This window comes from Mytilus trossulus, chromosome 4, assembly GCF_036588685.1.
Source record: "Mytilus trossulus isolate FHL-02 chromosome 4, PNRI_Mtr1.1.1.hap1, whole genome shotgun sequence".
Taxonomy (NCBI): Eukaryota; Metazoa; Mollusca; class Bivalvia; order Mytilida; family Mytilidae; genus Mytilus; species Mytilus trossulus.
The window spans coordinates 40469966-40542054 of NC_086376.1; the positions used below are offsets into that span (position 1 = coordinate 40469966).

General features: G+C 33.0%; 1 long non-coding RNA gene across 1 annotated transcript; it reads left to right on the forward strand.

The window, feature by feature from the left end:
- The first annotated feature begins 9691 nt into the window (after nt 1–9691).
- LOC134715291 (uncharacterized) lies at nt 9692–23349 on the forward strand. Its single transcript, XR_010106650.1, has 8 exons — nt 9692–11131; nt 19054–19284; nt 19728–19886; nt 20121–20320; nt 20546–20770; nt 21179–21521; nt 22223–22317; nt 22749–23349. It is a non-coding gene; the product is annotated as an uncharacterized LOC134715291 (long non-coding RNA).
- The last annotated feature ends 48740 nt before the right edge of the window (nt 23350–72089 follow it).

Consider the following 72089-nt stretch of genomic DNA (forward strand, 5'->3'; position numbering starts at 1 on the left):
GTTAGGAGCCTGTTATTGTATATCAGTGCTTACTCGTTTGTTTATGTGTTACATGGTTCATTTTATATGGCTTTAGTCGTCCTTGTCAGTGTTATCCGAAGATGCTTAGTTTAGGGACAATAACTTAAGTTTAATTGAGTGGATCTCTATGAAATTTAAACACTGAGTACAAAAAGGAAGGTTTGGATTGATTTTAGGGGTTATGATCCCAACAGGTATGGAATTAAGGGCCTTAAAAAAGGTCCAAATAAGTTTGTTTTCTAGTTTCCAGACAATAAGTGTATGGATGCTTCTGAAATTGTACCACAAGGCTCCATCCCAGAAAAGGAAGGTTAAGATTGATTTGGGGGTTATGGCCCCAACTGTATAGGAATAAGGGGTGACAAAGGGGCAAAAAACAATACTTTTCTTATCTTTTGTATAAATTGCTAAAAATATTTCTTGACCAATTTCAATTAGGTTTAATTCTTTGAATTCTTTGGGTTCTTTGATATGCTGAATCTTACTGAGATTTTGGAATTTGTACCCCGTTTTAAATTGGTCCACATGTCTGTGGCTAAAAAATTTTTGGTTGTATATTGGTATCACGTTGGCGTTGTTATCTGCGTTGTCGTCGTCGTCGTTGTCATTGTCATTGTTGTCGTCGTCATTGTCGTCCAAAGACTTTTGGTTTTCACTTTTTAACTTTAGTATAAGTAAATAGAAATCTATGAAATTTTAAGACAAGGTTTATTACCACAAAAGAAAGGTTGGGATTGATTTTGAGAGTTTTGGTCTCAACTGTTTAGGAATTAGGGGCCAAAAAGGGCCCAAATAAGCATTTTCTTGATTTCCGCACTAACTTTAGTTTAGGTAAATAGTTATTTATGAAATTTTGACACAAGGTTTATGACCACAAAAGAAAGGTTGGGATTGGATTTGGGAGTTTTGGTTTCAACAGTTTAGAAATTAAGGGCCAAAAAAAGGCCCCAAATAAGCATTATTCTTGGTTTTCGCACAATAACTTTAGTATAAGTAAATAGAATTCAATAACATTTAAACACAAAGTTTATGAACACAAAAGAAAGGTTCGGATTGATTTTGGGAATTCATGTCCCAACAGTTTAGGAATTAGGGGCCAGAAAGGGGCCCAAATAAGAATTATTCTTGGTTTTCTCACCATAACTTTAGTATAAGTAAATAGAAATCTATCAAATTTAAACACAAGGTTTATGACACTAAAAGGAAGGTTTGATTTTGGGAGTTTTGGTCCCAACAGTTTAGGAATAAGAGGCCCAAAATTAAACTTTGTATGATTTCATCAAAAATTGAATATATGGCTATGATATGCCGAATCTAACTGTGTATGTAGATTCGTAATTTTAGGTCCTGTTTTCAAATTGGTCTACATTAAGGTCCAAAGGGTCCAAAATTAAACTTAGTTTGATTTTGACAAAAATTGAATCCTTGGGTTTCTTTGATATGCTGAATCTTAAAATGTACTTAGATTTTTATACGGCCGCAAAAATTGAAATTTTTTTAGTCGTATGTTGGTATCACGTTTGCGTTGTCGTCTGTGGCGACCGAATACTTTTAGTTTTTGCACTCTAACTTTAGTAAAAGTCAATAGAAACATATGAAATTTTAACACAAGGTTTATGACCACAAAAGGAAGGTTGGTTTTGGGAGTGTTGGTCCCAACATTTTAGGAATTCAGGGCCAAAAGGGCCAAAAAAAGCATTTTCATGGTTTTCGCACTTTAACTTTATTGTGCAATAGCAAGAAATTTTCAATTGCACAGTATTGCGCAATAGTAAGAAATCTTCAATTGTATTTTTATAATGTATGGATATTTCTTTTTTATATATCCCCCCCCCCCCCCCCCCCCCCCCCCCCCCCCCAAATTTTTGGGATCATATAATGGTTTGATGTCGTCGTCTGTGTCGTCTGCGTAGTCTGCCTCCGAAGACACATTTGTTTCAGGATAATAACTTTAGTTTAAGTGAATGGATATTCATGAAATTTATTCAGAAGGTTCAATACCACAAAAGGAAGGTTGGGATTGGTTTAGGGGATGATGAACCCAATCTATTAAAAATTCAGAGCCAAAAAGGGGCCCAAAACAAGCATTTTTATAGTTTCAGGATAATAACTTGCGTAGAAGTATTTCAATTGCTCTGAAATCATACCACAATGTTTGAAACCACAAGTAGAAGGTTTGGATTCATTTAATACAGATGCAGGGAGCCTATGGGAGGATAGAAGATTACAGAAGAAGAAAATTGAAATTTGAGTATATTTTTCTTTAAATAGGCCCCTACCCCCTCTTTTAAACTATATACTAATCCATGCACTTTGTTTTTCTTTCAGATACAGGGAGCCTATGGGAGGATAGAAGGTTACAGAAGAAGAAAATTGAAAGTTGAGTATATTTTTCTTTAAATAGGCCCCTACCCCCTCTTTTAAACTTTATACTAATCCATACACTTTGTTTTTCTTTCAGATGCAGGGAGCTATGGGAGGATAGAAGATTACAGATGAAGAAAATTGAAAGTTGAGTATATTTTTTTTTAAATAGGCCCCTACCCCCTCTTTTAAACTATATACTAATCCATGCACTTTGTTTTTCTTTCAGATACAGGGAGCCTATGGGAGGATAGAAGATTACAGAAGAAGAAAATTGAAAGTTGAGTATATTTTTCTTTAAATAGGCCCCTACCCCCTCTTTTAAACTATATACTAATCCATGCACTTTGTTTTTCTTTCAGATGCAGGGAGCCTATGGGAGGATAGAAGATTACAGAAGAAGAAAATTAAAAGTTGAGTATATTTTTCTTTAAATAGGCCCCTACCCCTCTTTTAAACTATATACTAATCCATGCACTTTGTTTTTCTTTCAGATGCAAGGAGCCTATGGGAGGATAGAAGATTACAGAAGAAAATAAAAGTTGAGTATATTTTTCTTTAAATAGGCCCCTACCCCCTCTTTTAAACTATATACTAATCCATGCACTTTGTTTTTCTTTCAGATGCAGGGAGCCTATGGGAGAATAGAAGATTACAGAAGAAGAAAATTCAAAGATGAGTATATTTTTCTTTAAATAGGCCCCTACCCCTCTTTTAAACTATATACTAATCCATGCACTTTGTTTTTCTTTCAGATGCAGGGAGCCTATGGGAGGATAGAAGATTACAGAAGAAGAAAACTGAAAGTTGAGTATATTTTTCTTTAAATAGGCCCCTACCCCTCTTTTAAACTATATACTAATCCATGCACTTTGTTTTTCTTTCAGATGCAGGCAGCTATGGGAGGATAGAAGATTACAGAAGAAGAAAACTAAAAGATGAGTATATTTTTTTTTAAATAGGCCCCTACCCCCTCTTTTAAACTATATACTAATCCATGCACTTTGTTTTTCTTTCAGATGCAGGGAGCCTATGGGAGGATAGAAGATTACAGAAGAAAATAAAAGTTGAGTATATTTTTGTTTAAAAGGCCCCTACCCCCTCTTTTAAACTATATACTAATCCATGCACTTTGTTTTTCTTTCAGATGCAGGGAGCTATGGGAGGATAGAAGATTACAGAAGAAGAAAATTAAAAGATGAGTATATTTTTTTTTAAATAGGCCCCTACCCCCTCTTTTAAACTATTTACTAATCCATGCACTTTGTTTTTCTTTCAGATGCAGGGAGCTATGGGAGGATAGAAGATTACAGAAGAAGAAAATTAAAAGATGAGTATATTTTTCTTTAAATAGGCCCCTACCCCCTCTTTTAAACTATATACTAATTCATGCACTTTGTTTTTCTTTCAGATGCAGGGAGCCTATGGGAGGATAGAAGATTACAGAAGAAGAAAATTCAAAGATGAGTATATTTTTCTTTAAATAGGCCCCTACCCCTCTTTTAAACTATATACTAATCCATGCACTTTGTTTTTCTTTCAGATGCAGGGAGCCTATGGGAGGATAGAAGATTACAGAAGAAGAAAACTGAAAGTTGAGTATATTTTTCTTTAAATAGGCCCCTACCCCTCTTTTAAACTAGAAACTAATCCATGCACTTTGTTTTTCTTTCAGATGCAGGGAGCCTATGGGAGGATAGACGATTACAGAAGAAGAAAATTAAAAGATGAGTATATTTTTTTTTAAATAGGCCCCTACCCCCTCTTTTAAACTATATACTAATTCATGCACTTTGTTTTTCTTTCAGATGCAGGGAGCTAAGGGAGGATAGAAGATTACAGAAGAAGAAAATTAAAAGATGAGTATATTTTTCTTTAAATAGGCCCCTACCCCCTCTTTTAAACTATATACTAATTCATGCACTTTGTTTTTCTTTCAGATGCAGGGAGCTATGGGAGGATAGAAGATTACAGAAGAAGAAAATTAAAAGATGAGTATATTTTTCTTTAAATAGGCCCCTACCCCCTCTTTTAAACTATATACTAATCCATGCACTTTGTTTTTCTTTCAGATGCAGGGAGCTATGGGAGGATAGAAGATTACAGAAGAAGAAAATTAAAAGATGAGTATATTTTTCTTTAAATAGGCCCCTACCCCCTCTTTTAAACTATTTACTAATCCATGCACTTTGTTTTTCTTTCAGATGCAGGGAGCTATGGGAGGATAGAAGATTACAGAAGAAGAAAATTAAAAGATGAGTATATTTTTCTTTAAATAGGCCCCTACCCCCTCTGTTAAACTATATACTAATCCATGCACTTTGTTTTTCTTTCAGATGCAGGGAGCTATGGAAGGATAGAAGATTACAGAAGAAGAAAATTGAAAGTTGAGTATATTTTCTTTAAATAGGCCCCTACCCCCTCTTTTAAACTATATACTAATCCATGCACTTTGTTTTTCTTTCAGATGCAGGGAGCCTATGGGAGGATAGAAGATTACAGAAGAAAATAAAAGTTGAGTATATTTTTGTTTAAAAGGCCCCTACCCCCTCTTTTAAACTATATCCTAATCCATGCACTTTGTTTTTCTTTCAGATGCAGGGAGCTATGGGAGGATAGAAGATTACAGAAGAAGAAAATTAAAAGATGAGTATATTTTTTTTTAAATAGGCCCCTACCCCCTCTTTTAAACTATATACTAATCCATGCACTTTGTTTTTTCTTTCAGATGCAGGGAGCTATGGGAGGATAGAAGATTACAGAAGAAGAAAATTAAAAGATGAGTATATTTTTCTTTAAATAGGCCCCTACCCCCTCTTTTAAACTATATACTAATTCATGCACTTTGTTTTTCTTTCAGATGCAGGGAGCCTATGGGAGGATAGAAGATTACAGAACAAGAAAATTAAAAGATGAGTATATTTTTCTTTAAATAGGCCCCTACCCCCCCTTAAAAACTATTTACTAATCCATGCACTTTGTTTTTCTTTCAGATGCAGGGAGCTATGGAAGGATAGAAGATTACAGAAGAAGAAAATTAAAAGATGAGTATATTTTTTTTTAAATAGGCCCCTACCCCCTCTTTTAAACTATATACTAATCCATGCACTTTGTTTTTTCTTTCAGATGCAGGGAGCTATGGGAGGATAGAAGATTACAGAAGAAGAAAATTAAAAGATGAGTATATTTTTTTTTAAATAGGCCCCTACCCCCTCTTTTAAACTATATACTAATCCATGCACTTTGTTTTTTCTTTCAGATGCAGGGAGCTATGGGAGGATAGAAGATTACAGAAGAAGAAAATTAAAAGATGAGTATATTTTTCTTTAAATAGGCCCCTACCCCCTCTTTTAAACTATATACTAATCCATGCACTTTGTTTTTCTTTCAGATGCAGGGAGCTATGGGAGGATAGAAGATTACAGAAGAAGAAAATTAAAAGATGAGTATATTTTTCTTTAAATAGGCCCCTACCCCCTCTTTTAAACTATATACTAATCCATGCACTTTGTTTTTCTTTCAGATGCAGGGAGCTATGGGAGGATAGAAGATTACAGAAGAAGAAAACTGAAAGATGAGCATATTTTTCTTTAAATAGGCCCCTACCCCCTCTTTTAAACTATTTACTAATCCATGCACTTTGTTTTTCTTTCAGATGCAGGGAGCTATGGGAGGATAGAAGATTACAGAAGAAGAAAATTAAAAGATGAGTATATTTTTCTTTAAATAGGCCCCTACCCCCTCTGTTAAACTATATACTAATCCATGCACTTTGTTTTTCTTTCAGATGCAGGGAGCTATGGAAGGATAGAAGATTACAGAAGAAGAAAATTGAAAGTTGAGTATATTTTCTTTAAATAGGCCCCTACCCCCTCTTTTAAACTATATACTTATCCATGCACTTTGTTTTTCTTTCAGATGCAGGGAGCTATGGGAGGATAGAAGATTACAGAAGAAGAAAATTAAAAGATGAGTATATTTTTTTTTAAATAGGCTCCTACCCCCTCATTTAAACTATATACTAATGCATGCACTTTGTTTTTCTTTCAGATGCAGGGAGCCTTTGGGAGGATAGAAGATTACAGAAGAAGAAAATTAAAAGATGAGTATATTTTTCTTTAAATAGGCCCCTACCCCCTCTTTTAAACTATATTCTAATCCATGCACTTTGTTTTTCTTTCAGATGCAGGCAGCCTATGGGAGGATAGAAGATTACAGAAGAAGAAAATTAAAAGTTGAGTATATTTTTCTTTAAATAGGCCCCTACCCCCTCTTTTAAACTATATACTAATCCATGCACTTTGTTTTTCTTTCAGATGCAGGGAGCTTTGGGAGGATAGAAGATTACAGAAGAAGAAAATTAAAAGATGAGTATATTTTTCTTTAAATAGGCCCCTACCCCCTCTTTTAAACTATATACTAATCCATGCACTTTGTTTTTCTTTCAGATGCAGGGAGCTATGGAAGGATAGAAGATTACAGAAGAAGAAAATTAAAAGATGAGTATATTTTCTTTAAATAGGCCCCTACCCCCTCTGTTAAACTATATACTAATCCATGCACTTTGTTTTTCTTTCAGATGCAGGGAATTATGGGAGGATAGAAGATTACAGATGAAGAAAATTGAAAGTTGAGTATATTTTTCTTTAAATAGGCCCCTACCCCCTCTTTTAAACTATATCCTAATCCATGCACTTTGTTTTTCTTTCAGATGCAGGGAGCCTATGGGTAATATTTCTACTGTGTTTTACATATCCTTGTATGTTTAATAGACCTTGGAAGCATCAGTCTCCAACTTTTCAATTTCACATTCACTTTGTTAAAAATTCATATTTCTCCTGTTGCTTGGATTGTCAAGAGAGTTTTGTTTTACTTACATGATTGTTAATTTCCAATGTTGGTGTGGCCAATTTGCAGGCTAGAATATGATCATCCAAAATTTCATCACAATTAAACATTGTCGTACAGTGTAAAGTTGTCATCAAGGTCAGGTGTTCTTCATTATCATGGTCATTTGTTTAGAGGTTCATAACAGGAAACCCAGGATTTCGAAAACACAATGTAAATTTTTTACTCCGCCATTTGATATGAAATATTCAAGTTGCAACGTAAGTCCAATTTGAGATATACTTGGCATGTAAAATATGTTAGAGTTTGTTTTTGCAGTTCATTTATCATCCATAACATATTTTTGCATAACACATAACATGTTGAATGGGACATAGAAATACTATTTGTCGTTTCTGTTTTTCTGTTCAGTCTGGCTATTGCTCTCAGTCACATGCACAGTTCATGCCAGATATTTATAAAACTTACATCATAGGTTTATAGCAGGAATGTCTAGGACAAGTTCATAAATCAATGCTGATCAACAGTTTCGTTTTAAATATTTGCCCTCTGGAAAAATTATTATATGGAAATTTCATTGTTACGCCGCTTTTTTTTTTTTTTAAGAGTTTGATTTTCCAGTATATAAATCATCCATAACATATTTGTTAGTCTATAAGCAGTGTTTTTTTCTGTTCAGTCTTGTTATTGCTCAAACATGTACAATTTTGGACAGATTTTTATGAAATTTATATCAAAGGTTTACCTTTTGCAATGTCTTAGAAAATCAGTGTCAATTAAATATTTTTGAGTTATGCCCCTTAGAAATATTTTTTATATTAGAATTTGCATTGTATTTGCTTTTTAGTCTTAAAGATATTTATAAAAGTTTAAAAAAACTAACAACTTTTTTTTAGTTATTGCCCTTTGATAGATAAAATATAAGTACAACATGTGGAACATAGGATTTCTGTTCGTTTACTAATACCAAATGTACATTTTTTTGTCATTCAATAACAGCGTAACCTGCTATATTCTTTTCCATAGTAATAGGGTTTAATACTTGATGGGTAATAATTCGAACTTTTTCAAGGTGAGAAATTAGTCATCAACTTACACCTTACATTTATTTCTGTTATCTAATGTGAACGACCCTTAATCTTTATATATCAATCATTCATTTCAATATAAGATATTTTTTTCTTTTATTTTTTTTGAGTAAATCAGATACATTTATAATTCAGAAGGTTTATATATATCCTTTTTCAATCTTTGCTTCATATTTCATGGATAGATATTTTACCCTATTATCAGTAAGGGGAGATAACCTAACATATTTATACATAGGATCTATGGGAAATACATAACAATGTCTTCTTTTAGAGAACCGGTGAATGTAATGAAACCAAACATGGCATGCATGTTCCTTATGAGGTGCTGATCAAGTGTTGTGCAATGTATTGCTGAGTTATTGACTTGTTGACAGGACGACTCATTTTTCTAGTTCATTTAAAACATCAAAATGAGAAAATTAAAAAAAAAAACATTGATGATATACTAAAAATGTTGGTGTTCAGTCAATCAAAACACAGTGCTACATCAAAAAAGAATTTATTTACTAAGCACTATGAAAACACAAGGCTGTCTTTGTTTGAATTGGTTAGGGGGAGGGTTATGATCCCGCTAACATGTTTAACCCCGCCACATAATGTATGTTTGTGCCTATAATTCAATGGTTGTTGTTTGTTAATGTGTTACATATTTGTTTTTCGTTTATTTTTTTATGCATAAAACACAATTATACTTTTTTTAAATTATTTCCTGTAATCTTGGTAAAGTAATGATGACAATTTAAGTTGTATATAACAACTTGCTGTTGATGATGAAACCATTCTATCTGCATATTTCAAAGAACAAGTATCATATTAACACCATGTCAAAGTAACCATCAAAGAAACGTCGTATTACTAGCCCAACTTTTCTGACAAGTTGGTTAGAGAAGTCTACTCTTCGTCAAATAGTAGTCCGACAGATCATGAAAATCTTCACCTTGAGCAAAGCCCTGAAGTTGAAATTCAACCGTCTCCAGAATGCATTGAAAGTCAAGATGTACAAACAGAAACAAGTAACTCTACCAGTACACTGACCATTGTATCCCTGAACTCAGAAAATACGATAATCACAAAAGATCAAAAGAAAAGAAAAACAGGAGTTGACAAGAAATGGCGGATAAAATTCCCTCGGTTAAAAAATGATAATGATGGATTTGGTAAGATTTTTATGCCCCACCTACGATAGTAAAGGGGCATTAGGTTTTCTGGTCTGTGACTCCGTATGTTTGTTTGTTCGTTCGTCGGCAGGTTAAAGTTTTTGGTCAAGGTAGTTTTTGATGAAGATGAAGTCCAATCAACTTGAAACTTAGTACACTTGTTGCTTTAAAATATGATATTTCTAATTTTAAAGCCAAATTAGACTTTTGACTACAATTTCACGGTCAACTGAACATATAAAATGAAAGTGGGATTTTCAGGTTAAAGTTTTTGGTCAAGGTAGTTTTTGATGAAGCTGAAGTCAAATCAACTTGAAACTTAGTACACTTGATGCTTTTGATATGATATTTCTAATCTTAAAGCCAAATTAGACTTTTGACCTCAATTTCACGGTCCATGGAACATGGAAAATGATAGTGCCAGTGGGGCATCCGTGTACTTTGGACACATTCTTGTTTTATTTAGTTTCTCTATTCCAAAAGTTTTAGGCAATTGACAACCTCAGACCAAGATATATATACACTTATGTGCAGCATAGGTGACTTTATGGTGCATTAAAAGACTGTATATTTTAATTGTATTCAGTCTTGCGTTATCATGTTTTGTAAATTTTAGAAATATGTAAAAAAAAGTTGAGTTTGGTACATATATATATATGTGATTATCTGACTTGAAACTCTTTGGAATTTTCTAATTGAAAGGGGGTGCTTAGCTTTAAGCACATGTTTTTATATACAGCCTCTTTTCCAAATAGCTGCTGAAGGAAAAACAAGTACAGAAATTTGGTGACATTCAATTTCATAAAATATTTTAATCCTCCCCCTTTCCCATTCTTCCACCATGAAAAGAGGTTCGTTAAAGGTTGATTCAAAGAGCGGTATCTGCTCCTAAAAGTTGAAATGTTTCGCTATTATTAAAAAAAGTTATAGTCAAGGGGAGATAACTCTAAATTAATTGACTTTTAAAAAAAATCAATTTCAATAAGTGATAACATTTGTCTTTAATGTGCTCTGGATCCCTATTGCTAATATCTATATGAAGTAAGTGTTATTATTTCACATTTTCAAAATTGGACAAATATTGATATAACGGAACTAGGATATAGTACAGGATTACAAATATGCATAATGAATTCCCCTGAAATGCTATTTTTAAGCAGACTGTAGCTTGTCCACGAACTTTACGGACAGCCCACGTATATATAAATATACAAATTACTTTATTTATTCTATAAAATTTCCATTGCAAGCATGCATGCAGCAACATCACTGCAAGGTACAAAATATTAACTATAATTATTTTGAACAACTGTTTTAAAGATTTTTGACCAACTAGATCTATTATTTTCTATAAATATAAGATAAATTGATCTATTTAATAAAATTTTAAAATATAATTTCCAGGTCTGTTGTACAATATCTGTATCACCTTCAATAAGATACCAATGAATGGCAGCCTCATATGGACATGTAAGCCTTGTATTACTGTCACCCTTGAAAGTATTAGTAAGCATGCCAAATCTGATGCCCTCAAGGAAGCAGAACAGTTGGAAGCACAATGTATTCTGTCTGGGAATGGTCAAGGACTAGTGCAAGCTGTAGCAGCTCGGGTATCTCTGGAGAAGACTGCCTTGATTGGAGCATTTAGAAGTATGTATTCATTGGCCTGAGAGGAGATACCACACACTACCAAATACTCAGGCTTCTCTGGCTTGATTGGGGCATTTAGGCAGCAACTATTTGATTTTCTGAAGGGGCCTATGGATATTTTTCCAGACAAACTTTTTTTCCATCTTCGAAGAAACAATTTTTTTCTTTCAATTTTAGCATTACAAATAGTGGCAGCTAAGGCTGAAACAAACAATTTTTCTCAGGGTCAAAAACTGATTTTTCTCTCTGAAAACTAGAAACAAACTTTTTTTTCAAAAAAAATCCATAGCCCCCCCCCTCCCCCTTGAAAATCAAATGGTTGCTGTCTTAGAAGTCTGTAGTGGTTGGCTTCAGGGGAGATACCACACACTACCAAATACTCAGGTCTTTACTTGGATAGTGCCAAGAGAATGGGATGTTTGTATTTGAATCATCTGCAGAAGGGAGGAAATGGATCTTGAGTCAAAGGACTTTACAAGAGATGCTCCATATCATGCACCTAATAGCTATTTCTTCCATTCCGGATAAGTTCTAAAATTACACAACCTTTTCATCCAGTTGAAGCTATCTGGGACCCTGTTTAAACAATTCACCATGCATGATACTTTTTTAATGAGACCTGTTTAAACTACCGTAAATACTTCAAACAAAATATTTTTACTTCAATTTTTTTTTTTTTTTTAAAGTTCTCATGTTTTATTGATAGTTTTTCACATTTGTTAGTTGATACATCAAATACCGGTACCTTATCCCGGCCTCGTTAACCGTTAGTAGTAATACATTTTGTTAGTATTTGTTAGTTTAATTTGTGTTTGAAACAAACATTTTTTTAATTAATAATATAATCTGACTGATTGTTAGTCAATTACAAATAGAAAAAAAAATACAATATAAGCATATATAATTGCAAATCATTCACATTTATAATTACGTAATTTTGTACCGTATTTGACCCTTACTTTAACATTCTCATTATTAAATACAATCTACCTGACACATATTGCTCGTTTAGAAAAATCGTGCAGATGTCTTAATGTGATCAGATAATCGTAACTTGACGTGATTGAGGGATAATATACTTCACGTGTTAATCTTTTCGCTTTTGGATTATTATCAAAAGGTGAGATATTTTATGTTTATTATTATAGAAATATGAATTTATTATCTTTGTTCATAATCTGTACCTTATTGTGTTTTGATTTAAGTTTTAGAATAGGTGTAATTTAAGGGTTTTTCTTTACGGCCGCTGAGGTGTCGATTTTTATATTTTATAATCTAACAGTTTAAAGAATTTTTTGAAATTTGCGAATTAAATTACTTTTACTTTTTTTTACACATCTGTTAACTTCAAAATATAATTCAAATTCTTTTTTAAAGATATTGTATATGTCGGTGGATTTTGTTCTTTGCTCCGACGTGTAAAATGATTTGTAAATTGAGAAACCTATCAACGTTATAATAAGATTTATGTCATTATAATGTCGGTCTCCTATTTTATATCCAAAGACTATATCTATTAAGTTTATTTTCTTACAGAAGTTTATGATATTCATTTTTTCTGTTATTTTATTCCACAAATCTTTTAAAAATTTACAGTCGATAAAAAAATGTTGATAATTGTCTGTGCATTTGCATAAAGTACACTCTGACGTATTATATATTTTCCATTTAAAAAGATTTTCTGTGTTCGGCAATATATAGCTAAATAATTTCCATTTATATACTTTAAGTTTGTTTGTGTATATTTCTTTGTTTGTAAATGATAAAGAGTGTTTAATTTGTAATGGTTTTACGCCTAATAATTTTTGCCATTTTATTAATCCAATGTTTGGAGTTATTTTGTTTTTTAAAAAATATTGATATACGGTTTTGTTATCTAGATCTGCTAAATTTATTTCTGTTTCATTCATTCTGATTATTTTTTCGTTGATATTAACGCGGGTTTTGACAGATTTATTTGTTTTCAGGATATCTATCCAACATTTTGGAATAGCTTTTTTTAATATTGATAGTTCGGCTATCCAGTTGTGTTTTATTTCTAACTTGCGCAGTATTGTCTTTTCGTTGATTTGACCGTTTTCGTCAATAATTTCATTTATATAGATTATATTGCTTCCGATCCAATTGAGCATCAATAATGGTTTATTTTTTATTTTTATGTTTTTATTACCCCATATAATTTCTTTGCGTATTTCTCTAAAGTTAGTGGGTGATTTAGTTTGACCTCCACCTTTCCGTATCCAACATTTTACAATATCCAGATAAAATTCTGGTAGTTCAGTTGTTATTTTAAGTGGTTTTAAATTTTTAAGTTCTAAATTCATTTTGAAGATAAGGAAGTTTTTCCCGTATTTATCAAAAAAGAATCTCGGAATAATTGACCAATTTTCATGTTTTGACTCCATTAGTCTTGATACCCATTTAATTTTAAGTGTGTTGAAGTAGCTGTCGATATCTATCATATTAAGTCCTCCCGTATTGTAATCTGCTATGAGAGTTGACCTTTTTTATTTATCTTGTTTACCGTTCCAGATGAAATTAAAAATTTCTTTTTCTAGATTGTCGCTATACATTTTATTTATGACTGTCATACTTGCTAAGTATGTAAATTGTGGGATGATAAGTGATTTGATAATAAGAATTTTACCGATGATCGTAAGATGTCTTTTTTCCCAAGATTTCATGAGTTTTTTTGCTTTTTCAAACTTATTTTCCCAATTTAGTTTGGCGCATTCTGCTTTATTTGTGCCGAAATACAATCCCAACACTTTAACGGGTTTATCTGTGAATTTTATATTATCTACCTTATCTTTACAATTTTTTAGTTTTCCTATCCAAATTCCTTCCGTTTTGTTTTTATTTAATATAAGACCAGAAAATGTGCCAAATATTTCAATAACGTTTAATGCTGCTATAATTTCATTTTTTGATTTAAGAAAAAGAGTGGTATCATCTGCTAACTGGGAAATTTTTAAATTATGTTTTGAATGGTCAAGTTTGATTTCAAAACCTTTAATGTTATAATCATTCCTTAATTTACATGCCATAATTTCAACTGCGATCACGAAGATCATGGAAGAGCAGGGGCATCCTTGACGCACCCCCCTTTTTAGACTAATTGGTGCAGAAATCCATCCATTATTGAACACTGAGCTATTTATATCAGAATATAACGTCTTGATCCAGTTAATAAATGAACTATTAAAGCCGAAATGTTCGAGAGTTTGGTACATAAACGTCCATTTTAAAGTATCAAATGCTTTTGAAAAGTCTAGAAACAAAATTGCACCTTCAACATTAAATTTGTCGGCGTAATCTATGATGTCTTGTATTTGTCTGAGATTGAAGCCAATATATCGTTTTTTTATATATCCTGTTTGGTCTGCATTTATTATTAAATTTAGTACATTTTTTATTCTTTGAGCTAATGTGTAAGATAGTATTTTATAGTCCGAGTTTAATAAGGAGATTGGCCTATAATTTGAAAGATCTAGTGGATCATTCTTTTTGTATATAAGATTAAGAATACTTTGTCTTTGAGAAAATGGTAGCTTTTGCCTGTCGTAACTTGTATTAAAGATGTTAACAAGGATTGGACCTAATGATTGCCAAAACTTTTTATAGAAATTTGTTGAGATACCATCTTTACCTGGGCTTTTATTGGGTTTTAAATTGTTTACTGCTAGTGTTAGTTCATCTATTGTAACATATCCATCGCACGTCTGACATTCATTTTTTGATAGTTTATTTTTTACTTCAGTACTGTTAATATATTCCCATGATTGGGCTATGTTTTCGTTTTCTTTTGAATATAGTTTTTCGTAAAATTTCTTTTCAATTTGAAGTATTTCACTTTGATCTGTAACAATATTTCCTTGGTCGTCTTTTAGTTTTATTATTGTTTTTTTTGTTTGTTTATTTTTTTCTAGGCCTAAAAAGTAAGCTGTATTTTTTTCGCCTTTTTCTACCCAATCTTGTTTAGACCTTAATTGGGCGCCCTTAGCTTTATATTCATAATGTGTTTCTAGCTGATTTTCAATTTGATTTATTTTTTGCAAAATATCATTATTTTCATTTTTTTGGTATTTTTCAGTTAAGAGTGTTAATTTTTTTTCCATTTGCTTTATTTCGTTATTTTTATTGTAAGCTCTACTTTTGCAATAATTTATTGTAAATAATTTAATATCAAGTTTAATCGCGTCCCAAAGAAGATGCACATCCGTAGTTGTGTCTTGCATGATAGTTTTATATTTTGCAATTATTGTCTCTATTTCTTTACAATATTCATTTTCTTCTAAAATAGAATTATTTAATTTCCAGTATCCTGGACCTTTACTTTCGGCCGTTACGCTTTGTAATTTAAGAGATACGCCTTGGTGGTCTGTGCTTTTTATTAATGCGGGTCTTATATCGCTTGATTTTGTATTGAGCACAAAATCTTTATTAATTAAAAAGTAATCAATTCGACTTGCTTGACTGAAGTTTTGTCTTTTCCAGGTAAACTGTACTTTTTTCGGATTTAAATATCTCCATATATCGATTAGATTGTGTGTTTTAATTAAAGATTTTAAACTGTTTACTGGTTTTATATTTTTTCGTTTTCCATTAGTAAGTTTTCTATCTAAGTTTGACAATGCATCGTTCATGTCGCCGCCTAGTATTACTGTTCCAATTGCATAATTACTTATGAAATCAGACAGATTTTTAAAGAACTTGTTTCTTTCCGTTTCTATGTTTGGTGCATATATGTTAATGAGCGAATAAATTATGTTTTCTATTTCTATATTTAACATTAGTATTCTACCGTCTTTGTCTTTGTTTTCATTAATTACTTTACATTCTAACTTATTATCAATTATAATGGCTACCCCTCTACTTTGGGTTGTACCATGACTAAAATAGATAACGTTACTAGTTTCAGTATATAATTTTTTTTCAAGATTTGCATCATAGTGACTCTCTTGTATAAAAGTTATAAGACTTTTTTGATTTTTTATCCATTGATAAAATCTTGTCCTTTTCTCTTTATCTCTGAGTCCTTTAACATTTAGCGTACATATATGGATGTCTTTTATCATATTGATTGATTTTAAATTTGTTATTTATTTTATTTAAAGTACGCTTGACTGACTCGTAACTACTTTCTTTGTTGATAAATTCTAAAGGTGTAACACGTGACAGCCTGGTGGTAAAGTTGTTTAAAACTGTTGGGTTACTTTTAGTACCATTCATTAAAATTTCAAAGTTGTTTATTATTTTGATTCTAATCATAGGTGGTTTGTGCATTCTTTCTTTTTTAAGTGCACTTTTAATTTTAAAAAGTGAAGATAAAAATAGGCATTGTTTTGTCTTCACACATAAACAGTTGTTGTTTATATAAATATATTTTTCTGGGACTTTCAATTTTTTATTTTTTATTATATTAGCTTTTATCCCAAAAGTGCCTAGTTTAGTTAAAGTTTCCGCTAGCCGTATGTGATCGTTTGGCATGTTTGTTCTAACTTTAAATATAAGCTTTAAGATGTTTTCTGATCTTATGCATGTTATAAGGTGTTTACATATTATACAATGTATACAATAAAGAAATACGAGTACATGACAGTAGCGCAAGCATGCAAACCATGCGCATACAATGATGGTAACATACAAACTGTAACACATGTATGATAAAAACAGAGAATACCTGTACGTTGTTAGACAGTCTTTTGGTATCTCTGTTGTGTTCTCGTAACAAATAGTATACAACAAATTACATATTAACCAATGTATATATAGCTGTAAGTCTTTACATTGCGTTATTGTAATATAACAAGTTCTATAACACAAAGTCATTCGTTTACTACATGATTTCCTTGCTGTATTACGTAACTTGTGTTTGTGTATCTGAAAACATCTATTTACAAACAGTATCATCATGTACGAATAATATGAAATTTTATTTATGTAAATATGTATTACTTTATTTAATTTTATTGATTTATTTTTAGGTTTATTAGATAAGATTTGACAGTCGGTGCTTGTCAGAACAGATAATGTAAGTATTACTGTTGTTATCTTTTCTTTTAATATTTTTTGTTGCGATCTTGTTGCATTATATCTGTTGTTAATAAAGTTTGAATTGTTACTAAAAATAGAATTGGGAAAGCTCATTTTTGAAAATGTATTTGATTTTATACATTTCTTACAAGTAAGTTTGTTGATAAAATACAAATGTACTAGTATCATCATCACTGTTGAATACTTCAGATAGCATTTGATTTTATGTTGATACTGAATGTATGACATATAGATTTCATTTGTGTTATCACTCTTTTGTAATAAAGGAAAACTAAGTATGGAAAAGATTATATACATTATATACAATGACATCATTTTTTTGTTTTTTTGTATTAAGATAAAAGATATAATTAAAGTTTTTGATTAAGTCTTTGCAGCCTTGTTTTCTTTGTCTTGGCTTGGTGGAGTTGGTGGTGTTCTTCCTTTTAGATTTTCTTGTCTTCTATTTGGAGTGGTAAATCTGTTTATGTCCAATTGTTTCTGACTTGTTTGTTTACCCGAATTGTTGGTTTTTGAGACTGCACTATGCGAAAGGCTTTCATTTTTCTCTGGTATGTTTTTCTTTTTTCTTTCTTTTTTCTTCTCTGGGGTAAGATTTTGTTTGTCATCTGTGGTAACTGTTATGTTCTGTTCCAAATTAGCACTTAATTGAATTGAAAGATCTGTACATCCATCTGTTTTGTCCACTTCTTGATTGTGTTGATGTGTGATATCTTCTATGTGTTCTTTTTGTGTTGTTTCTTGCATTATGTTGTCAGGTTCTGTTATTTGATTTTCCTTCTCTTGTTGGTCTTTTGTTTCTTTTTGTCTCATATTTTCAAAAAATGTTGGACAGTTTATTAATTTGTGACCTGACTTGTTGCAGCCTCTACACATCCATTCATTGGGACAGTCACTTGTAAAGTGGCCATGTTGGAGGCATTTACTGCAGATGAAATGAGTGTTTATGTCTATTTGACCAAAGTGTGAGACTCTAGCAAGATATTTTCCAAATTGCATAGTTTTTGGCAGTTGTTCCTCAAATTTCTCACAGAAAACAACTCTGTCTCCTGTTTCACAATCTGTCATTTGATTATCTACTCTTAATCTGTCTCTGTTTATGGATATAACTTTGATATTTCTCTTCTCTAATTCTCTTTGTATCTGTCCATCATCTGCAGATAATGGCACATTCTTTACTCTAACTTTTTTTAAATTGCTTTTATAGTTGGGGTTGTTTGGGTTATGTGGAAGGAGGGGGATGGTCTTTCCTCTGAGGACTACTCCTTCACTTAGGAGTTTAAGCCTGTCTTCTTCTGCGTCTAAATATAACCTCCACATTCTTCCTATTCTCTGAATTCCTTTTATATGTTCTCTTTTTATTGACATTGACATTCCTCTGAATATTTCTAAGTGGGTGAGCCAAAGTTCTTTGGGTGGGTTTGAGGCTCCAAAAACGTCTGTTTCTTTGATAAATATAGGTTTGACACCGTTTGTATCATTTGTTATTGTTCCGTTTGTATCTGTATTGATTGTAAGGTTACCAGCAGTTACTTTTGCATATGTTGGCGCCATATTGTTTACGTTTTCTGTCGAGTCAGATACATTTCTACTCGGTTTTAAGTGTTTATCATCGTAATATGGGTTGGTTTGCATTGATTGTCTGCTGCCTATGTCACTTTCCCATTCATTTTCCCAGTCTTTAGACATTTTGTTTGTTTTTTTAGCATAAAAATTCAATATTTATATGAGAGTTCTCACCACGAGAGACCTTGGTATCAGGGGCGATAATCCTAATTCTTTACTTCAATTTTAATTTCGAAAAAAGTGGATCATACTATATCAAAGTTTCTTGATGATCACTTTCTAAGTTTTTTCTCCCTCAGCTCACTACTGATGACCTCCATTTTTTCGGCTGGTAACCCAAACAGGAAGTTATATAAATTACTGTTTTCCCGGAATGGACTAAATAGCGATAAGGTGTATTGCAGAATAGATTGCAGCCCCATTACTGCAGGACATATGTATATCACGTTATATTACAGTATACTAATTTATGAAACCACTGGAGCAAGCAAATGACCATCCTAGCCAGATATATAACAGAAAATAACCAGGTCAGTAATTTTCTTATAATATACTTATTTGTTAGCGATAACAACTTGTATTTCTCTTAATATGCAATGCCAACCTAATTTTTGTTTGTGTTCTTTTTTCAATTGTTCATGAACATTAATAATGTGTTAACTGTTGATATTTATAGCCTTTTTTCTTCTTTGCTGTGAATACCACTGTCACTCTAATATAATTGTAATCAATTTAACTATTGTAAGTTTATTGTCTTAATTTTGTATGCCATAACCATTTAATGTAAATGTGTTTGTGCGAATAAAATATTGTCTATTGTCTTTGTTATAACTTATACTACTTTAGGTAATATTAATCAATCTAATTCAGACATAAAGAGGTTGTATTCATAAATAAACATTCTAAAATAAATTGCATTAGATAAAATATTTGTGATAGCTGATGTAATTGAGTTTTATTATTTTTGTGTAAGGTAAAAACTTCATTTCTTGGTTAGACGGGTGCCAGATGGGAAAGCAGAGACAAAAATGACTGCTTTGGACACATCTCTAATTATCTTCATCTGCCAACAGAGCATTTGATAGGCCTTGGATCTGATGGTGCCTCTGTTATGGTGGGAAGAAAATCTAGGGTAGGCAGATATAAAACATTTTTATCAGATATTAATTTATATTTATTATAAGAAAGCATCATTGACTCTTGTAAATAAATAAAGGACTATGACTATGTTAAAATACTTTAAACAGTATACAGTATACCTGTAAGTTAAAAGATATTTTAGTAAACAAGTAAAATGGTGTTTCTTCTGTAATCGTGTATCATCCAAAGTTGACTTGCATATCAAATGTTGTCTTTGTTTCTACAGGTTGCTGCAAGACTAAAACTAACGTAATCCTGAGCTTGTAAATGTTCATTGTATTTCCCACAGATTGGCACTGGCTGCAGCTCAGGCTACAGACAATATTCCATATTTGATGAAGTTCAAGGACTTATTGCAACAGATATTTAAATTTTACCAACACTCAGTAGTGAATTAGAATGTCTGCAGGACTTATGGGAATTGAGGTAATAATGTTTTATCTACATCATGTACAACACTTATAATACATCTTTATGGTAGTCCCATTGTTACTTAATTATATTTCTACTTAATTATATATATATATTTAGATGAATACTAATAGTAAACAGAAAGTCATTACATATTACAATATTTTATTAACTAATAGTTATTTGAGTAGCTTAGTTTGACCATACAATCCACACATTATTCCTTTATTCTATATTCAGACAATACTAGTTTGACCACAATTAAAGATGAAGGAAGTCCTTGATACAAGATGGTTGTCACATGCCTCCCTGCACTAATATTGCTAGTTTACAGATTGAAGCCAGTGAGAGTTCAGTTGCAAGAGCTGCTGGCCATGGTCTTGCAATGTTTGTAAAGACAACTAAATTTGTTGCATCAATCCATATGATGTCAGACCCCTGGCAAGATAGTAAAAAAAAATCCAAGTAAGTTAACAATAACTTCTTTTTTTAATTCATTATCTAAATAAAATTGTTTATCAAACTGAAAAATAACATGTCTGTGCTTAACTATTCATCAATTATGGGTCAAGAAAGGCAACTCTTTCTAAAATGTGAAAGGGAGATAACTTGTGGGTTAATAGAAATTATGTATAACAATTGCAATTTTTTTAATGCCTATAGATAAAGGAAGATGTGGTGTGAGTGCCAATGAGACAACTCTCCATCCAAATAACAATTTAAAAAAAAGTAAACCATTATAGGTCAATGTATGGCCTTCAACACAGAGCCTTGGCTCACACCGAACACATTCTATGCTTATATTAGTTAATCTATTAAGTTAAATTCAATGGTTGAAGTGGAATTCCATTTCTTTCATATTTATCTTTGCAGAAAACAGATATAATGACTTCACCTTAATTGAAACTCTTGTGTCAGCAACACAAATAACCATCACAAAACTGATTGAGCAACCTGGACACTACATGTAGTCATTGCCAACTATAGTCTAGACAATCTGTCAAGAGTATGGTGTTAGACTGCTCAGGAAGTCGTCTAACATTGACAACTTCAAAAGGGACATATACCAGCCCTACCTGGAAAATGTGGTCCAGAACCTACATGACAGATTTCCAGACAACCTAGTACACAGGATGCACTATCTGTCATGGAGCCAGACCTCTTAAATGCAGATGACTCTTCATTGAATGAATGGGTTCAACACATAAAACTGAAGGTATGTACATAGAACTACTCAATATATAACTAGTTATGAAATATATATTTAACATACAAATAAATCTTACTACTTATTGTCTGAGGATAAATGAAAAACTCGAAAACAATTACTGGTAATAGTAACAAAATTTTATTAAACCCCCGCTTTAAAAAAGGGGGGAATACTGTTTTACCTCTGTCTGTCCTTCCGTCAGTCCGTCAGTCCGTCCGTCCCATTAATATTTTCCGTCGCATTTTTCTCAGGAACTACAATACAAGGATTTCTGAAATTTGGTTTCAGGGTTTAAAATGATCTAAGTCAGCTACCTTGTGATGCGTTTTCAGATTGATCACTTGACAACTTCCTGTTTACCGAACACTTGTATGATTTTACACATGATAGCCAAGTTGAAAATTTTTAGTCACATTTTTCTCAGGAACTACAATACAAGGATTTCTGAAATTTGGTTTCAGGATTTATATAAGTCAGCTATACTGTGTGATGCGTTTTCAGATTCATCACTCAAAAACTTCCTGTTTACCGAACACTTGCATATTTTTACACTATTTATATTATCCACTTGCGGCGGGGGTATCATCAGTGAGCAGTAGCTTGCAGTTTCACTTGTTTATCAAGCTGGACCATACACATACAGTATGATACTTTAATTGTAGTTTTTGACATATAAATACCTGTACATCAATTTTTGTATACTCTAGCCAAACATTTCAAGGACTGGAGCAACTTTAAAATCAGCTAAACGAAGATCCATTAATCAGGGAAATGATCTATAAATGCATCTTCAATGAAAAAGGTATTAATTTTGGCCAATTTATATGATATGTTTTTCCTAAGTTTGCTTTGACTGATATTTTTAAGTGAAGACTTTTTTCACAACAATAATAAAGACATCTTACCAGAGTGTATCATTTTCATGTATTTGCTGAAAATCAATAGACAAGTGACAAAAAAACAGGAAAACAAAATAGTCAAGCTCTTTTATAAACATGAAATATTTACTAAAGGAAGCACACAGAAAACATAAGTAGACATAAATTACTCATGCTCATAGAAAAAAAAAGAAATACATGATTATTTTGAATTTCTGACAGATCAGGGGAAATTATTTTTAGAAAAGAAGTTGATCCCTCATTGATCATGATGCAACCGTTTACTTACTTTCCTTCACATATTTTTAACATATTTATGAAAATAGACATGTCACAATATTTATTTTAATTTTAGGGTATAGAGACAATGATGAAGTCAGTGAAGTACAAAGTAAGTGTTGTGGAAAAGGCACATGTCAAAGGAACTCAAATTTCTCTTTTGAAGAAGGAGGCGTATGTGTATGGAAAGCTCATGGCATTGGAGAAGATATATAATGCATGTTATTAATTCCCTTCAGTAACCATGGTAACTAATGTTTTGGTTGAATATTGTAGAGTTAATGTCAATCCATTTTATGCCATGAAGACACATACTAGGGTGTTGCAAGCTTGCATACTTGTTAATCTATATCAGCCTGTCAGCAATAAAGTGTAATAGTACACTTGGATAAGGTTAAAATCAGCATCAGCTGCATCTCAAACTCAAACAACTTTAATACTGAGCTTATATGGCAGTTTGTCAGCATCGGGATTTACATTGACTTTAAAAGTGTGTGCTCTCATACATGTGTATTATTACTCTGACCTATGTTGTATGATAAATCAAGTTTCCTTTGACAAAATTGAACAAAATTTATTCACATTATTGTTTACTGTAAATTCAGAAATTATTGCTTGCATTTGTTATTGAAATTTTGTCAGTTTTGACTTTAAGATGCGATTTTAATATTTATGATTTTGAGAAAAATCCTGTTTAATTCAAATGAAATATTTCAAAATGTGAGTTTTAATTATTGCGTTTACAAATCTATCATATTTTCCCCAATAATGAGAACCTTGCAATAATTTCTGAATTTACAGTAATTTACATCAATTCCTCTTTTCTAAAGGAGCAATTTCGATATTTCATATTTAGAGTTAATGACCATACTGGTCAATCTGATCAGGTCATTTAAAACTTGTCTTGCCTTGATTTACCAGTATGTTAAAATACGATTAATTGGTCCAATAGTTTTAATTTATTTTGGCCGATTTCTTGTGTTCATGCAAACTTAACTGATACATGAATGTGCATTTATGTTCCTTTTTTTCAGGCTTGTTGATAAAGAATAATCAGATTCCAGCAATCAACATCAGATATATATCACAGTATTCGAGGAACTTGATGATATCACATTTCACCAGTTGCCTAAAAGAAAATCAGACACAGAAAATTTAGTAATACAATGCTCAAATGACGGCTGCACAAAAGAGTTTTCCACTGAAAAGAGCTTCTGAACCACCAGTTAGTTGCAAATGGAAATTGAATTTATTCTTGTTTGAATTCTGACATTACAAAGAAAAAAGTATAATGAAAAACTATCATATAAGTCTTCCTTTCTGAGAGATGTGTTAAATTTGTCTGCTGAAACTAAACAGATGCATGAAAGGGTCAGAGAATAGCTTGACACTTGGTTGGGCTCTCAAGTCAGAAAGAAAGTCCAGTGCTTTAACTAAAACCAAAAAGACTACTAAACTGAAAAATTTGACAAACGGGAAGAAAGGAAGATCCCTTCAATGTTTCAGAGAATATGCTACATGTTAAAATTCTGATGACACAAGGAGGTTTACTTATGATGAGATATTGTCTGTACAGCAAGTAACAAGCTGCTTTTCTAGAATGTGTAAACAAAAACAAACACCTACAGGATGATCTAGAAGCAAGGAGGGAAACCGAAATCTATACCATCTTACAGGAAATCCTGAATGAATGAACAGACTTCTTCAAGTTTTGAAAGGATTTGAATACTTTTAGTTCAACCACCTAAACATTTTTTGTATTTTTTATGAGGAAGACTTGACATTTGAGGCAAAATAGTCAAAACTTGTGATTATATAGGGGGTCACCTCAAGTATTATCATATTATTTTTTCGGCAAGTAAATGTACAAGGGTCATGTAATATTGAATAGTTATATATATGCATTATTGTAGTCTCTCAGCATCCATGTAGAATAGGTCATTGTGACCTTAAATAAGGGTGTTGAAAAGGTGACCATGTTGGTGCCAATTTCAAAATGTAGATAACCTATATACTTTTTACATGCTGAGTAAATATTGTAACTACATGTACCTTTACCTTTTGTAATCTAAATATCATATAGACCTTAGCAAAACTCTTATTCAGGTTTTTAATTCAATTAACGCTTGGCCTCTAGGGATATTCTTTCAATTATTCAATATGATAAGTGCTTGTGATTTATTTCTAGATTATTTATGCTTTGACCACATAGTGAAAAGTCTAGATAGATTTATACTTATCCAGTCTAACACCTGAGTGCCTTGATTTTTTGCATGTAGGTTCACTTAAATGAACCCAGAAAAAAATCCCCAGAAATCTAACTTGAGGAAAACTCTAAATCAGCATTTTTAATTTCTTATGAAAATTAACATTGGAAAGGGAGGTAACTCTGCAAAAATTAGTCTTTTTTTTGTCGGTCTTTGGTTGATTTTCTTCAAATTCATGTAAAATATGATACTTTAGTGGGGTTATAAGTTCGTATTTGACTATATAGTATAATCTTCTACTCATGAAAAGTACAAAATCAAAGTGTTATGGGAATTTATTTTTTTTGGCACATTTTTCAATGAAGAATTTGTAAATTTGTGACTTTGTGACCATTTTGAAGAAAAAAAATGTGAATATTTGGTATTGTTTATATCTCTAAATTATATTTGTTCAGCATCTATCTTGTTTAAAGAAAATTTAAACCACAAAAAGAAGAATATAAACTTTATCTGTTTAATTCAATTTGACATTCTTTTCCTTGACATGCTGAAAAATCTAATAAATGGTCAACTAATGAATTATGAAATCTAGGTTATAGGTTGATAAAAGATATGAAAACACCTCTAGAGTTGTTTTGTATGCCCCACCTACGATAGTAGAGGACCATTATGTTTTCTGGTCTGTGCGTCTGTTTGTCCGTCTGTCCATCCATTCGTCCGTCTGTCCCGCTTCAGGTTATAGTTTTTGATGAAGCTGAGGTCCAATCAACTTGAAACTTAGTACTCATGTTGCTTATGGCTTGATCTTTCTAATTTTAATGCCATATTATATAATTTACCCAATTTCACGGTCCATTGGACATGATAAATGATAATGCGAGTGGGGCATCCGTGTACTTTGGACACATTCTTGTTTATACTTTTAAGTCAGCTGAAATATCAAGAATCAATACATTCTGTTGATGACTAGAAGTGGTAAAGTTATAATTTTGTATCAATTTTTATTGATATTTCTGGTTTTTTTTTGCAGAGTTATCTCCCATATCAATACAAATCTCCATAGGAATTTTAAAATCATGATGTTTAGTTTTTCTCAAGTAAGATTTAATGGGCCTTTTTATGTGTTTATTTGGGGTATATTGCTAAAGATTAAAACTTAAAAATCTTCTGTTGTTATTACTTCAAGGTAAGGGTAAAAAAAGGGTAAAAATTATGCTAGATTGATTGGACTAAATGCAACTCATGCATAAATAATGTGACATACTAAATTGGCTATTTAGTTACATCAAATTAATAAATTGTTATATCAAATAATCATATTCTGGTATATCAAATAAATATTCTGTTATATCAAATTATTTGTGTTATATCAAATTGTAAAAAGTAAATTGGCTTGGCTTTTAAAGGCTTCCATATAATTTTAGTTTTTACGCTGATATTTCCTCTTTTTTTAAATGCAAACTGAGTTGGCATATTGATAGATACAACAGAAAATTGCAAATTAACTAAATTACAATTAGAAAAATAAGTAAAAGGAAAATATTGTATTAAATAGAAAACATTTGGCCCTGAGGTCTTATAATATAGGACTTTTATTTATATACACTGTAGTATTCCAGAAATCATAGAATTATGATACAAAAAATTTGTACCCATTATTTGATAAAGTAAATAAATCTTTAAATGAAAATGTTATGTGTGACTGTGAAGTATAAATTCATTGTTCGAAAATTGGCCTGCTAATTTTTTTTGGGGAAAAATGAAAAAATACTTAACTATTATCAAGATTTTGCATTGGAAAACTATTTTACCTACTCGGGAATAAAATCATAACAATACTTTGAAATTAAGATATTTCAAGTAAAAAAGAGATTTTTGACATTATAAAAATGTTATAAAACGTCAAACAGATTGCTTGAAAATAAACCCTGGTGCCTTTAAAGCATACTATACAGGTTTTCAAAGCTGTACGATGACATGCAATTGTTTAAATTGCTATCCTTTGTTTACAGTTAAACATTGCTTCTTTGGTAAAACATTTTCATATATTTATCTTAAAGACATGATTAAAGATCATTTAATTCAATCGGTATTTAAATGAAAAAAGGGTGCGAACGGACTCAAGGGGTGAACGTATATGATGAGAATGTGTTTCTGGGAGCTAATGCACCAAATACCGTGGACGTCGTACATGTCAGTATTTATATTTTCTTTTTATGCTCAAATCATGTACATTTTTGTCCTTTTTAACTTTTATGTAAAAAGTGAAGAAAGCACTATGAATTCCTGACTGTACTTATTTCCTGTTTTGTAGAATCTTTTTCATGGCTTGTTTACATCGTAAAGGGTGCTCGTTTCCAAGGCACTCTTCGAAAGGAAACATGGTATACAGTGTCGAAAGATACTTAAGATTATTTTAAAGTTTAGGAAAAGTCTTTTAAATGTGGGTTTATATAAGAAATAGTGAACTTATATGATACATCAATATGTAACTTTTCATTATAGCATGATATGTTGTCATGTAACCTTTCATTCTACCTTGTCAATTATTATAATTATATGTAATGCCATAGGTCTTAACCATTTATTGTTAATGAGTTTGTGCCAATAAAAATATTTGTTTTATTTGTTGTTTGTTAAAGTTGTAGATGTATGAGCAATCAGATGAACTTCATTGTTGCACATTTCCTGATGAATAAGTTAGATAATAAAGTAATAACTTTGTACTTGTTATCTCGATCCTTCCTCTATGAAAAAAAGTAATGCTTATCTAGAATTGAAAAAATGTATATGTGCCAATTTTAGGATTTAATTTAATTTTCTTTGTTTTATTATTAAAACACTGCGTTTAGGCTATTTCATGGCAGCAAGATTTTATTGGTTCGGAAAGCTGTGGTGCTCGTAGAAAACCACCAACCTTCGATAAAAAAACTAATAATCCTAGTCAATTAGGATTGGAGTTGTGTGCACCTGGGTTCAAACTCACAGCCTCAGTGTTGACTGGCTAGCGATTACAGTAGTTGAACTACTTAGACCACTTGGCCAATGAGACCCCCTTTTTTTTATTTAAAGAGAAGTCAACATTAACACAATGGTTAAATGGAAGGGGAGATAACATCTTTGATGTAAAAAGTGTATGAATCTCTCTGAAATTATACCACAAGTTTCCATACCATGAAGGGATTATAAGTATTGACTTTGGGGGTTATGGCTCAAATTGTTTTGGAATTAGGGGCAAAAAATGGTGAAAAACTAGGTTTTTCTGGTCAATGGACAATTTAAACAATTTAAAAGCAGTATAAGGAAGGACACTCAAAATCATTTAACATGCAATGTTGGGGATGTTTGGATCTTTCTCCCTTACACTACTTGTAAATTATGTATAAAGAAATGTCAGGTTTTGGACTAATTGCAAAAAAGGGGGAGGTGGTAGTAGTTTTCAATTTTTTTTCTCCAAATTTTTGAAAAGTTTGAAGAAGAAATCGTTAATTGCACAATATTGCACAACAATTTTGTAAAATCTTGACATTTGTTTTGTGTCAGAAACTCTTATATGTCAATATTTGATCACAATCCAAATTCAGAGCTGTATCAAGCTTGAATGTTGTGTCAATACTTCTTCTTCCAGTAAGCGACCACCGTCAACTGGTTGACTATTCTGCCACATTTATGGAGTGCGCGCATGTAAAAAAAAAATTAAATTTAACAAAAACAAAAACTAGGTGAACTTTATATACAAGTGCAAATAAAAACATGTCAATTTAATTACTGACGGAGCTGAGCCTTGAAAGATTCAGGACTCAGGGCAGAGACCTTACAGTTGGGCAAGGTGTTCCACTCTCTAATTGTTCTAGGTTTGAACGACTCCTTCCGAACTGTAGTTTTGCATATGATGAAATTCTGAATGCTTTTTCGTTGTTATTCCTGGAAGGACGTTTGTTTGGTATCAGTTTATTTGATGTATCAATCTTTACATAGTTGTTATTAAGCTTATACATCATTATCAGTCTGCTCTGTTTTCTTCGTTCTTGTAGTGTAGTCCATTCTAGATGTTCAAGCATGTCACTAACAGATGAAGTGTTGTGGTATCTGTTAGTAACATACCTTGCTGCCCTCTTTTGGACCATTTCCAATCTATAAATATCATTTTGTCGGTACGGGTCCCATACTGAACTAGCATATTCCAGTATTGGTCTGACGAGGGACACATATGCTTTTTCTTTTATAGACTTGTTGGAGATGTTTAAGTTCCTTTTAAGAAAACTGATGGTATTGTTTGCTTTGGAGCAGATGTTGCTAATGTGTTTACCCCATTTGAGGTCTCGGATGCAATGGTACATCCCAGGTATTTTGCTGCTGTGACATGTTCAAGGTTATGGCCATGTAGTGTGTAACTGTATTTAGCTGGTGTTCGCTTTTTGGAGATGGTGAGTACGTTACATTTATCAGGATGAAATTCATGAGCCATTTTGTTTCCCATACAGCTACTTGCCCCAACTGTTCAGGGTTCGACCTCTGCGGTCGTATAAAACTGCGCCCTGCGGAGCACCTGGTTACCTAATTTACTATTGGAGTTCATGTTAAGATATATTTTGATAGACAATATTAAATGATAAAAAAAAGCCGGTAATACAAATATCTCAAACCAGAAATGATCTTCATAAAAATAGAGGTCTATTCAAAATAATGGACAGTACTGTGGATATTTCATTATGTACCATGAAAATATGAAGAATACACAGTACTGTCAGTTATTTTGAATATTTTTTTGCCTCCTTTTAATTGTCGAGATAATGTACAACAGTAACAAAAAGCTATTTACTGTGACGACATTTATTTTTATATTTATACACCCCTGAAGAAGCAGATTGTGTCTAGTTTCTTTTGGGGTATTTTGTATTATAATATGATTTATTGGTAAATAATGTTCATTTGAGAAAACCTATCTCATATGTTATTTAATATAAAAAAAAAACCAGAACAATGAGACAACTCTCCACAAGAGACCAAATTACATACTAGATTACTAGCAATGATACAGCCTTCAACAATGTGCAAAACCCATACCACATAGTCAGCTTAACAATTCCCATTGAATTAAGCCTGGATGGCAACTAAAGAGGAAAGATACTTCTATGGTTGAGGGTATGACAATTTGTCAAAGCTGATTTATGATACCATCACATAGGGTATTGCTAAAGATCGAAAACGGAACGGAAAAATTAAAGAATTAGCATATTTTCTTTTTGGTTATTTTTATCTACATATATAAAGGCGTGCACAAAGTAGACGGCAACTGTAAAATGCGCTTTTTCAAAAACTTTATACATATAATATTTAATATATGTATTTATAATATTTTTTGAAGAAAAATGTTTTTCATGATAAAATGATGAATGCTTGCCATGATAATCAACATTACAAGTAAGGTAAATTAATATTTAATCTATAAAGCATGAAACGGACATTTAGAAAACGGCAAAAATTTGGTGTAACTTGTAACATTAAATTAGCATGAAATAGAGTTTTTGACTTAAAACTTATACAAATTTAACATTGTATCCCACATTTTCGTATAATAGTATTGTTCAGATTCGGACTCTGACATAATATGAAATTTACAAAAAAAAAAAAAAAAAACGACCGTGGTAGATATGCTTGGAATGATCTTCGTTATGTGTAAGAGGTAGTAGTTTATATGGGGCTTTTTCATAACATAACATTAATATGTCTGTGACGTGTCCTAATCGAAGTTTTGGTGCAATCACATAATCGCAATTGGGATATTTACGCAGAGCATAACCATTAATGATATTATAATAATCTGTCTGGTTACGCATCATGTTGGATCACACTCTATTATGTTAGGGAGCTATCATTTGATTTTTATGGGGGGGGGGGTCTAGGATGAATTGGAAAAAAATAGGCACGACAGGAGTTTTGAGTTAAAAAAAAGGCAGGATGAGACACTTGCCAAAAAAAAAGTCAGGACAACAATTTAGGTAAAAAAAGTCAGGATAAACTAAAAAAAAAAAATGCAGGACCGAACAGAGTGAAAAATAAAAAACCAGGACAGAGATTACAGCTATAAAAAAATGCAGGACAAAATTTTTCATCCTAGCCCCCCCCCCCACCCCCCCCCCCCCCCCCCATTAAAAATCAAATGGTAGCTCCCTTAGAGCATCTTTTTAGGTAATGCATGTTTGAGATAATTAGCGCAAATTCACAACTATTTGCTCAGGTATTACGCCGATATTGATGACTGGTGTTTTTGCCAATTATCTTGAAAACCGTATTAAAGATTGCTTAAATCTTTCAAAATAAAAATGATCAACAAGATCAGATCAACATACAAGTCAAAGTTTCGTTATAGTAAGCAATCTTTTTTTCAAGCCTGCGACTTTTGTCGCAGAAAGCTCGACATAGGGATAGTGATCTGGCGGCGGCGTTAGCTAACTTCTTAAAAGCTTTTTATTTTAGAAGGTGGAAGACCTAGATGCTTCATACTTTGCATATGGATGCCTCATGTTGCGCAATTTCCGCCAGTCACATGTTCAATGTCCTTGACCTCATTTTCATGGTTTTGTGACTACTAGAAAAAAAGTTAAGAATTTTTGTAATGTTAAATTCTCCCTTATTATAAGTAATAGAATAACTATATTTGGTATGTGCGTACCTTGCAAGGTCCTCATGCCTGTCAGACAGTTTTCACTTGACCTTGACCTCATTTCATGGATCAATGAACAAGGTTAAGTTTTGGTGGTCATTATGACTCAAGTTCATATCTTAGATACTATAAGCAATAGGTCCAGTATATTCGGTGTATGGAAGGACTGTAAGGTGTGCATGCCCAACTGGCAGGTGTCATCTGACCTTAACCTCATTTTCATGGTTCAGTGGTTATAGTTAAGTTTTTTTAGTTTTGGTCTTTTTTTCTTATACTGTATGCAATAGTTCAACTTTATTTGGTGTATGGAAATATATTATGATCTCTTTGTCAGTCGCGCAGGTTTTATTTGACCTTGACCTTATTTTCACAGTTCATTGCCCAGTGTTAAGTTTTTGTGTTTTGGTCTGTTTTTCTTAAACTATAAGCAATAGGTCAACTATATTTGTTGTATGGAAGAATTGTAAGCTGTACATACCTGTCTGACATGGTTCATCTGACCTTGACCTCATTTTCATTGTTCATTTTTCAATGTTGAGTTTTCTTGGTGAATTTTAAGTTTATGTGACAGTTGTAATAAAGCTTTATATTTAAGACTATCAACATAATATCAATGATTTGTAAAGAAGGAGAGACATGTCAGTGTGTGCACCCTTGTTCAAGTAATGATTGCCCTGAAATGAGGACTTTTTTAATCATCTCTTGTGCTTTGGGTTAAAAGTAAAGATAGAGTGATTTTTGTCATGGTTTATTCAAGTCTATAATGTTCAATGAGAGTTTCTTTTGTTCAGATGCACGCAGACCTAGATGAAATGACAACATAATTGTTGTGTGATTTTGTTGATTCAGTCGTTATTAATTTTCGTACCTCTTTCCATTTCCCTTCTTATAATCCGTCCATTGAAATATTTCTTTCTGTTTTCCTTCCCGTTTCTCTTTCGGTACTGTTTTCTGTTTCCGTAGTCAAGTTAGCAGCACCCGTATTAATGATGTCAGTAAAAAAAAACATTTTTGCTCTGCTGGGTATTATCTGTTCAATGTATGTGTTATGAAATTATGTCTTTGGAGATGCAATTATTGAAAATTGATTCTAGTAAACTAAAATATGGATTGAAAATGCATTAAACTAATTTAAAATATATCTCAGCAACACATGTATAAAGTCTTCGGCTTGAATACATGTAATGACCAAGACAACATTAACACCAGACAGTTTTTAAAACAGAAAAAAAGAAATTAAAGAATGAGAAGCAAAATCTCAATTTAGATAGTTGATTGAGGTGCTCAAGAACAGTAAAGCATCATGCCCTTACTGCCCATTTTAATGTATTTTTCCTTGTCAAGATTCATTGTTTTACCAAATGTACTAGTAATTGAGAACTTCATATTGAAGTATAACCACCTCAGACTATGTTTCCCCAATGAGGTTATGTTTGTAATTGGGTGTATGCCTAATTGATGTTTCACCTTGTATTCATACTCAAGCAACCCCAAAGATCAAGCGCACTGGCGGATCCAGAAATTTTCATAAGTGGGGGCCCATTAACTGACCTAAGAGGGGGCCCGCTCTGGTCATGCTTCAGTGATTCCCTATATAAGCAACCAAATTTTTTCCCAAAAAAGGGGGGCGGGCCCCCAGCCCCCCCTAAATCCACCTCTGAAGCTTATTTTACTGTCGAGCCTTCGACCTTTGTCGGAAAAGCGATACATAGCGAGACATAGCGATCCTACATTCCGTCGTCGGCGTCCACAAATATTCACTCTGTGGTCAAATTTCAGCAAAAAATTAAACCTTTATCTTTTCATTACACATTTTTTATTACACTATTAGTTATAACTTTATGATATGGTACAAAAATCAACCTCAAAATTGGTTTACATTGGCCCCAGATGACTTTAAAAATATTTATATCATTAAGAGTTCTTCAGATTAATTTTAGAAGTTGTAAAAATAAAGTTCCTCAAATTGAAAATTTATTAACATCATCTAAACCAGATATTATTATTGGTAATGAAACTTGGCTAAACAAAGATGTATTATCTTCTGAAATTTTTCCAAACACACTATTTGAAGATGTATTCCGAAACGACAGGGTCGGAAAAGAAGGTGGAGGTGTATTAATCGCCATTAAAAAAGGTATTATTTGCCAAGAAGTATATACATGTAAAAGCAAAAATGTAGAACTTATTGCTGCCCAAATTAATATAACTGATACTAAATCCTTAGTTATTATTTCTGCATATAGACCACCAAATAAAAATGATATAGACTATCTCAAACAAATGATCATTGAAATTAATGAACTTAAGTTAATATTTAAAAATTCCACCTTCTGGCTTGGTGGTGACTTTAACCTTCCAGACATAAAATGGCCTGAGCAAAATATATCTGGCTCAATGTATTCTAAGGAGCTGAATGAAGCATTTATAGATATGCTGAACAACTTAGGCATTGAACAAATGGTTGATTTTCCAACTAGGAAAGATAATATACTTGACCTTTTCTGCACAAACCAACCTGCATTAATAACAAAAATAAAATCTATACCAGGTATATCTGACCATGATATTGTTTTAGTGGATGCAATCTGCAAGCCCCAAAGATCTAAACAATCACAACATAAAATTTATTTATGGAAAAAGGTAGATATTAAAAAGATAAAAGACGTAACATCTCATTTTATATCTGAACTTATATCTCAGACTAATGAAAATTTAAATATTGACCAATTATGGAATAAATTCAAAGAAGGTAGCAATAAAATAATAGATGATAATGTACCAAGCAAAATCACTAAATCTAAGTACACCAACCCTTGGGCAAATAGGGATATAGACCATTTATGTAAAAAACAACGTAAAGCTTACAACAAAGCTAAAAAAACTGGTAAACAAGAACATAAAGATAAATATAAAAAGTTAAAAGCTACTGCTCAAAGAGAAATGAGAAGAGCCCAGAGCACATATATGCAAGAAATAATTAGCCCCCAGTTAGAAGAAAAACCTAAATCTTTCTGGCAATTTATTAAAAGCAAAAAAAACAGAAACATCTGGAGTGTCACCATTAAGAGGAAAGGATGGTTTATTGTATAGTGAGCCGAATACACAAGCTAACATCCTAAACGAACAATTTAAAAAGGCTTTTACTACCGAAGATACATCCTCTATGCCAAATAAAGGTACAAGTCCCCACCCCACTATGCCAGACATATTTATTAGTAATAATGGCTTATTAAAGTTACTTAAAAACTTAAATCCACATAAAGCCACTGGCCCTGATAATCTGCCAGCATATTTTTTACATAATTTTGCAGAAGAATTGTCTCCATTTTTGACATTCTTTTTCCAAAAATCTATTGATACTGGTAAAATTCCAAATGATTGGAAGCAGGCTAATGTTGTACCTATATTTGAAAAAGGTGACAAGCATAACGCTATTAATTATAGACCAGTTTCATTAACTGCAATATGTTGCAAAATTTTAGAACATATTTTAACAAGCAACATAAGGAAACACCTTACAATTAATAACATTTTAAATGATAGTCAGCATGGGTTTAGAAGCAAAAGGTCTTGTGAGACCCAACTTATCATCAGCATACAAGATCTTGCTAAATCATTGGGATATGGTAACCAAATAGATGTCATACTTTTAGATTTTTCCAAAGCTTTCGATAAAGTCCCCCATAAAAGATTAGCCCAGAAATTAGAATTTTATGGTATTAGAAATCAAAATTTAAATTGGATAAATGACTTTTTAGCTGACAGGCAACAGCAAGTACTACTAAACGGTGTAAAATCTTCAAAATTAGCAGTTGATTCTGGTGTCCCTCAGGGAACAGTTTTAGGCCCAATATTATTTTTACTCTTTATAAATGACCTACCCGAACATGTAACTTGCAATGCAAGACTTTTTGCAGATGACTGTTTATTATATAGAAATGTAAATAATAGTTCTGATGCACAATTACTTCAAAAAGATTTGTCTAGTTTAGTAAAATGGGAAGAGGATTGGCAAATGAATTTTAATCCTGAGAAGTGTTATGTAATTCATATTTCTAAAAAAAGTAAACCTTCCACTTTTGATTATATATTACAGAGGGGGGACAAGGGGGGGTCCAATAACAGTTAACAAAAAATACATTCTCACAATAACAGATAACAAAAAAAGTAAAAGTCCTATAACAGCAACAGAAATAGTCAATAACAGATAACAGCATTTTTTTTCTTCAGAATAACAGATAACAAAGATTCAAATTGGCCCATAACAGCATAACAGTTATACCCCTTGCCCCCCCCCATTACATAATCATATTTTAGAAGCAGTAAAAGACAGTAAATATTTAGGCGTAACTATAAGCCATGATCTTGATTGGGGAACGCATATTAACAATATTACTTGTAAGGCAAATAAAACCTTAAGTTTTCTTCGTAGGAACTTAAAAAACTGCACACGTAAGGTTTTTTAAACCTTACGTACACATCACTTGTCCGTCCGGTCGTCGAATACTCTTCCCCTGTCTGGGATCCATACAAAAAACAACACATCACTCAGGTTGAGCAGGTACAGCGTAAGGCAGCCAGGTTTGTCTTCAATGATTATAAAGATAGATCACCTGGAGCAGTTTCAAATTTAATAAAATCATTGGAATGGGAAAATTTAGAATTAAGAAGGAAAAAGGCTAGATTAACTATGCTGTATAAAATAAATTGGGGGTTAGTTGAAGTTCCTAAGGACAACTTAACAATTTCTGATAGACGCACTAGGGGGAAACATAAATTTAGGCAAATATCCACAAATAAAGATTTCTATAAATTTTCATTTTATCCTCGCACCATTTCGGACTGGAACTCACTACCTGAAGCAATAGGTATGTCTGACACCCTGGAATCCTTCAAAAGTGGCATATCCACTCTAACACTTGAAGGATCCACAGCAACTTATTAAACTTTGAAGCCACTGTACATAATGTATATATGTTTTTGATAATGATTTTTCTTTGTCATATTATTTTTAAATTAAGTCCATATGTACATAGCACACAAGTTCCGGGAAGTTTTACACTCCTACCTAGGAGTCTACTCCCGTATTCGGAAGAAGAAGAAGAAGAAGTGTCTGCGGGTACGCGCAGACACTGCCTTGAAAAAGCTCCAAATTATCTCCCTTTGGTGCAAAAATGCCATTTTTTTGGGCATCAAATTTAAAATACCTTTTTTAACTCATCGGTGGCCTATATTTTTTATTATTGTTTTCGAATAAGCTGTACATAAACTAAATAATTGTAAAATTTAAGCGATTTCTGTAATTAGGTTAATTTTTCATTTCGATATTACCTCTATCTATAATACTAAAATTACGAGGTCCAATTTGTCCGCCGTCATCACGTAAAAACGACGAATCAAAGAATTCAACTTTATAGTTAACTCATATAGTACAAAGGTGTAAATTAAAAATTACACCACTCAAGGCCCTTTTGTTTTCCATGTAATCAAGGATTTGTATAGTTTGACTAATGCCAATAATTAAGAAGTTCCGGGTCGAGTCCGATACCGATACCAATAGTATATTCACCTGTTTCCTATTACCTTATCTGTACGTTCCACATCTGACAGGAGCACCACCAAACGGTGTATTCAGGATTAATATGCTATATACACGGGTCATAATCACAGGGTTGACACTACTAAATTGTCAAATTGTTATCTTTTGTAGTATTTTAATCAGTAAGACTTTCTAAGATAACAAATCTGGACTAAAAATAAGGCGTATAGGTACAGTTTTCAATTTTTTAGTGGACATGCATGACATAAAACAGCGAATCAAAGAATTCAACTTTATTTATAACTAATATATGACAATGCTGTTCTCCATTCCAAATAGTTAATATTACCAATAATTGATAAGTTCCAGTTCGACGGGTTCAAACAGAAAGATTTGATAGCAGAGAAAACTGTGTGTATATATATCCTATAATCGGCATGACTTTATCCGATGACAATACTAATACTAAAATAAAGCTTGCGCATAGTTATATACTTTAATTCATTCACGGACCCGCGATATCACGGGTGTTTTCTAGTTTTATATATATCTCCTATTAGTTCAACAGAAAAAAAGGACATTAACAAAAATGTATGCTTCTTCCGAAGGCAGATTGTGAGCTTAAATGAACGGTGACCTCAGTTTTTTGTTTTCTTTTTCTTTTAAGTATATGATAAAGTTCATTTATAAAAAAATACAGCGAAATCCTATATTAGATTTTTTTTATTTATACCCAGGAGCCCCTTAAGGTAGATAAGGTGTCTTCCTCCATTTTGGATTTTGAAATACCAGAAAAAATCGTTCTAGATCTTTGATAGAATGTGCAAATTAGTAGTAGGTAATTGATGAGTAAGAATTTTCATTTCAATATGGATAATGAGATGTTTTATCATATCTATGGTTGTATTTTTCGAGAAAAAAACCCCAAAAAACTCTTTTTGATTAAATTTTTTAAAACTTTGCAACATAAGAGGAGGCAACTCAAGTGTAAGGGCAGATAGTTCAGATAAAGGTACTTTTACAATAGAATGTGTTACGAATTTCTCTATTTTATCATGTAGCAAGAAACGGGTCCGGTGACCTATTTTTGTCTTGTTCTTATCTGAAAGCATACTATGAAAGCTATCTTCTCATATTTTATCTCGAAATTCTATGGTGCAGTTTTCGTTTTTTTTGCAGAAAATTCGGTTTTCCATGCATAATCTCTACAAAATCTGTCAATTTTGAACAACCTGTAGCATGAAAAAAGCATCATGACCCATTCTTTTTATTATTTTTTGTTTAAAAAGCAGGATATAAACTACATTTTGGCAGATTATTAAAAAATTCTATGGGTTATAATTGAGAAACCCCATCTGCCTGTTTTTGTATTTTACTTATAAATGGACTTTTTCTGCCAGGAAACTTTCTTAAAATATCCTGTATTTCTACCAAACTTTAAAAGAAACTTCTTACAATAAAAAAAAGTATTGAGAGAAATACTTTTATTTTTTTTCCCTCATTTTTGTCGAGCCGGCGATTAACAGCAAAAGTAGTCGAGATACTGGGTTCCGCGAAACCCTTTCTAATGTTTAATTAATTAAATTTATCAAATCTACCTCTTGGGCTTACTCTTATTAGCTATCTTATTATTATGGACCATGTGGGCTTTTGGCCACGTCTTCTGTCTCCGTCGTTAATTTTAACAAAAAACGTTCCCTCCAAAGCCACTAGATTAATTTCAACCAAACTGTACTTTGATGACCATTAGCAAACATTGTATACAATTTGTGCTTTTTTCTTCTGTTTATCGGCCCATCATGGATATAAAGTGAATCAATATCATTGTGTCTTCCAACATTATATACATTAAAATTATTTAAGAATCAATTTATTGTTGAGTGTCGGAAGTGGAAATTGAATATAAGAAGTATATCAAAAGCAAACTAATTTAACCTTAGTAAGAAGAAGAGAGTAGCTCTTTTCCGTCTTTTGAAACCAGAAAGTTTGGAACCTTTAAATGAGGAAAAGAGGAAATTCCTTCCTGTTTACTTTACCAGTAGAGGAATTGATGCAGTCAAAATCAGCTACGTTCTACATCACAAGGAGGTAACATCTAAAATTCCTATTTATTTTCATAATCAGTCCGGGCTGTTCCTATTATGTCCTATAGTTACACCGAAATCATTGCACCCAAAATATTTAACTATAAACAAACCTTGCAGGACCTTGATTAAGAACAATACATAAAGACCCTCTGACATGTGACTGTTTCCTTCACCTTATAATTACAGCCCCTCTGGGGCTCTAAACATAATTCAACATGAGAATCTCCGATACGTGATTTCTCATGGTCCTAAGTTTAGAGAACCCCAGCACATCAATTGGAACCGTAACTTCAAAATAATAATGGATTCCATTGAGGAATACGCCAGAGCATGGGCTAAATGAGATGAAGTTGAACTGGACACTTTGTCAGAATGAGTCGAAACAGTCAGGTCTCTGATAAAACTTCGCATTCATAAGTTGAAAAACTATGTGATTGATCGACAAAAGTCCGGTTTCAGAGACAAAGAGGCTGTGAAATGTTAATCATCTCTTCATGATACGTATGTTGTTGTTCTTGCGGACAAAGCTTCAAATAATGTTGTCTTTGTATGTAAATCGTATTTCGACGAGTGTCTTGTAATGAGCATTTGTTTGGGTTAACACATAATATACAAAATCAGATCATTTGACAAGGATGAGATTTTGGCGAATCATAATTCCTTCATGGCTTCTATGAACATTGCATTGAACAAAAAATCGGAGGACTTACCTTGTTTTTATTGGAAACCTAAACTTCACAAAATTCCGTACAAACATGTATGTATGTACTGGAAAAAACCTCCGATATCCGAAGAACCCCTCGAAAGCTGCGAGGGTACAGTGGCATCCATGTACACTCCCTAACGGGATTAATGGAGATGTGTCACTAACGTATATTTATACGACAATTATTTTTACAAGGACAAACAATCCCCACCCAATTCAACACAAAGGGAGTGCTAGGACACCGGGAAGTCTGTTATTGAGGTGGAGGAAGCCGAAGTACTCGGAGAGAACCACCGGGCCACTCGGTGGAAACAGACAAACCAGAGAGATATCAGAAGATTGATCTCCAGGTCAAAGTAGGGACACTTTGACCAACCGAGGCCCCCGACGTACCCATTCTAGTTTAAACTCCGGTCTGGGTACCAGAGATGTGTGTGAGAGGGTGAAAATTACCTTTCTAATGTACTGACATTTTTAGCACCCCGAGTGAGAATCGAACTCGGGACCTTCAGCACTGTAGCCATCGGTCTTAACCACTAGACCACGAACTCACACTAAAACAACGGTACATTGCCGGCTCATCTGCATGACGTTCGACTAAAAAATTGTCAATTAAATTGACTAAAATTCTGTCCGCAGTGAAAGAGGGTCTTCAGAAATACCGCGAAACTTTTTACTCGCGTAGAGATATTTACCATATGTGGATTCTTAAAAACTCTAAAGAAGTTCTGAATAATTTTTAATCTCGGTCTTTTTCTGAAATAAGTTCAATAAAAACTTTTGATTTTTCAACCCTATATACCACCATTACGCCTTCCATAAAGCATAGTGTGCCCATGCTATGAACACGTGTAACTATTGATTACAATATACTAACTCGAGCGCACAAGTTGGTAACTCGTGCGCACAAGTTGTGTAACTTGTGCGCACAAGATAGTAACTTGCGCGCACAAGTTAGTAACTCGTGCGCGCAAGTTTGTAACTCGTGCGCGCAAGTTATTTAACTTGTGCGCACAAGATAGTAACTCGTGCGCGCAAGTTGTGTAACCCGTGCGCGCAAGTTGTGTAACTTGTGCGCACAAGATAGTAACTTGTGCGCACAAGATAGTAACTTGTGCGCACAAGATAGTAACTTGTGCGCGCAAGTTGGTAACTTGTGCGCACAAGTTGATTTTTTTTTTTGCATGGCACTCCAGGGCTTCCGTAGTAATTACCCATGTGAAGTTAAAAAATCGTCTAAAAGAAATAATCCACAATGCTTTTCAACATAAAAATAGTAACGTACGTTATACATTTATTACTAAAATGTGATACCATACGGCATAGTTTGTTAAAAGTGAACAAAAGGGTAAAACATGCTACACAGAGGAACAAGTGATCAGTATGCTGAAGTTTCTTATTGACAACATATTTGTTGGATTTGAACTTTTTCAACAAATTGTCTTCATTTCTATGGGAACGAAATGTGCGCCTCTTCTTGCCGACCTCTTCTTATGTTTATATGAATCAGAGCTCCTCCAGAAAGTTGTTAAAAACAAGAAGATCAAAGAAGCCAGGTTACTTGATTTCCGTTTCAGATATATTGATGATTCTTTCCATTAACAATATGAACTTTTCTGATTGGGTTCCATTAATATATCATCCAGAACTAGAAATAAACGAAATAATAGACACGGCTTCCTCCGCCTCATTTTTTGACTTGTACCTTGAATTTGACATACACAGTCATCTCAGTACCAGAATCTATGACAAACGAGACGATTTCCCTCACCTTAGTAGAAATATACCAACTTCACCTGCATATGGGATATACATTTTCCAACTTATTCGGTATTCAATAGCTTGCAGCTCCTACTCAGACTTCTTAAAGGATTCTGTCCCAGTCAAAAACATATCAATTTCAATGTAGGTATAATGTGTTTTATCAGAGACATGTATATGTCTCTGGTTTTATGATAGTCATATTGTACACAAATTTTTTGACATAACTATGGACATAAGGGAGCTACTAATTTTTTTTGGGGGGAGGATGGTGAAACAGGGGATAAGGATGAAAAGTTTTGTCCTGCATTATTTTAATTTGTAATCTCTGACCTGCATTCTTATATTGCACTCTATTTGGTCCTGCCTTTGTTATTAGTTTATCCTGATTTTTTCACATAAGTTGTCATCCTGCCTTTTGCCAAGTTGCTCATCCTGCCTTTTTGTATACTTAAAACTCCTTTTTTTTTTAAATTTCATCCTAATTAACCCTCCCCACCCCCTCCCCATAAAAAATTAAATGGTAGCTCCCTAAGGTTTTCAACCGAAGCCTGTGTTTTTTACATCACAACCTTCACATTAGCTCAAAATCCATTGAAGATATGAAATATTAGTAAGACCACAAATGGGAACCGTACCAGCAAAACCCCATTGTTCAAATTGAAAAGGTACAAATTATAAAAAAGAAGATTTGGTATGATTGCTAATGAGACAACTACCCACATAAAGACCAAAATGACACAGAAATTAACAACTATAGGTACCGTACGGCCTTCAACAATGAGCAAAACCCAAACGGCATAGTCAGCTATAAAAGGCCCCGATAAGACAATGTAAAACAATTCAAACGAGAAAACTAACGGCCTTATTTATGTAAAAATAAATGAACGAAAAACAAATATGTAACACATAAACAAACGACAACCACTGAATTACAGGCTCCTGAAAAGACGAGCTGCACGATATGTAACCAGCAGACATAGAAACATATTGTGCAAGTGTCAGCAACATGATAACTGAATTAGGATGGAAAAATTACAAACAAGACGAAAAGAAGGTCGACTTATCATGTGTTACAAAATAACAAACGATCTAGGCATAGACAAGAATTGATATATACACCAAAAAAAAAACCAACAAGAAGCTCAAACCGGACAGGACATCATACCTACCTATTACAGCCCGCCACCAAAGACTGTAGGAAATGGATGGTTCATTTCCATAAACATCTTCAAGGGTTGAAACAAATTTCTACCAGATACCGGCACAGCAATGTTCGGAATATCGGGGCGACCCCCGTATTTTACATTGAACCCCCTACTATGGACGTTATGTTCGGAATATCGGGGCGACGCCCGTATTTTACATTGAACCCCCTACTATGGACGTTAAATTTAACGTCCATAGTAGGGGGTTCAATGTAAAATACGGGGGTCCATAGTTGGGGGTTCAATGTAAAATACGGGGGTCGCCCCGATATTCCGACACCCCATTAGTCCGACAGTCTAATAGTCCGACAAAGTTTAATAACTACAGTAATAGAAAATCTTCTTCATGAGGGTGTGGATGGGGTTTACGGAACAGAGAATAATGGGTGAACATATACAGAATAGAAAAAAAGGACCAAGAAATAAAGAAAAGCATTTAATAAGATGCTAAAATATAAATACATACAAATTAAAGTATACAGAAATGTATGACCCCCCTTCAAATCCAGACCCTCCTTCGTAGAATCGTTGTTGACATGGTATTTGAACTGCCCGTTGAACTACTCTTTTTTATATTAGTATACCACAACAGATAATACCATACCATCTATCTGGTATTACTATGAAAGAAATACCTTGACTCGAGAACCTTGCAAGTTTTGGTATAAATACACAAAATGTGATCTGTATGGGAACACGTTGTACTGAGAATGGTATGTCATCAGATGTGGAGATGTCTCTCGTCATAAAGAATAATGTTCACATGATTAGGTCTCAAAAACAGTGTAAAAAATTGTATTAAGTGTCATTTTACCATAAAGTGAGACTATTGTATCGAAACATTAATATTTACATCCATCTATACTGTACACGAAACAAAGATCAAAAACTTTAAAACAAACAGAGAGTTATCGAATTGTTAATTGATAATACACTCAAAAATTGACAAATTTAAGTTTAAACTGTGACATCGATAGTAAAATATTCAATCGGTGAAAATTTTTATATACAAACAAGTGTGGACACAGATCAGTGTGAAAAGTACGTTTGTATGTTTGACAGTGTTTTCTGACAAAAAGAGTTTTCTGGTTTTCCGCATAGGGTTCAATGTTGAACTGTTGTGCCCAGTGACAGTCAACCTGTACCAAACACTGAAAATAATAGTCGTACATTCAATATTGTGTTTTACCGTGATCAATATATATAAGAAGATGTGGTATGAGTGTCAATGAGACAACTGTTACTCTCCATCCAAGTCATACTTTGTAAAGTAAACCATTATCAGGTGAATCAAGCCTGTCATGAAGGAGACACTACTTTAAATCAGTGCTGACCGATCATATATTTTATTTAGCTAGACATTGCTTTTAAAATTAAATCTACGTATTTGGAAGAGATATATAGCTGCGTTTTTTCATGTTAGTTATTCTATAAAACTTCACAAATAGATATACATCTTACGGTGTTTATATATCTCAACTTGTACGATTCGCTCGTGTATGTAACAATGTTTTAGATTTTAACGAGAGAAATTTATGTATTACTGAAAAATTATTACACCAGGGTTTTCGATATCACAAACTAGTCAAAACATTTACTAAATTTTATCATCGGTATAAAGACATCATTCGTAAATATAGCTCAACATGCAGACTTTTTATACGTTCAGGTATTTCACATCCAATTTTTTATGGAAATATTCTTTATAAAGCACAAAGGTGTCAGTATTCACCTCATAAACTTACAAAACCTTTGAATAGACTTATTAAGAAGGGATATAATTACGATACTGTTGTCAAGTCATTAAAGATTGCATATTTTGGCGTTAATATTGAGTCACTGATAAGGTCTTTGCGTCGGAACTAAACACATTTATTCTAAAAACAGTTGTTGGCATGACACGGGTTATGTTCTTCTCATATATGTTATGATGGTATGATACTAAACCCCTTACGGGAAGGATTGTGCCTGATGTTCATATGATGAAATCATAATCTTTCAGTCAGTTTAATTGAAGTCTGGAGCTGGCATGTCAGTTAACTGCTAGTAGTCTGTTGTTATTTATGTATTATTGTCATTTTGTTTATTTTCTTTGGTTACATCTTCTGACATCAGACTCGGACTTCTCTTGAACTGAATTTTAATGTGCGTATTGTTATGCTTTTACTTTTCTACACTGGTTAGAGGTATAGGGGGAGGGTTGAGATCTCACAAACATGTTTAACCCCGCCGCATTTTTGCGCCTGTCCCAAGTCAGGAGCCTCTGGCCTTTGTTAGTCTTGTATTATTTAAATTTTAGTTTCTTGTGTACAATTTTGAAATTAGTATGGCGTTCATTATCACTGAACTAGTATATATTTGTTTAGGGGCCAGCTGAAGGACGCCTCCGGGTGCGGGAATTTCTCGCTACATTGAAGACCTGTTGGTGACCTTCTGCTGTTGTGTTTTTTTATTTTGGTCGGGTTGTTGTCTCTTTGACACATTCCCCATTTCCATTCTCAATTTAATAGGAAAATGTGGTATGAGTTCCGTGCGATGAGACAACTCTCTATACAACTAACAATGTATAACAGTTATAGCTCAAGGGACGGCCTTCAACACGGAGCCTTGGCTCACACCGAACAGCCAGCTATAAAGGGTCCCCAAAATTACTGGTGTAAAACCAACGGTCTAATCTATATAAAAAACAGAAACGAGAAACAATACAGACAAAAACCATTGATTCACAAAGTGTCTTCGCTACTCCGCGTCTCAATTATTCTAAATCATGCATTAAACGTTATTTTCACTAATACATATCTACCAACCAACCTTGATAAATTACATTATCTGTTCTTAGTCATTCGATGCATGGACAAGGTCAAGTGATTTTAATATATATTTACAATGCAAGTGGATATAGAAATGTGATCATTTGGTCTTCTTCCGAATGGCAGTAAACCCTTGCCAAAGTTGGACGTGCGTTTGGTTGTGCGGGATGCAACAACACATGTCATGCAGAGTGGTGTATATAGAGAGTAACACGGTCTCTGCAGGTTAAGAACCATTGCAACAACTTCTTGAGGGGCTGTCGGTGATTTTTGTCTGAGCCCATTGCTAGGCAATTTCCTGTCCATATTCAATATTCTGAGTGTCCAGTCGCAGTCCAAGTTTTTATTGACCTTTTTTCATCGCGGATAGCATCTGTTACAGGACCTACATATAATTATATTTATTATTACATTGTTTTCGACCTGAGCATTCATGCAATATTTGCCACTGGACATTAAGCAAAATTTTGATATCTTAAAAGTACTGTATGTATATGTTATTGTTATTTTAAGGGATTAGTTTTTAACTAATGGGGTTATACTCTTGAAATCAAGATTATTTATATAAAATATATCATTTATTCCATGTCGGACTATTGGGGTGTCGCACTAATTGGGTGTCGGACCAATGAGGTTATTTGCTATATATAACCTCCTTGATCGGACTAATGGGGCTTCGGAATAACAGGGCTGCCCCATCATTCCGATAACCCATTACTCCAACAGACCATTATACCGAAATCGTTTTATTCCAACAGCTCATTAATCCGACAAGGCATCTTTCATAACATCTTTGCTAGCCAAGGGGTACGATCCATTCCCCTCTCTCTGGAGAGAAGGGGAGAGGATCGTAACCCTTGGCTAGTGAAGATGGTTTCATAAGTGTATGGGTAAATTTTTCTCTTAAAAGACCAACCCCGTTGTCAATAATATATATGGTTGTCCGTTTAGATTCCGATCTTCTTCTCATGCGGGATATTTGTCTAAGTATATTGGAGTTGATACACATACTTAATGCAACTGCTGTTAAGTTATCCTTGTTCTTCTTTCGTTGTTTGTGTGTCCACTGTCCTTCTGTGGTGTTCTAGTTCGCTGTTTTTTTGTTATCTTGATCTATTTTCTTTTTACTGATCTTCGGTTTCCATCTTTCGTTTAAAGGGATTGATTCGTCACTATTAACTACACAAAAAAATTATTAGAGTTGGATCATCTGAGTTTTATCTAACTTTGTAGCGAACATTAGCGACAAATGAAGCGTCAGCTAAAAATGATAAAATCAGGAGACAAATTCAAATCCAGGACCTTAAAAAATAAGATGAGGACGAAATATGTGATCCAAAAAGATGAGCTATTCCAGATTCTGTCAATTCATGTAAGACACCCAGCAGCTAAGTCCAATATTTTGGGACAATTGATCACTTTATGGTAAAAGCATGAAACTTTGCACAGTGTTAGTTATGATGCTTATAAACATTTTTGGATATGGAGCCATAAAAAAAAAATCCACAATGGCCGCCAACAGTCATGAAGCACAGTCCAAAAATAAAGTTTATTTTATCATTTGAAAATAAAAGCACAAAACTTTGCATATTGCTAGTTGTGATGATTATTAATCTTTTCTGAATATGGAACAATAAAAAAAATCCATAATGGACGCCAATTTTAAAAATGGCCGCCACTGAACAGTTATGAGGCCGAGTCCCAAACTATGGTATTATTTATCATTTAAAAATCAAAGCACTTTGCATATTGCTAGTTATGGTGCTTTATAATCTCTAATAAATATGAAATAAGCAAAAATAATTCCATAATGGCTGACAAATTCAAAAAAGCCGCCAACAGTCATGAGGCAGAGTCCAAAAAAAAAAAAATGGTATAATTGATCATTTGAAATTAAAAACACAAAACTTTGCATATTGCTAGTTATGATGCTAATTAATCTTTTCTGAATATTGGACAATCAAAAATAAATTCCTTAGTGGCCGACAAATTCGAAAATGGCTGCCAAAAGTCTTACTATCGGTAGAAACTATATTGTGTATATCTAAAAAGCTATAAACAATAAACAAATATTTGTGCTTTGCAAAACTTTCAGGATTCCAGGTCATCAAATCTTGAATTACATACGTTTTGTTTGTCTTTTTAACTTTTTCGATTCAAGCGTCACTGATACGTCATTTGTAGACGAAACACGCGTCTTTCATACAGAAGTTTTTCACAAGGAATATATAAACCAATTTACGACCATAGTTCTTACAACATGGCTACTGAAAGACATTCAGGGTATCAACTTATCAAGTGTAGAATATGAAAAACCGACTAATTCAAATAATATTGATTGGGCAAATTGTATCCTATGCCAAGAAATTATAGATGAAAAACTTATATGCCATTTGATTCTAAACGTATCAACGTTGGTGCTGGTTATCAATCTTTAGCTGACAATATTAAGAAATTTCATGAATCTATACTATTAAACGAGAAGACATCATTTTGGGTGTCGCTTCTCTTCTTTCCACAATAAATTAATCTTTATGCCTCTGTGTCTTATATGTACAGTGCATAATCGCATTTGTCATCCATTCATATGATTATCCAGATTGAGTTATTTTGGGAGAAAAACGAGGAAAAAGGCGTCTGGATGTGTTTCCGTCATTGGACGAAATTTTAAGTCAGATTAGACTTCCGGTTTGCGTTTTCTGTATACTATTAACATACATATATACTTTCAATAAAGTGTCACATGATTTTCTGTCTGATATCCGTCATTGGACGAAATTTTAATTCAGATTAGACCTCCGGCTTGCGTTTATTGAATACTTTGAAACAAATACAAATACATGTACTAGGAATAAAGTGTATTTTTTTGTCTTATACCATTTTCAAGTTTACTATCCACGGCGGTCACAGAGTTTATTAAATAGAGAGTGTCTTTATAATATATCAATGACCGCCGTGGATCGATTATTAAATTGAGAATTGAATTTAAAAGAAAATACACTTTATTTATAGTAATAAATGAAGCAGGACCTTTTCGGGACGTCGGGAACAGGTGTGAGATATTTAATTTATATTAAATTCGGAACCTCGGGATTTCATGTTCTTAAGACCGGAATATCGGGATCAGGACCCTCCCGGTGCGATCCCACCTTTTATGAATGTTCATATATACAGATAAGCGCTAAAATTATCCATGTGTCATGAAAATTAATTGAGAACTAACCTAAAAAAAGGATTTCTTTTGTGGAAAAAGGAGGAGCCGGGCTAGAAAAACAATTATCCTGTCCCAAATTACCTATGACTTTTGATATCTTTTCTGAAATTCTCCAGTCATTAAAGTTTTTTACAAAAAAAGAAGATGAGGTATGAATGCCAATGAGACAGCACTCCGCAAGAGACCAAAATGACACCGAAATTAACATTTAAAAGTCACCTTACGGCCTTCAACAATGTGCAAAAAAAAGAGCAAATACTGCATTTATATATAAAAGTCCCCGAAATGACAATGTAAAACAATTCAAATGAAAATACTAACAGCCTTATTTATTTACAAAAAATGAACGAAAAACAAATATAAAACACATAAGCAAACGACAACCACTGAATTACAGGCCCCTGACTTGAATGTTCATAATATACTACATGTATGTTCATAATGAAATTAATAGAAAACAAACAAATAGGAATTTTGGAAATAAAGAAGGAGGGTTAAAAAAACCATTTTCCTGACCCCAGGTACCTATTACTTCTGATACTTTTCCTGAAATTCACTAGTCAGTAAATCTTTTACAAAATTCTTCCTACAACACTTTACATACTTTCAACCACGCTCTAAATGTCCGCGATTTCGCGGGTGTGTTCTAGTAACGATTGATGCCTGAAAAAAAACTTAGATGAGGGATCTGGGATAGCACAGTCTTTCATTGACCAAAAGGTATGTTGGCACTACTCTTGCAACTTAAAACTGAACAGAACAAAGTTGAATAGAGCAGAAAAACGAACCTCACATGAGAGAATAGATAATAAAGCAACCACATCTAAAAGAAAACTAGACATAGCTTTTCCGTTCAGTCCACCAGTAACCCGTCTGTGTGCTTATTCTGTAATAAAAATGGCAAAGGCAAGAAGTCCTTCATGGGTCCTCAACGTTTGGACAAGATAAACGTGTGAGAGAATGTGCAGTAAAATTAAATAACACATTGTTACTTTTAAGTACTGGTGATCTAATTGCACAGGAAGCAAAGTACCACTCTAAATGTTTAGTTTCCTTATATAAACGTGCACCTCGAATTGAAATGAAAAATGATAATGTCGAATCTAAGCAGGAAAGTCAAATCCATGGTATTGCATTTTCAGAACTAGTCTCTTATATAAATGAATCAAGGTCATGTGATGAGACAATAAGTGTTTACAACTTGTCAGATCTATGTAAACTTTATATGTAAAGAATAACATGTCTTAGTGCAGACGTTTCATCTCGAGTTAATAGTACACGACTGAAACACAGAATTGTATTTAATTTCCCTAACTTAAATGCTTACAAACAAGGCATTGAAACCATTCTTGCTTTCAAAGGTGACATTGATCCTCGATTGAAGAGAGTCTGCTTAGAAGACTTTGATAATGAGTTTGTCAACACATCAAAGGCATCTAGGTTTGTTCGTAAAGATATTTTCGCATCAAATTCAGAATTTACAGGAACCTTCCCAAAGGGATGTCAAGAGGTTTCTGTATCCCAGTCATTGCTTTCTTTGGTCAGTATGATTCAGTTTGGACCCAACTCTCAGGATCGTTCATATTCTCAGTCGACATTAACAATAGCACAGCTTCTGATGTATAGTTGTACAAAGAAACTATCCAACCGTCACATGAATAATCATGAACCTCCAGTTTGTGCTTATGTGGGAATCATGATCCACTGTAAGACTAGAAAACGTGATATAGTAGATACTTTCTTCAAACTTGGACTGTCTGTCTCCTACGACCGAGTGTTAGGAATTTCTAATTCCATGGCCAATGATTCTTGATGTCGTTATCTCCAACTAGAAGGTATTGTTTGCACTACCAATCTACTACAAAAAGCATTTACTTCATCTACTGTAGACAACATTGATCACAATCCATGGTACAGGTATATCTTTATTCCAACATATTTCAGAGGATGTTCAAGGCGTTGTTCAAAAATTTGACCAGTCTGATTCTATGTTAAAATGACAGTCACAGAGAGTGTCTCTTTTACCAGATAGTTATTCAAATCTTCAACTAGCTGTACGGGTACTAAGATTCAGCAAACCAGATATCTCATTAGTTGAAGGAGAACTTTCAATTGATATGTCCTTATTCCCAGCTGCATGAAAAAGGGAATTCAAATGGCTGAACAGCTGTGGATAGGATTTGGCTCTGGAAATAACTTCCCATATATTTCAATTCATGGATTGTGCCTTGCTCTAGGACCATTGATATTGAAAGTCTTTCCACTGTTCCATTCATTTATTGGTTGTGACACAGTCTCAGCATTTTCTGGGAAAGGTAAGAATTCAGCTTTGGACACATGGTCCGTATATGAGGAGTTGTCAGAAGCATTTCTGCAGGTTATTGAGAATCCAAATGAAGTGGAAATTTTAAAAGTGTTAAAAGTAATAGAACGGTATGTTGTGCTTTTGTATGATCGGTCTAGTACATCTAATATGGTGAATGAGTTAAGAAAACAGTTATTCACGCAGAAGACAAGAACAGTTGACAACATTCCGCCAACACGAGATGCACTTCTTCATTGAACATACGAAACGTGCAGCTTACCAAAGTAGAGTTATTTGGGGGCAATTGTTTAGTTGAAAATCCAAGTAAGCCATCACCAGATTTATTTGGTTGGCAAAAACTTGATGGTATCATTCTGGTCTGTGCTTGCTGAAGCTTCAATGTCATGCATGTAAATTCTTGAAAGCAGCATTAACATTATGCAACTGCTCACCGGACTGTGAAAGAGATACTGATTGAGACTGTGCTTTATTTTGATTTTTCTGCATTTGTATCATATCTTAATTATATTTTCAATCTGTTGTTATGTTAAATAGTTACTTGTGAGGGTTTTTTTAATTTCTTATCTCATTTCTAAAAAAAGAAATACTCTTTGCACTGATTCTTTACTGCAAATGTTGGATTTTTTTTCATTTCAGGAAAATTGTGAAATTTTCTAAGGCCATTACCTGTAACTGTGAAAAATAAGAACTCGTCAAAGACGCCATTTTGAAATGTATCAGCCATTTTTATTTCATAGTTAATGTCACCTGTTACATTAAATAATAATATGTTTGTATATACGTGCTTGAATTGAAATAATTGATCCATTATTTTTTAAATATTTTTATACCACATTTAAAAAAAAAATCAAATTTTGACATGATAAACGGTGCCATTTTATATATTGCCGCCATTTTGAAAAGATTATCTATGCACCCAGGTATTAATGATACATTGGAGGCCTTTGTCAATATCAAATGATCAGTTTTACGGATTTGGTAACTTTTTATCAAACAATGATGGTGTATACATACGAATACAGTCAAACTTAGACATTTTGACGCACACCATTTTGAATTTGGACGCCATTTTGATGATTTCTGTATTTTAAGGTTTAGAAAAAATAATAATTGACATATCTTAATTGTATTTCCTTAAGTTTGTAACATCTTCTGAACTCATTAAAATTGGAAGACTTCATCATTTGAATTATGTTATACTTATGTCGGCCATCTTGAATTTGGCGGTCATATTGGATTTTTTTTGTAGCTCCATATCTGAATTTTGTCTATACCCCTTAATCTTTCACTATGCCAAGTTTCATGCTTTTACCATAAAGTGATCAATTATTCTGATATCCGCTGGACTAAGTGCGATTTGATGAATATCGTGGTGACCACTGAATCAGACATAGATGACGACACTCAATACAGGGGTTCCGATTTTATATCGTGAGCTTATTTTAAAATCCCCCAAAACATGCTACTTTAATACTGGTTAGGGGAGGGGCAAGACTGATGAACTATCATAAAACAAGTTACAAAATACAAATATGACAGACATGAACCAACGACGACCACTTAACTACCAGATATACTGACTTGGGACAGGCGCTTTAAGAATGTGGCTGGGTTAGATATTTGAAGGCACCAACCCTACCCAAACCTGGGAAAATGGTGTAACAGCACAACATCCTAAAATCAAACTATAACAAGAATGTGTCCATAGTACACGGACGCCGAAATCACACTATCACTTTCAACTTAATAAAATAAAACCTTCACCAAAAATTTTAACCTGAAGCGGGACAGACGGACGGACAGACAGACAGAGGTAAAACAGTATACCCACACGGAAGGTATAGATTGAGTCAACATTAAGATCAATTTAATTAAATTGCATTAAGATATTACAATACTGGTATAATAATGTTATCATAAGCCTCAGTCAGAGTCGGAGCCAAAACAAAATAGAAATAACAAAGTTATTGATATCAAATAGCAGTATCAAGACCTGGCCTTGAAGGCATAAATCTTTGCTAAGTGCTCGGAGAACAAAAATCATGCTCGAAACATGAAATCCAGCAATTTGATTGGTTGATTTTCGAGTCTAGTACAAAAATCCTATTTTTCCGTATTTTATTTATAAATAGGCTTAGTTTTTTTCTGCCAGGAAACATGACATTAACTCTGTGGTTTAAGTTTCTAAACTTTTGAAATAACTTTCTTAAACTATCCTGGGTTTCTACAAAACTTGGACAGAAGCTTCTTATAGTTCCATAACGTTATAGTATGGTGTTTGTTTTCTGTTTTGCTTTTCCCAATAATATTGTCATAATATTGTTGTAAAATGATGCCCTTTAATTAAGGGTTCTTGATTACTATACTTTATAAATAAAATATGGAAAAATAGGATTCGTTTTACAAGATATATTTATGGACACTATCTTATGATCACAAACAAGCTTCTGTCCAAGTTTGGTAGAAATCCAGGATATTTGAAGAAAGTTATTAAAAAAATGCGTCCGTTCAGGTTAAAGTTTTTGGTCAAGGTAGTTTTTGAGTCCAATCAACTTGAAACTTAGAACACTTGTTGCTTATGATATGATCTTTCTAATTTTAAAGCCAAATTAGACTTTTGACTCCAATTTCATGGTCCACTGAACAAAGAAAATGAAAGTGGGAGTTTCAGGTTAAAGTTTTTGGTCAAGGTAGTTTTTAATGAAGCTGAAGTCCAATCAACTTGAAACTTTGTACATATGTTCCCTATAGTATGATCTTGCTAATTTAAATGCCAAATTAGAATATTACCCAATTTCATGGTCCATGGAACATGGAAAAGGATAGTACAAGGGGGGCATCCGTGTATTTTGGACACATTCTTGTTTACTAATAATTTCTTGTTTTCTAGTTTTAAAACTATCTGGTGTTAATGTTGTCTTGGTCATTACATGTATTCAAGCCGAAGACTTTAGACATCTGTTACTTAGCTATATTTTGAATAAGCTAAATGCATTTCCGACCTATAAAAAATATGATGTTTAAGTTTACTATGATCAATTTTCAACAATTGAAAATACCAGAAGAGAAAAAATTACTCCTGACTTATTTAGTATTGGGACTAAAATAAGGTCAGTCGTTATTTTCTTTTAGAAGGTACCATTTGATATTTAGGGGGGCAAGGATGAAAAAAAAAAGTCCTGCATTTTTTACTTGTAGTCTCTGTCATGCCTTTTTATTATTAATTTTTGTCGGTCTTGCCTTTTATAAAAGTTTTCTTATTGCCTTTTTATGAGCCAAATCTCATGTCTTGTCTTGTTTTAAAATTTCATGCTAGCCCCTCTAAAAATTAAATGGTAGCTCCCTTATTGTCAACACAAATGGCCGATGTCTAAACTGGGTAATTATTTTTGTTTACACATTTACATTATGAATGTTTAACTTTAATGTCGAAAACGAGTTAAAACACCAGACGGTTATGTATGTTACGATCACTTTTAAATATATTAAGGGTACGACATTTTGTTTTTCTGGTGAGGGAATTTCATTTTCGCCTGTTGCTTGGCCTTGGCTTTGTTCATTTTTTTTACTAGACTGTATTTTGTTCGACAGAATATGCACATCCCTCCTGTGGCTTAATTAATGTCTTTTATTGTTACCAGTCCACGATGTTCAAAATCCTCTTGCCAAAAGTTTTAACATTAAATGAGCAAAATATCATTATATGCTGGTCGAGTACACCGATAATTGTGTTAAAAAAATTTATGCATTTGCACCAAATCTACTCTGTTTAGAACATTATATTTTTATTTATTTTAATTTATCTTTTATTTTATTCATGTAAAATACCATCATATATATAAACTAATTTATTAGAGTGGGGCCCTTATATTTGCCAGGGACACAATTTCGCTGTTTTTTTGATTTTGAGGTGTAAAAACTATAAAGAATGCATTAGCAGGTCCTGGGGAGGGTTCCAGGGGTTGGAACACCCATTTGTTTGGAAAATCAATGCATTTGAATGGGGAAATTTAGTTGGAATCCCCCACCCCGAGGATGATTTTGAGGGTGTTGTCAGGGCCTCCCCCTTTTGAGGGAAAAACTTAGGCAGCAACCATTTGATTTTCTGGGGGGGGGGGGGGGGGGGTATGTTTTTTTTTGGAAAAAAAAGTTTGTTTCCAGGTTTTGGTGAAAAAAATAATTTGTTTTTAACCCAGAGAAAAAAAATTGTTTGTTTCACCCTCAGCTGCCACTATATGTATTGCTAAAATTGAAAGAAAAAAATTGTTTTCGGTTTGTCGCTAAAAAAATAGATTGTTCATCGACGAAGAAAAGTTTGCACAGGAAAAAAAAACATAGCCCCCCCCCCCCAGAAAATCAAATGGTTGCTGCCTTAGTTGAGTATATAGAGAATCGACTGAGGCAGTCCCCCTCTTGGGCAGTCAGTGGGCCCCCTCTCATTAAATTTCTGGATCCGCCACTGCCCCTTTTGTCCTGGGCTGGGACTCCTTTTTAAAATGGCTGGATCCGCCCCTGGGATGGCTGAAATGAAAGAAATATGCTGATAAATTTATATTTTTAAAACAAAAAAGATTATGATTTAAAGGTCTTTAAACTTAGTCAAAATTTCAGCAATTACTGCAAAGTGCAGAAAAACAAACATTGAACAATTTTAGGAAAATTTCCTGAATATAAAACAATGATTTCATAGAAGTGTTTCTTAGCCATGTTAGACTGGTTACCCTAAATTTTAGTTCTTTAACTTTTCAAATGTCTGCTATTCATCTATAACAAAATTGATTTGATGAATATTGTGTAAAGCGGCAGTTATTTGGTTTTAAATAGATGTATAAAAACGGTAAAAATTTGTCCCCTTTGACAAAACATCAGGAAATTTCAAATAAGGTAGCATTTAATCTAACGTTTGAGATGGGTTTTTCCAAAGAAACACGTTTTTAAGCTAAGAATATTTTGCTTTTGATGTTATTTTCATACAGGAATATCAGTTTACTTCAAAAACATAAAGACCTGAATATAAACTGCAGAAAACATGGAAAACTATGGCAAAAATGAGCACCCCACTCTAGTTCTGAAAAAAATAAATAAATATAGTTGAATTTCTAAGAATATAAATTTATAATAATATATTTTGTGCAATGTTTCTGTCAATGTGCCTTTTCATACGGGTGTGGATAGTAAACAGCATATTGACAGAAACAAGTGCCTGTGGTTCTATTAAGTTTTAATCATATTGTATAATATTTATGCCAAGCAATATGTGACTCAATAATAATTTTTTTTCCCGCTAGAGGAGAGGGCATTAAATTTTACCCATGTCTTTCTGTATGTATGTAAGTCTGTCCATAAGTCCCAAAGTTCAAAAGTTGGTTTCTGTTCTTCAATTTATATTAATAAACCAAATGTTATGAAACTTCAAAGGTCGGATTAATCATTTTGAATTTCTGAATTGAAAAAGAAAACAAAAAGGTGTGTGGGGTCTGTGGGTAGGTGTGTGTAAGCCCTCTATGCTCCCTGCTGGATCCGCCACTGCATAAAATTTTCTAAAAAGGGGGTATTTTTGGTTCAAAGTCAATATTTATGTATTGATATTTTGATGCACAAACTTACTATTGCTATATAATGAGAAAAAAGTTTTGAAAATATACCAATACAGAACGACATGTTTTTATTCAACTGCAAAATTTTTTTGCGTCGTATAGTGCTATCATGTCGTCTGCATCATTGTCCGAAAAATGCATTTAGTTTCCATATAATAACTTTAGTTTTAGTAAATGGATCTCTATAAATCTTTACTGAAAGGTTCAATACCACTAAAGGAAGGTTGGGATTGATTTTGGGGATGATGGTCCCCACAGATTTGGAATTAAGGACCAAAAAGTGGAAAAAAACAAGCATTTGTAGTTTCTGGACAATAACTTGTATTTAAGAGTATTGATCTAGCTGACATTGTACAATTAGGTTCTGTATCACAAAAGGGAAGGCTGGGATTGAGTTTGGGGGTTATTGCCCCTTCAAGTTAAAATTAGGGGCAAAAAAAGGCCAATAAAGGCCAAAAACAAGCATATTATCTAGTTTCCAGATAATAACGTCTTATGTTTAAGTGTATGAATTTCTCTGAAATTGTAGTACAGGGTTCAATCCTTCAAAGGAAAAACAGGGATTGAGTGTGGTGGTAATTGCTTGAAGGGGAGTTTACAAAGTTTTTGGGGGTTCCAATTTTTTTAAGTGGTTCAATTTTTTTCTAACTTTTTCAAATTTCAAATTTTTATGAAGTTTCAAGAAGAAATCTTGAATTGCATAGTATTGTGCAATAGATGTGTAAGATTTTGACATTTTTTTTGTGTCAGAAACCGATATTATGTAAAAAAAAAATGATACCAATCCAAATTTAGACAGTATCAAGTATCAAGCTTTAATATTGTGCCCAAATTTGGAGTAGGGGCTATAATGGCCTAAAATGGCCCCAGATTTACAACAGAGTTGGGGTAATTGTATTATATAATTGTATTTGTAATCGTTAATCAGCTGTAATTGATTACAATTTTTCAAGTAATCATTGCAATCATTAATCAGCCAAAAATTTGATTACATGTAATTTAATTTTATCAATTACTTTTCAAAATACCCTGTAATCCTGATTACTTTATGATTACATTCTGATTACAATGAAACAAATCTTAAACTGTGTTTATGTTCAACAAAGGAAACTTTTTGTTATTCTTATTCAATTTATATTGAACATGTGAAAGATAGTTAAGTTTACTTTTTTTTATAAAGCATGTTGATAAATATGTATACTTCAGTAAAAAATAAACTGTTACAGTATTGAAAAGTCATCAATAACCTAAAAAGAGACATATAATACAATTATATGTTTCTGGCCTTAGTAAAAGATATTGTACATATATTCACAATTTTAAGATGTACATATATATTTGATAATTACTGTTATATTCAAGTAATACCTTTCTTTTAACCCTTAATTATAATCTTTTGTTAATGTTGTGATTTTTGTCAACTTTGAATTGACATGTAGGAAACCAATTAAGATTTGTTTTTATTGCAATTACCAACTGAGTATAGCTGTAGGACAATATGTAGGGTAAAAGATAAATCTGACTTGTGATCATATACTAATTAGCACAAAATTTATTTAAAGTTGGACAAATAACTTGTTTAAAATAGACAAATTTTTGTATGTATTTAGACTGGACAAGTAAAATGCAATGATTTTTAGCACTTGTATATTGTTTACTATTTGATTAAACTGGTAACTTTATTTCATCCATATTTTAACTCCCATAAACTGCACCTTGAAACAAATATAACTTACAGTCTGGAATATGTCAGAAGACAAACAGCCAACGCTTTTTAAAAAGCTATATTCAATTGAAGTCAAAATAATTCAGAGATTAATGATGATTAAGTTCAATGGGTCGACATAACCAGTGACACAATGTTCATGTATGTATGAAGTGAACTTTTGATGAAGTTTGAAGTTATCATTTCATAATTATAATATAGCAAACACAATACTTTCTAAAAAATGCTATAGCTATATATTAAATGTTTATTTATTCACATCATGCAAAATGTTTTTGTTTTTTTTAATTCATTGTAATCAGATGTAATCATGATTACTTTGCCAATGTAATCATTAATTTAATCAGACACTTTCAGAAATGATGTAATCATTAATTTAATTTAATCGTACAAATGACAAAGTAATTGTAATTTTATCAATTACATTGAAAGTAATTGGACCCATCTCTGATTTACAAGATAATAAAAATTCTAGCAGAGCAGATTTTTCTCCATAAATTATTAGAATATGAGTCAATGATTTAAAAAAAATGTTTTTATTCAAACAAAAAAGGTTCAACGATGTCACAATGGTAGGTGCAAATGACGTCATAAATGGGAAAATAAGCAAAATTACAGAAATTTGGATGGTTTTTCTAAATTTTAACCACCGCACCATGCTTGCACCAATTATAAATTTTAACATTTTGACAAGATCATACATATCAAACTTCAGATAAAAAATCTTTTTTGGTGCAAGGCTGGTGCGATAGTTTATTTTATATTTTTTATAGCCAAGCGGAGCAATAAAAAGCTGAAATTTGCTGTCCAAATTGGACCTATTGATCTGACAAAGTTTAGTTTATACATTCTTATGCCTATAGGAACCTTATTTTTTTGTTTATGAATGTAACGTGAATTCCTAATATTATTTCCATAAGTATATCTAGTTAAATTTCTTAAAAAAATCCGAAAGCAATGAACTACATGTGTAAGGGTGCCAATAACAACTTTGAGGACACTTTTTAATTAAGAAATTTTAGATAGACCTTTAATATAACAAAATCTGTTATTTTTCTTTTGTTTCTGCTAATTCTTCTCTCTCTGGTATTAGGGTCGGATCCATGAATAATGTTAGGAAAAGGGGGGGGGGGGGGGGGGGGGGAATTTAAAAGAGTATTTTGCTTAAATTGGCAAGAAACACGAAATTTATTTTGAAAATGAAACTACCTTTATTCCAAGTGGATGTTTCTTTGTTGGTAATGAGCATGGAAACCAAGTTCTATAAAATTTGATGGAAAGAGAATGGAAACGACATAAGGTAGACTATCAATATATCCGTATATACATATGTATATATACTAGTATATGGATATTTGACCTTCCCATGCATAAAACAAGTGCCTGAAGTCTGTAAGCATTCTACATGTCTGTAACCTAAAACGTTTTGTTTTGAATAGTTTAATAATCATGTGTAAAAATAAAGTTTAATTTTGAATATGTGTTGTAACGCCCCATTTGTGAGCATTATGTTTTCAGGTCTGTGTGTCCGTTTGTCCGTGCATATGTTTGTCTGTTCGTCCAATCATCCTTGTGTCCCGCCCACTTCAGGGTTAAGTTTTCGGTCAAGGTAGTTTAATCTGACATCAGACTCAGACTTCTTTTGAACCAAGTTTTACTGTGCGTATTGTTGTGTTTGTTTTTTTCCTTCTTTGGTTAGAGGTAACGGGAGAGTGGGTTTGAGATCTCAAAATAACATGTTCAAGACCGCCGATTTGTGCCTATCACAATTTAGGTTTTGGCATCCATGTACTAAAGACACATTCTTGTTTTCAACTATTTTGATGTAAATATAATGACTATTGTCAGGATAATCAAAGACTAAGACATACGACTCTAAGATTAGTGAAGGGGTAAGATAGACTAGTTACAGTGACAAGAACTACAATAAAACAAATAATATAATATAGAAAGAATATAGAAAAATTTTAAGAATACAGATTTATTTGAGATAGTAGCATGTACCAGTTTTGAGATGCTTTAGAATGATATGGTTATAAATCTGGAAGTCTGAAATAGAAAATAAAAATATGATGCATTTCGAAAAACTCAGCCCTAACGATCCTCTACATATGTCTAGAGGGGGTGGGGTTGGGGTGTTCTTTCATACTTAATTGATACAGGTGTCGCTGTTTTATTACCTCACCCTGTTTTACATTAAAAAAATATATATCTTTTCATATATTGCGTAGGAAAACAAGTTACCTTTTCCCATGTTGATTTGGTTTCATTTGGTTTTATGTAAAAGAGGAATACTAAAGTGTCAAAAGAGAAAAAAAGGATGGTTAATAAAAACACAGCAGGAACACCAAACAAGTTGACAGTCAAAGAAGTTATGGGTACTTTATTTTCCTTATCATATATATCTGATAATTTTCTTAACTTTTCACTTATTTTAAGTTTAAAAAGGTGAACTATTCCAGAGGCACGTCATATCACCTTGTAAATAGACGTGCCCCCTCCAACCCCAACCCCTATCTGAAACATAACTACTGTTATGGAAATACACCGACATTTAAAAACATGCACCTTTTAATGCATGTGTCTGTATCTATTTATTTTAGATAATTAATTTTAAGATTTCTTAGCGCTAAATATTTGTTCTTGACTTTATATTATTCTTCTTGTTGCTGATAAGTGATACCCCAACTAGCACTAGATGCACAATCTGTATATATCAGAAATATCCGGTGTCTTGTTTTGTTAGTTGATGTTTCATTATTGCTTTTCCTCTTAACATTTACTTTTGAGTTTGTTACTTTTTACAATTTGCATCTTAAATTGCGTTTCTGTTGCAAAATATTCAAACTAAATCTTGTGAAATAGGAAACAAATTGCGGTTGCCATGGGCACAGATGTGTTGCTAGTGAGATACAACAGTGAATTTGGCAAAAATGTGCATTTAATTATGTAATATTTAAATAGTATACAAATGTAAAGTTGACTACATGCTAAACAGGTTTGATTTCAAATATAGATATATAAAGCTCTATAATAATCATGTTTTATGACTTTAACTCCGCCATTTTATTGGTTGTTAGGCAACATATTCAACGAGCTAGACCCAAAATTCAATTATTTTCAGAAGGTCTATGGTATAGACTTACAACATGACAAATTAGATAAAATTTGGGTGTGGGGCCAAGAATGGCCTAATAGCCCCTAGTCCTTTGGTCCAACAGTTCAGGGTTTAACCTCTGTGGTCGTATCAGGCTGCACTCAGCAAAGCATTTTGTTATAGTTCGTTCTTATGTTGGTTGGGATCCCGCTAACTTGTTTAACCCCACCATATTCTCTATGTCTGTGCCTATCCCAAGTTAGGAGCCTGTTATTGTATATCAGTGCTTACTCGTTTGTTTATGTGTTACATGGTTCATTTTATATGACTTTAGATGTCCTTGTCAGTGTTATCCGAAGATGCTTAGTTTAGGGACAATAACTTAAGTTTAATTGAGTGGATCTCTATGAAATTTAAACACTGAGTACAAAAAGGAAGGTTTGGATTGATTTTAGGGGTTATGATCCCAACAGGTATGGAATTAAGGGCCTTAAAAAAGGTCCAAATAAGTTTGTTTTCTAGTTTCCAGACAATAAGTGTATGGATGCTTCTGAAATTGTACCACAAGGCTCCATCCCAGAAAAGGAAGGTTAAGATTGATTTGGGGGTTATGGCCCCAACTGTATAGGAATAAGGGGTGACAAAGGGCCAAAAAACAATACTTTTCTTATACTTTGTATAAATTGCTAAAAATATTTCTTGACCAATTTCAATTAGGTTTAATTCTTTGAATTCTTTGGGTTCTTTGATATGCTGAATCTTACTGAGTATTGAGATTTTGGATTTGTACCCCGTTTTAAATTGGTCCACATGTCTGTGGCTAAAAAATTTTTGGTTGTATATTGGTATCACGTTGGCGTTGTTATCTGCGTTGTCGTCGTCGTCGTTGTCATCGTCATTGTTGTCGTCGTCATTGTCGTCCAAAGACTTTTGGTTTTCACTTTTTAACTTTAGTATAAGTAAATAGAAATCTATGAAATTTTAAGACAAGGTTTATTACCACAAAAGAAAGGTTGGGATTGATTTTGAGAGTTTTGGTCTCAACTGTTTAGGAATTAGGGGCCAAAAAGGGCCCAAATAAGCATTTTCTTGATTTCCGCACTAACTTTAGTTTAGGTAAATAGTTATTTATGAAATTTTGACACAAGGTTTATGACCACAAAAGAAAGGTTGGGATTGGATTTGGGAGTTTTGGTTTCAACAGTTTAGAAATTAAAGGCCAAAAAAAGGGCCCAAATAAGCATTATTCTTGGTTTTCGCACAATAACTTTAGTATAAGTAAATAGAATTCAATAACATTTAAACACAAAGTTTATGAACACAAAAGAAAGGTTCGGATTGATTTTGGGAATTGATGTCCCAACAGTTTAGGAATTAGGGGCCAGAAAGGGGCCCAAATAAGAATTATTCTTGGTTTTCGCACCATAACTTTAGTATAAGTAAATAGAAATCTATCAAATTTAAACACAAGGTTTATGACCATAAAAGGAAGGTTTGATTTTGGGAGTTTTGGTCCCAACAGTTTAGGAATAAGAGGCCCAAAATTAAACTTTGTATGATTTCATCAAAAATTGAATATATGGCTATGATATGCCGAATCTAACTGTGTATGTAGATTCATAATTTTAGGTCCTGTTTTCAAATTGGTCTACATTAAGGTCCAAAGGGTCCAAAATTAAACTTAGTTTGATTTTGACAAAAATTGAATCCTTGGGTTTCTTTGATATGCTGAATCTTAAAATGTACTTAGATTTTTATACGGCCGCAAAAATTGAAAATTTTTTAGTCGTATGTTGGTATCACGTTTGCGTCGTAGTCTGTGGCGACCGAATACTTTTAGTTTTTGCACTAACTTTAGTAAAAGTCAATAGAAACATATGAAATTTTAACACAAGGTTTATGACCACAAAAGGAAGGTTGGTTTTGGGAGTGTTGGTCCCAACATTTTAGGAATTCGGGGCCAAAAGGGCCAAAAAAAGCATTTTCATGGTTTTCGCACTTTAACTTTATTGTGCAATAGCAAGAAATTTTCAATTGCACAGTATTGCGCAATAGTAAGAAATCTTCAATTGTATTTTTATAATGTATGGATATTTCTTTTTTATATATACCCCCCCCCCCCCAAATTTTTGGGATCATATAATGGTTTGATGTCGTCGTCTGTGTCGTCTGCGTAGTCTGCCTCCGAAGACACATTTGTTTCAGGATAATAACTTTAGTTTAAGTGAATGGATATTCATGAAATTTATTCAGAAGGTTCAATACCACAAAAGGAAGGTTGGGATTGGTTTAGGGGATGATGGACCCAATCTTTTAAAAATTCAGAGCCCAAAAGGGGCCCAAAACAAGCATTTTTATAGTTTCAGGATAATAACTTGCGTAGAAGTATTTCAATTGCTCTGAAATCATACCACAATGTTTGAAACCACAAGTAGAAGGTTTGGATTCATTTAATACAGATGCAGGGAGCCTATGGGAGGATAGAAGATTACAGAAGAAGAAAATTGAAATTTGAGTATATTTTTCTTTAAATAGGCCCCTACCCCCTCTTTTAAACTATATACTAATCCATGCACTTTGTTTTTCTTTCAGATACAGGGAGCCTATGGGAGGATAGAAGGTTACAGAAGAAGAAAATTGAAAGTTGAGTATATTTTTCTTTAAATAGGCCCCTACCCCCTCTTTTAAACTATATACTAATCCATACACTTTGTTTTTCTTTCAGATGCAGGGAGCTATGGGAGGATAGAAGATTACAGATGAAGAAAATTGAAAGTTGAGTATATTTTTCTTTAAATAGGCCCCTACCCCCTCTTTTAAACTATATACTAATCCATTCACTTTGTTTTTCTTTCAGATGCAGGGAGCCTATGGGAGGATAGAAGATTACAGAAGAAGAAAATTGAAAGTTGAGTATATTTTTCTTTAAATAGGCCCCTACCCCCTCTTTTAAACTATATACTAATCCATGCACTTTGTTTTTCTTTCAGATGCAGGGAGCCTATGGGAGGATAGAAGATTACAGAAGAAGAAAATTAAAAGTTGAGTATATTTTTTATTAAATAGGCCCCTACCCCCTCTTTTAAACTACATTCTTATCCATGCACTTTGTTTTTCTTTCAGATGCAGGGAGCCTATGGGAGGATAGAAGATTACAGAAGAAGAAAATTGAAAGTTGAGTATATTTTTCTTTAAATAGGCCCCTACCCCTCTTTTAAACTATATACTAATCCATGCACTTTGTTTTTCTTTCAGATGCAGGGAGCTATGGGAGGATAGAAGATTACAGAAGAAGAAAATTAAAAGATGAGTATATTTTTTTTAAATAGGCCCCTACCCCCTCTTTTAAACTATATACTAATCCATGCACTTTGTTTTTCTTTCAGATGCAGGGAGCCTATGGGAGGATAGAAGATTACAGAAGAAAATAAAAGTTGAGTATATTTTTCTTTAAATAGGCCCCTACCCCCTCTTTTAAACTATATACTAATCCATGCACTTTGTTTTTCTTTCAGATGCAGGGAGCTATGGGAGGATAGAAGATTACAGAAGAAGAAAATTCAGAGATGAGTATATTTTTCTTTAAATAGGCCCCTACCCCTCTTTTAAACTATATACTAATCCATGCACTTTGTTTTTCTTTCAGATGCAGGGAGCCTATGGGAGGATAGAAGATTACAGAAGAAGAAAACTGAAAGTTGAGTATATTTTTCTTTAAATAGGCCCCTACCCCTCTTTTAAACTATATACTAATCCATGCACTTTGTTTTTCTTTCAGATGCAGGGAGCCTATGGGAGGATAGAAGATTACAGAAGAAGAAAACTAAAAGATGAGTATATTTTTTTTTAAATAGGCCCCTACCCCCTCTTTTAAACTATATACTAATCCATGCACTTTGTTTTTCTTTCAGATGCAGGGAGCTATGGGAGGATAGAAGATTACAGAAGAAGAAAATTAAAAGATGAGTATATTTTTTTTTAAATAGGCCCCTACCCCCTCTTTTAAACTATATACTAATCCATGCACTTTGTTTTTTCTTTCAGATGCAGGGAGCTATGGGAGGATAGAAGATTACAGAAGAAGAAGTTAAAAGATGAGTATATTTTTCTTTAAATAGGCCCCTACCCCCTCTTTTAAACTATATACTAATCCATGCACTTTGTTTTTCTTTCAGATGCAGGGAGCCTATGGGAGGATAGAAGATTACAGAAGAAGAAAACTGAAAGATGAGTATATTTTTCTTTAAATAGGCCCCTACCCCCTCTTTTAAACTATATACTAATCCATGCACTTTGTTTTTCTTTCAGATGCAGGGAGCCTATGGGAGGATAGAAGATTACAGAAGAAGAAAATTAAAAGATGAGTATATTTTTCTTTAAATAGGCCCCTACCCCCTCTGTTAAACTATATACTAATCCATGCACTTTGTTTTTCTTTCAGATGCAGGGAGCTATGGGAGGATAGAAGATTACAGAAGAAGAAAATTAAAAGATGAGTATATTTTTCTTTAAATAGGCCCCTACCCCCTCTTTTAAACTATTTACTAATCCATGCACTTTGTTTTTCTTTCAGATGCAGGGAGCTATGGGGGATAGAAGATTACAGAAGAAGAAAATTGAAAGTTGAGTATATTTTCTTTAAATAGGCCCCTACCCCCTCTTTTAAACTATATACTAATCCATGCACTTTGTTTTTCTTTCAGATGCAGGGAGCCTATGGGAGGATAGAAGATTACAGAAGAAGAAAATTAAAAGATGAGTATATTTTTCTTTAAATAGGCCCCTACCCCCTCTTTTAAACTATATACTAATCCATGCACTTTGTTTTTCTTTCAGATGCAGGGAGCCTATGGGAGGATAGAAGATTACAGAAGAAAATAAAAGTTGAGTATATTTTTCTTTAAAAGGCCCCTACCCCCTCTTTTAAACTATATACTAATCCATGCACTTTGTTTTTCTTTCAGATGCAGGGAGCTATGGGAGGATAGAAGATTACAGAAGAAGAAAATTAAAAGATGAGTATATTTTTTTTTAAATAGGCCCCTACCCCCTCTTTTAAACTATATACTAATCCTTGCACTTTGTTTTTTCTTTCAGATGCAGGGAGCTATGGGAGGATAGAAGATTACAGAAGAAGAAAACTAAAAGATGAGTAAATTTTTCTTTAAATAGGCCCCTACCCCCTCTTTTAAACTATATACTAATCCTTGCACTTTGTTTTTTCTTTCAGATGCAGGGAGCTATGGGAGGATAGAAGATTACAGAAGAAGAAAATTAAAAGATGAGTAAATTTTTCTTTAAATAGGCCCCTACCCCCTCTTTTAAACTATTTACTAATCCATGCACTTTGTTTTTCTTTCAGATGCAGGGAGCTATGGGAGGATAGAAGATTACAGAAGAAGAAAATTAAAAGATGAGTAAATTTTTCTTTAAATAGGCCCCTACCCCCTCTTTTAAACTATTTACTAATCCATGCACTTTGTTTTTCTTTCAGATGCAGGGAGCTATGGGAGGATAGAAGATTACAGAAGAAGAAAATTAAAAGATGAGTATATTTTTCTTTAAATAGGCCCCTACCCCCTCTTTTAAACTATATACTAATCCATGCACTTTGTTTTTCTTTCAGATGCAGGGAGCTATGGGAGGATAGAAGATTACAGAAGAAGAAAATTCAAAGATGAGTATATTTTTCTTTAAATAGGCCCATACCCCTCTTTTAAACTATATACTAATCCATGCACTTTGTTTTTCTTTCAGATGCAGGGAGCCTATGGGAGGATAGAAGATTACAGAAGAAGAAAACTGAAAGTTGAGTATATTTTTCTTTAAATAGGCCCCTACCCCTCTTTTAAACTATATACTAATCCATGCACTTTGTTTTTCTTTCAGATGCAGGGAGCTATGGGAGGATAGAAGATTACAGAAGAAGAAAATTAAAAGATGAGTATATTTTTCTTTAAATAGGCCCCTACCCCCTCTTTTAAACTATTTACTAATCCATGCACTTTGTTTTTCTTTCAGATGCAGGGAGCTATGGGAGGATAGAAGATTACAGAAGAAGAAAATTAAAAGCTGAGTATATTTTTCTTTAAATAGGCCCCTACCCCCTCTGTTAAACTATATACTAATCCATGCACTTTGTTTTTCTTTCAGATGCAGGGAGCTATGGGGGATAGAAGATTACAGAAGAAGAAAATTGAAAGTTGAGTATATTTTCTTTAAATAGGCCCCTACCCCCTCTTTTAAACTATATACTAATCCATGCACTTTGTTTTTCTTTCAGATGCAGGGAGCTATGGGAGGATAGAAGATTACAGAAGAAGAAAATTAAAAGATGAGTATATTTTTTTTTAAATAGGCCCCTACCCCCTCATTTAAACTATATACTAATCCATGCACTTTGTTTTTCTTTCAGATGCATGGAGCCTATGGGAGGATAGAAGATTACAGAAGAAGAAAATTAAAAGATGAGTATATTTTTCTTTAAATAGGCCCCTACCCCCTCTTTTAAACTATATACTAATCCATGCACTTTGTTTTTCTTTCAGATGCAGGGAGCCTATGGGAGGATAGAAGATTACAGAAGAAGAAAATTAAAAGATGAGTATATTTTTCTTTAAATAGGCCCCTACCCCCTCTGTTAAACTATATACTAATCCATGCACTTTGTTTTTCTTTCAGATGCAGGGAGCTATGGAAGGATAGAAGATTACAGAAGAAGAAAATTAAAAGATGAGTATATTTTTCTTTAAATAGGCCCCTACCCCCTCTGTTAAACTATATACTAATCCATGCACTTTGTTTATCTTTCAGATGCAGGGCGCTATGGGAGGATAGAAGATTACAGATGAAGAAAATTGAAAGTTGAGTATATTTTTCTTTAAATAGGCCCCTACCCCCTCTTTTAAACTATATCCTAATCCATGCACTTTGTTTTTCTTTCAGATGCAGGGAGCCTATGGGTAATATTTCTGCCGTGTTTTACATATCCTTGTGTGTTAAATAGACCTTGGAAGCATCAGTCTCCAACTTTTCAATTTCACATTCACTTTGTTAAAAATTCATATTTCTCCTGTTGCTTGGATTGTTCACGTGAGTTTTGTTTTACTTACATGATTGTTAATTTCCAACGTTGGTGTGGCCAATTTGCAGGCTAGAATATGATCATTCAAAATTTCATCACAATCAAACATTGATGTACAGGGTAAAGTTGTCATCATGGTTGGCCAATTTGCAGGCTAGAATATGATCATCCAAAATTTCATCACAATCAAACATTGTCGTACAGGGTAAAGTTGTCATCATGGTCAGGTGTTCTTCATTATCATGGTCATTTGTTTAGAGGTTCATAACAGGAAACCCAGGATTTCGAAAACACAATGTAAATTTTTTACTCCGCCATTTGATATGAAATATTCAAGTTGCAACGTAAGTCCAATTTGAGATATACTTGGCATGTAAAATATGTTAGAGTTTGTTTTTGCAGTTCATTTATCATCCATAACATATTTTTGCATAACACATAACATGTTGAATGGGACATAGAAATACTATTTGTCATTTCTGTTTTTCTGTTCAGTCTGGCTATTGCTCACAGTCACATGCACAGTTCATGCCAGATATTTATAAAACTTACATCATAGGTTTATAGCAGGAATGTCTAGGACAAGTTCATAAATCAATGCTGATCAACAATTTCGTTTTAAATATTTGCCCTCTGGAAAAATTATTATATGGAAATTTCATTGTTACGCCGCTTTTTTTTTTTTTTAAGAGTTTGATTTTCCAGTATATAAATCATCCATAACATATTTGTTAGTCTATAAGCAGTGTTTTTTTCTGTTCAGTCTTGTTATTGCTCAAACATGTACAATTTTTATGAAATTTATATCAAAGGTTTACTTTTTGCAATGTCTTAGAAAATCAGTGTCAATTAAATATTTTTGAGTTATGCCCCTTAGAAATATTAATTATATTAGAATTTGCATTGTATTTGCTTTTTAGTCTTAAAGATATTTATAAAAGTTTAAAAAAACTAACAACTTTTTTTTAGTTATTGCCCTTTGATAGATAAAATATAAGTACAACATGTGGAACATAGGATTTCTGTTCGTTTACTAATACCAAATGTACATTTTTTTGTCATTCAATAACAGCGTAACCTGCTATATTCTTTTCCATAGTAATAGGGTTTAATACTTGATGGGTAATAATTCGAACTTTTTCAAGGTGAGATATTAGTCATCAACTTACACCTTACATTTATTTCTGTTATCTAATGTGAACGACCCTTAATCTTTATATATCAATCATTCATTTCAATATAAGATATTTTTTTCTTTAATTTTTTTTGAGTAAATCAGATACATTTATAATTCAGAAGGTTTATATATATCCTTTTTCAATCTTTGCTTCATATTTCATTGATAGATATTTTACCCTATTATCAGTAAGGGGAGATAACCTAACATATTTATACATAGGATCTATGGGAAATACATAACAATGTCTTCTATTAGAAAACCGGTGAATGTAATGAAACCAAACATGGCATGCATGTTCCTTATGAGGTGCTGATCAAGTGTTGTGCAATGCTTCATTGCTGAGTTATTGACTTGTTGACAGGACGACTCATTTTTCTCGTTCATTTAAAACATCAAGATGAGAAAATTAAAAAAAAAAACATTGATGATATACTAAAAATGTTAGTGTTCAGTCAATCAAAACACGGTGTTACATCAAAAAAGAATTTATTTACTAAGCACTATGAAAACACAAGGCTGTCTTTGTTTGAATTGGTTAGGGGGAGGGTTATGATCCCGCTAACATGTTTAACCCAGCCACATAATAATAACAATAATAATAATAATAATCCTTTATTTAAAGAGGGTTACACAGTTAGCTATAAAGCTAATCTTCCCTGAGGCCCTCATGAAATACAATGAAATATGACAAACAATTACAAAATATCAAACAGACACACATACATGAATAATGAAATAAAAAATTGTCATGAAGTATACAATTTTCAAAACAGGTAAAAATTACAAATTCACATATGACATATATTTATAGTAATAACATCAACAATAACAAGTTTGAGTAAGTGTGTGAAAAGTATTATGCATATAAAAAACACTCAGCTTCTTAATGGTCCAACCAGTAATTTTTTAAATCTTTTTTGAATGAGCTTGTACTTGATGTTGATTTTTTCAGGGATATTGGTAAATTATTCCATAAAATAGATCCTGAATATATAAAAGATTTCTTATAAAGCTCTGTTTTGGCTTTTGGAACTTGTAAATTTTTGCAAGAGGCATTTCTCATACAAGATTGGTTTATTTCTGGCATTTCTTTAAATTTTTCAGTGAGATATACAGGGGCTTCATTTTTAAGGCATTTCTGCATCAAAACTGATTTGTGGTATGAGATTCTGTTCTCTACTGTCATCCATCCAAGCTGTTTAAACCGTGGAGCTGATGATGAAAGTGGATCAGCATCTAAAATAATTCTTGCAGCCCTTTTCTGCAATTTTATTATTCTGACTAGCTAATGTATGTTTGTGCCTATAATTCAATGGTTGTTGTTTGTTTATGTGTTACATATTTGTTTTTCGTTTATTTTTTTATGCACAAAACACAATTATACTTTTTTTAAATTATTTCCTGTAATCTTGGTAAAGTAATGATGACACCTCAAAGTTGTATATAACAACTTGCTGTTGATGATGAAACCATTCTATCTGCAAATTTCAAAGAACAAGTATCATATTAACAACCATGTCCAAGTAACCATCAAAGAAACGTCGTATTACTAGCCCAACTTTTCTGACAAGTTGGTTAGAGAAGTCCAGGGCCGTAATTAGCCCGTTTTAAAAGTGAGTCCATATTATATTCGTCGAGCGTAGCGAGGCGAAAAAGTTTTGGCGAGGGGTCTGGGGGCCGCTCAAGGTCCCCAGAAGCTCTGAGAAAAATAACACAAAACCGTGCATTCTGAGCGTTTCCCGGACTCTTTCTTACATAGAAACGCAAATTATTCTTAGCTATTTTTTCAACAATATTCTGGTATAAAAAAAACATAGCTTCATTGTTATTTAAAGACTTTAAGGTTTTAGGGAAAACATTAAAAGACCGATATGTAGGATAAAGCAAAAATCGTAATTCTGATAATCATTAATACCGGATCTGTCTATCTGTTCTTGTCTTGTATTGTGCTGACTTGTGATTTTTTTATGACTAGATTTATATAAAGTGACAGTGTGCAATCTGAGTAATATACTTTAAGTACTAGTACTGCTTAAGTCTACACTATAGGGACCATATTGACTTTGTTTTACGGTATTTATGATTCTTTCATTATCGAAGACCCTCCAGCAACTATCAAGATGAGGAACAGGAATAAAAAACTTTGACCATTGATCATTTGGTTTTTTTTCTCAATACATTGACATTGTGTGCGATTAGCTCCAG